The 60,048-nt window shown below is 45.6% G+C and overlaps 1 protein-coding gene across 1 annotated transcript; it reads left to right on the forward strand.

Moving 5' to 3' along the window:
• Window positions 1-277: 277 nt before the first annotated feature.
• METTL24 (methyltransferase like 24) lies at window positions 278-51,616 on the forward strand. Its single transcript, XM_068406441.1, is given in 6 exon segments — window positions 278-495; window positions 497-640; window positions 22,847-22,945; window positions 26,497-26,636; window positions 32,563-32,791; window positions 50,043-51,616. Coding segments are annotated over 6 exon segments (1,089 nt in total). The 5' UTR covers window positions 278-333; the 3' UTR covers window positions 50,358-51,616.
• The last annotated feature ends 8,432 nt before the right edge of the window (window positions 51,617-60,048 follow it).

Here is a 60,048-nt window from a genome sequence, read left to right on the forward strand (position 1 = left end):
CATAAGTCACCGGCCTTGGAGGGCAGCGTGGGTCCGGGTGCGCACACGCGTGACACGCTACAGGGCAAGGACGGCGGCCGTGAGCCCCACGCTCGTCTCCGGGCACTGACCCACGCCCCGCGGGCCGGCGGCAGGCGGGCACCCCCGGCGCCCCGCAGCCCCGCGCCGGGCCGGGACAGGGGCAGAGGCATCCCGGCCCCTCCCCGGCCGGCCCCGCTCGGGGCGGGGTCTCCCAAGTTTCGGCGGCGGCCGCGGGGCCCGGCCCGCCGGCGGCATGAGCCCTGCGGCGGGGCTGGGGGGCGGCAGCGCCGGGCAGGGCGAGCCCCCGCCGCCATGCCCAAGGAACGGCCGCTCTGGCGGGGCCCGGCCTTCCGCCTCTGCCTGCTCTCGGCCGCGCTCTTCCTCTGCCTCCAGCTGGGCATGAGGCGATCCTGGTGCCCGGAGGAGAAGCCCCGGGCGCCGGCGGCAGCGGCGGCGGTGGGGCGCGCGCCCCCCCCCGGCCCGCGGCACGGAGCAGCACCCGGGCGCTGCGTCGGCGGCGGTGGGCAGGCGGCGGGTCACCTACGTGCGGAGCGGCCGGCGGGGGAGCGCCGCGCCCGGCTGCTGCCCCCTGCAGCCCCCGGGCGGCCGCCGCAGGAAGGTAGGGCAGGCTGGGGCCCGGGGGTGGGGCAAGCGTCCGCCGTGTCGCGACAGGAGCGCCGCTGCGTCGTGACAGGCGCGGCGCCAGGGCGCCCCCTCTGCCCCTGAGGCGGAGCTGAGGGTGACCGGGCTCCGGGGGTCCCTGTGCCGCCCCGGTCGGGGCTGGGCTCTGCGGCCGCTGGGGGACGTCCGTCCGTCCGTCCGTCCGTCCGTCCGTCCGTCTGTCTGTAGGAGCCCCCGTTCGCGGACGTGGGCTCTTCCCGGGGCTGAGGTGCTGCTGGTACCCGAAAAGCGGAGACTGGAGGGTGCTGGTGAGGTGTGTCGGTCGGTGGTGGTGGCTTCCTGGAAAGGCATCTCGCGGTCAGGGATTTTTGAGCAACGTCGTTAAGCTGCAGGAAAGGTGGAGACCTCAGTCTGGAAAGGTGGCCTTGGCCCGGGGTCACCACGCTTGCTCAACAGGCTGAAGCACCCCCAAACAGGGGCAAGCTTGGGAAGAGTCCTTGGCCCTTGGCATTCTTGGCATCCGAATGCCGTTTCATTCGCTGAAGGCCATCAAGAGGAGTTTCTAAGACATGGTCTGCATGAGAATTAATGAGTTAGTTAATGAGTTTGCAAATGGACCTGTAATTAGGTTCGGACGTGGCAATGACTGTAAAGCCTTTTAGAGATGGGAGGACCATCATTAGCATCTGGAGGTCAGCAAGAGTGAGGAGTGTCGGTGCTAACCTCACCCCCCAGTTAGCAGCATGTGTGACCAGTAGTGGGAGGCTGCCTTCTTCAACATGGTCCATGCCATCTTTGGTTTTGGCAGATGCCAGTCTCTCAGGAATCGCTTATAGATTCAGATGTTTATTTTGTGGAGTTTTCTTTGCAGTCTCTTTCAGAGGGAGAAGAGACAGGTTTCAAAGGCTGGGAAAGAGTAGCTTATCACCAATTTTGAGGTCCCGCTCTTAGGGTGCATTAGTAATGGTCTGTGCAGAGACGTGCAGATACTTAAAGAAGCTGGAATGACTGTGAAGAGGAGCAAATGGGACTTTGCTAGAGATGTGACCAGCTTTCCTGGACAAAGTAAATAACTATTTCTGATGTTTGCCTTGATAAGAATAAAACCAGAGTTATTTGTGGAATGGCTAAACCTTCTCCTGTCCTTAAGCTGAAGCTTTATCAGGGTTTGCTCAGACTCCCTTGATGAAGAGGCCTCTTGCTAATGTCCAAACCACCATCTGAGCAGATGTCCTGTGATCAGAGAAGCTGTGGATGCCCCCTCCCTGGAAGTGTTCAAGGCTAGGTTGGATGGGGCTTTGAGCAACCTGATCTAGTGGAACTAATGTATGGTTTGAATTTTAGATTCGCCTCATCTTGTGTGGGGAGCTGTGATGGAAAAATAAAACTGAGATTTTCTGCCCCTGGTTTCCTGAAAGGTTTAGAAGGAGAAATGAGATAATCCCTTACTTCCTTCACCACTGTGGCAGCGATGAGGATAGCATTGTCACATATTTCTTCAACATAATGACTATGTGGCGTCTTGATGTGCTGTGGTATTGATACCATGTTGAGGCATCTAGATCTTGCAGTGTCAGTTTTTGTGATTTTTGTTGTCAATGCCATGTTACTTGGTATTCTCCTACAGCCCAACTTTTAAGTGATTGTAATTATGGAAGAATTTCAGCATTCACAGGGGAAAAAAAAATCGTAATCATGTGGATTCAGATAGCTTCTTGAAAACATACGCTAAGCATGGCATCAAAAAACAGGAGGCAAAAGTAAAGCATATCCTAATTTATTTCATGATTTTTGAGGAAATCCTAGTGGAGAAGCAGCATCAGGAGAGGCTGCTCATCGTACTGGAGAACTGGCAGCACCTTGCAGTGTTGGAGAGCTGGAGACTCTGGAAAGCCCACAGTACGCTTTGGTGCGTCTCCAGGTGAAGTGTGTGAAACATCACTGCTGTGGTTTATGGTGTTGGGCACGTTGCTGCTGAAGTCTCATTTGAATCCCACTAATTAAGTCAAGTGAAAAATATTAGTAGATATAATGCAGGGTGGAGTTGCTAGGTTAAGTTTGAGACCATCAAGTGTCTTCCGTGTTCAGCTATTTGACTTGAGCATGTTGCTTCAGGCTAAGAAAAATCCACTTAAAGTGAAGATAAGGCTTTGGAGGCAGTGGGAGTGAAATTCTGGGAATTACTGGGTTTGAAATAGAGTAGTTAAATAGAAACGTACAGGGGAAAAAGTCATGAGAAAATAAAGTGGAAGTGGCCTGAGTACTGCCATTTTTTCTTGTGGAAGTGGAGATCATGCATGATAGCTAAAAAAAATAATGGGTGATTTGTTTTTTTTTTTAATTAGGAAACATTGTATTTCACTTCAGACTGTTTTAAGACAAGACGGTGGCTCTCATTAGAAAAGGCTACTTAAATTGGTGATCCGTGGCTTCTACCAGCAGCTCTGGAGGAAGGCGGCAGCGTGTTCCGATGTGTAAATGCTGCCTGGGGGAGAGGGATAGGCTCCCTGCTCTACCAGGTTGGGATTGCCTTTTGCTGTGGGTTTTGTATGCTTTTGTGTGTTATAGCTGTCCGTAAACCATTGTCAGTCCTTTTTTTGAAGCCTGCAGAGGCTTTCAGGTATGTTTTTTTTCCCCTGCTGCTGATTGTGGTGGTGGAATATGTTGTGATATGTGAGTCAGCAGGATGGCAGTAATGAAAAATCAGCGAGGCCAAACTTTGCTCTGTTTTCCTAGTGCCACTTGGTCATAACTCTGCTCACACTTACATCACTGAATTAATGCAGAAGGCTGATGAACAGAGTATTTCCATAGGTCTGGTTGAATATCCTACTTTGTGGCCTTATAAAAAAATTGCAAAAACACGCAGGGAAATTATTTGCTGCCTACTTTGAATCACTACAAAGTTTCCTGAAGCAGAGTCGTGTTATTTATTTCCCAAGCACAACAGCAGTCAAATAACCAACAGCGCCAAAAGGGGAAAAAAAAAGACCCAGACAAGATGGGAAAGACGGAGACTCATCCCTAAACGGCCCTTTCGGCTGCAGGAAACTGCCTGCGCTGACATGCTCTTTTCCTGACCCGCAGGTAAATCTCCGTCAGCGGGGAGAGTGGCTGTGCGGCAGATGGGAGGGTTTGACCACCAAGGTTACAAGTCTCTGTTCGTGCCTTAAGATGCGTGCATTAAAAATTCCTAACTGAAAGCAGCAGGGAATAAAGTCACTTGGCTATGGGACAGCGCTGGGAGCTGCTGGAGCTGCCTTTGGGAGCTGGGTTGCTCCCAGCTGTTTTGCTCCCGGTGGAGCTTACCAAAGAGCTGCTGCTCTTGCTGACAAATAATAAACAGAATTTGGCATTGAGAGCATCTGATGGTCATGTGAAGAATGGGAATTCCGAGTTGTATGTTGTGCTGCAAATGTAAAGCAAATGGAAGTTTGTGATCCCATTTGTATTTTGGTGGGAATGCTTAAAACTGCGTTGTTGATAATAAAATGCCCAACTGTGTTTATAAACTGTGATTCTAAGCTCTGGCTGTGTTAAAACACTGGTCTGGTAACGTATGGAGCAGCTAAAAACTCCAGCTACATGGAAACACAGAAATTTTGCCGTGTGTACCTGCTCTTGCAATAGGTATTGGTGAGGTCTGCACCCACGTAGTGCTACAGGCACGTGAGGTGAGTTTTAAAATGTTAATGCAGGGTATGATGCTGAAAAAAATGTTGCATTTGGAATTTGAAATAACAGCAAATTCTTATCACAGTGGTTGCAATAACAAGGTTATGTTGGCTCTTGTGCTGTGAAATGGGGAGGAGCCCTCTCCCAGAGTCTGGTTAAGAGAGGCTGGAGTCCTTTGCCTTCTGGGCAGATTTATTTCCATGGAGGAGGAGGGGAAAAAAAAGTTTTATATGGTTATGCGTGAAAGAAAAAAGGCTGATGTTAGTCTAGGTAGGTGTTTTAAGTTCCTGCAGTTCTGCTTGCTCACGTAGCAACCGCTGTGACTGTCTCTCCTAAAAAACGAGGTTCAGGGTCTTGCTTTCAATGTGGGTGTATGAGAGCTGCGTGGTGGGGAACTCCTGGAAGGCAGGCTTGGAGAAATGCTTGAGGCTGCAGCCACAGGTGTGTCTTCTGAAAGCGTGCCTGCTGGAAGACAAGCAAATTACTAAATTTAGTTTGAGAATTGTAATATCAGTTGGAAATCACTTCATCTGTTGTTGGGCTGTCCAAAAGTGGGGAGTGCAGTACACTGCCAAAGTTAACCTGATGTTATTTTGGATGCTCTTTCATCTCATATAGTGGGATAATAAAATGTTTGCCCTCAGTGATTAAAAGCTAAGAGTTAGATTTTGCTGCTGGGCCCATTTGTATTTTGTCTGGGATTAATAACATATTTTGAAACATGAAGTATCATTGCCTAAACCAGAACAATCTTGTGAGATTATATTTTTATAGGTGTTACTTACACTTTTACACATTTGTATTTTGGTTCTTTGTAAATACAGACTAATTGTCTTTTGGTGTTGCTTGTTGGATAGCAGGTTTTGTTTTTCTTTAAATATGAACTGTTTCCCAGAGATTACTGCTTCTCTGCAGTAATGACTGATAAGTCTCATCTTTAGTGTAATTGAAATCTGCAAATTATTTTGGAGTGATATCTTCAAAGTTATGTGGAATAACTATTTGGCAGTTAATAATATGTCAGGTTCAAAATAACCTCATGCAATTTAGTGTTACATTATTCCTAAGATTTTGCTTAAATTTTACATTTGATTTTTAGTTTTAAAATGACAATGCTAGTTACATTTATGTCAGTGACATGTAGGGCTTATGCAAAGAGTCCTTTTTAATTCTGCAAATGGGGTAAAAAAAATGTGTCAGATGTTTTCATTGTCTATTGGTTTGTATACTGTTTTCAAGCTGACTTCACATCTTTAATTGGGCACTACTTGAAGAGGAAGTTACTCTGCCTCTTGATGAGCAGGAGCCAAAATTCTTGGAGAAAACTTGGTTATTCTGAAGTCAGATGTATCTGTCTGTTTTTCCGTATCCTATGGTGTAATAGCTGGCCTGTTTTGGATTGGGACTCAGCTTTTATAACAGTTTATTCATTATGTATGCCTGGAGCAATGTTTTAACATTACAGCAAAGTTTAACACAACCAAGCTTTAAAAGCTGTGAAGCGAGTCACATCAGGCTGTGTTTAAACGAGCAAATTTGCCCAGGCTGAGACAAAACAAGGGAGCTGATGGGGCAGCATAGAATCATAGAGTTGTTTTGGTTGGAAAGGACCTTTAAGATCATCAAGTCCAACCATTAACCCAGCACTGCCAAGTCCACCACTAAACCCTAAGCACCACATCTACTAGTCTTTTAAATACCTTCAGGGATGGTGACTCCGCCACTTCCCTGGGCAGCCTGTTCCAATGCTTGACAACCCTTTCTGTGAAGAAATTTTTCCCGATATCCAATCTAAACCTCCCCTGGTGCAACTTGAGGCCGTTTCCTCTCATCCTGTCACTTGTTACTTGGGAGAAGAGACCAACACCCTCCTTGCTACAACCTCCTTTCAGGTAGTTGTAGACAGCGATATGGTCTCCCCTGAGCCTTCTTTTCTCCAGACTAAACAACCCCAGTTCCCTCAGCCTTTTGGATCTCCTAGTGAAGTTAAACCCATAGTTTGCTCCAGTCTCCTCACCTGTGTATCAGGTGTGATAAGCACTGTTTTTTAAATGTTACGACAAAGAGTGAACAGTGTTCTAGCTTAAATGAATACGAGTTGCAGAGAAGCAGCATAATACTGAAGAGCTGGGTACTGGTTGTTGTTTTGAGTGTGCTTCTTCTGGGTACCTCCTTTAATAACAGCTAGACAGACTGGAGAGAGTCTCAATGGGAGGAAGAAAGCGTTGAGAGGTGCAGGAAAGCAGGCCTGCAGGGAAAGCCTGGCTGAACTGGTACTTGTTGTGAATAGGGAAAGATAGATTCTGAGAGGAATGAGCCAAGACTGTTCAAACTAAAAAAAAAAATTTTTTTTGAAGGGCATAATGACTGATTGTTCCCTAGGTCCACTGCAAGTAGGTCAAGAAGTAACTGGCTTAATTTTCAGGCAAGATGTTAGGAAAATTTTTTAACTCTGTGGTTTGGTAAGCAGTAGAAAGGCTCCCTAAAAAAAATGTGAACTTTGGGTAGCCACACAGGAAAGGCCTCCCTGCTTCAGGGCAAGGAGGTAAAGTCGAGTCAGCCTCCTGAAGTCTCTCCATCTACATTTACCTGTTCTGCAATTAGAGAAGCAGTCTGGCAGGTAGAATGTGATTAGCCAAACTGGAATTTAGCCTGAACAATGATCTAACATCAGTGTCATAAAAAGAGGTAATGGGGTCTTTATAAGTGATCCTTGCCCTGGCTTAATACCTCACTAGAGAGACCAAACCCCACCATAATTGTCCTGTGATGACTTAGTGGACCCCAGAGAAAGGAACATTACATCACAACTTTTTCCCTCCAGCACTTGGAGGTCTCTTACCAAATATAAACCGACCCCAAGTTGCTTAGCTTGTAAGATTAGCACAAGGTAGGAGCTTATGGCTTCAGGCCATGAGTACCTGGGGAACAGCTGTGAGAGCCTTGGTTGGTTTTTGTTCAGATATTCGGGCTAATAGCACAGACTGAGAGAGGTTATTGTGTTTGGAAGAAAAGAACAAACTTTTATTGATAGCAGTTTTCAACAGCAGACAACCAAATCTAGGGAGCACCCGCCAGCTCTGCCTCCAAATGGGGGCAGCTGAGGCACCAGAAGGTACCCAAGCACAGGAATTCTTCTCCAAGTAGCCAAGCAAGGGCAATACTGGCCTTTCGCTGTATTTTAACTGCAGATGAAATGTGTTTATGGTAGACCGTAAAGAGGAAATGGTAATGTTGTTTCTGACAATGATGTCACTTGTGAGCTTGTGAGGTAAATGATCGCTTGGAATAACCTTGATTCTTACACACTTTTTATTACCTAAAATAGATTCTTCCTTTGTGAATTTTTGAGAAGCAGCTGGGGAATATTATCCTTCAGAAAGTCATTACAGCTTTATGAGACTTAATTATATCCAATAATATAGATTTCTTTCAAATACCTAGTCAAGGCTTTCTTTTAGCATATAAAGACAGGGGAATAGTATTTTCCAGATAACTGTGGCACTGAAGAAGTGTTTTTCAGGGTATATAGGCTTTCCTGCATAAGGACATAACCCAAGGACCGAGGTAGTAATTTCTTCTGCAGATACCTTGCTCCATGATTGGCCGTTGCAGTTGTGCCATCTTTTTCTTGAACCAGGCTAGATGGTCCACGGGCCTTATACAAAATGTGCATCCTTTTTGACTGTGGTAGCAGGTGCAGAAAAAACCCATACTGATCCAGTCCCATTTGCTGTCTTCAGCTCATATTGTTGAACCTGTGCAGGGAAGTGACCCACGCTGCCCTCCTGCCCACGTGGTGATGCTCAGAGCAGGCTGAGCAGCTCTGGTCATGGCCTCTGTGTCCCACTAAAGGGCAGCAATTCAGTAAATGCATCCTCTGCTCTCACCTTCTTCTTCATCGCTCCACTGTTCACTGTGTTTGGGGTACTTGGTTGTATTGTCTGGTGTACTGCTGGTTATCAGACCTTATTAGCAGCAAACAAGCAGGAGTCCCCTTCACGTGGTGTGCTCAGAGGAGGAAGGATGTCTTCTGCACGAAAGCAGCTGTGGAGCAGGAGGTGGGAGGAGGTGAGCACTGGTATGAAAGTAAATTGTACAGCAAGTCACAGTCTTGTCATGGGAAAAGAGCAAGAGCCCCTGAAAGTCAAAAATTTTAACAGCCTTGAAGACAGTGAGCACAATTAGTACCAAAAATGATCTTTTGTCACGTTTCATGTTTTATACTAGAAATAATACAAGTGAGGACAGTTTTGAACACACAGCTTTCCTTGCTCAAACAGTTCTCAAGGTGGCCAAGCTTGCTTCATTCTTTCCTAAAATCTCCTTCTTTGGAGAGAGAAGAGGCCAGAAAGAGAGATCTGGGATAAGTAAAATTCTCCCAGAAAGCCTTGGGGGTTTTGCATATCTGACCTTTAGCTGCCTTCTTATGAGACAAGTATTTAACTTCGTCGCTGGTAAGGTTTTCATCCCAGTTTGTTCAGTCAATTCACATCAACATTAACTCATCCAGCCAGGCAGTTAACAGAGATATGTGTCTGCTTTAAGGCTGCACAGTAGATGCTAACATGCCAGGCACAGAATCATAGAATGGTTCGGGTTGGAAGGGACCTTAAAGATCATCTAGTTCCAACCCCCTGCCACAGGCAGGGACACCTTTCCTCTAGAGCAGGTTGCTCAAAGCCTCATCCAGCCTGGCCTTATACACTGCCAGGGAGGGGGCAGCGACTTTTCCTGAGCTGTGGGCATGGTTCAGACTGAGATGCAGCTGGTCGATCTTTGGTGTGAACCCATAGCAAAACTCCAGTGGCCCATGACAAGGGATGCAGTACTGAAATCCAGCGGTGAAGAGCAAAACCCTCTAACAGCTGCCGTGCAGGCTTGTACAGACAACGTGACAAGTGCGTCATCTCTCTTACAAAGAAGATGTAGAATCTGGAGGTTTAGATGGTGTTAGTGAGGGGCCTCTGGTCCTCACACAAGAAGTTTGGTTTGGTTGTGGTGGACCACACTGTCCTCCTGCAGCCTGGCAGTGACGGCTGTCACTCATGGCACAGCTTAGATAAAAGACTTAACACGTAGGTGAGAAAGTCTGTGTGAACCACTGCTAATCTTTGATGGCATCCGCAGCAGCCCCCTCTTATCGCTTGTTCTAATATTAACTTTGAGCTGTGTTTGTCTTGGATGGCTGCTCAGCACTCCAGAGCCGTGTGCGGTGGATGTGAGTCATTTAATCAACTCGCATGTTTTCGTAGCTAGCAGATACACACCAAGATACTTTTGTGTATGGTGAAACGTTGTCCAGAGCCCTTCTGTGCTGCTGAAGTCTGAGATCGAATGGCATTCAGTTCAGTGGAACAAGTAAAAGGGGAAAAAAAAAAAAAAGAGATTTGATTTAATTTTTCTTTTAATTGTGGTGTAGCATGTGTATCCTGGAATCCATAACATACATTACTCACTTTGATGTTGTTTATGGTAGTGTTTCTGTGTACAGAAGGGACAGAGTGACACGCTGTCCTATTTTGAGTTAGCGAATCTCTAAGGGTAATAGAAACCATGTTCGCAAATGGAATGGTGCCTCAGGTAACAGATGGATGAAAGCCATGATTTTGAACTCGCTCTTACAGCAACAACTCGTTCACTTTAAGCAGGAGATGGCAGAAACCTTCCCAGCTGTTTATGCAGTACTAAGTGGAAGAGTTTAGATCTTCAATGACGTGTGTTTTCCCCTGCCTGATCTTCCGTCCCATCTTCAGTAGTCTCGCTTTTAAATGTGCCATCAGGCTCACGTGCCATCAAGAAAGGTACTGGCAGGGAGGTGCTCATGGACTGCACTGTCAGGGAATGGGTGTCCTGGGTGTCCTCGGGTGACTGCTTGACCCCTTGAAGAGCACAAGTCCTGGGTCTGGCTCTGGGGGAACCCCTTGGTGGTTGTTTAGATTTCTTTTTATTTTTTTGCAACATTTAAAAACTAGCCCTGTAATTTATATCCTCCCTGACACATCTATAAATACAATAAATAAACCATTCCTTATGTCTTTGTGTAATGATAAATGCAATAGTTCCAGCAGCTGTTACCACATACACAGAAATCTTGTTTCTCACTGAAGCCTTCTCCGTATGCTCTGCAGATGAGACAAAATGGCTTTGCAGTGTTCTTCGAAAGTCAGTACCACAGAACTGTTTTGGCTTTGCAAATCCCAAATCTGGGGGATCCTTGTGAGGACCGTCCTTCCTGCTGCCACCTCTCCCCATCAAGCAGTGGGGGCTTCTTTTGTCTCTGGGAATATAGGACTGGCAGGACTTTCCAGGGAGCTGTTGGCTTCTGAAGTCTCTTAGGATTTTCAGGTCAAGCCAACTGCTTCAGATTTTACATGAAAAACTTCTGGGTTTACATGCTTGTTGCAGAAAGAGCTAACCAACAGCTCGTTTAACAAGTGACCCACTGGAGTTTGCTGCGGGTTCCACTTTCTGATAGATTTCAGGTGCAGATTCAGGTACATTGCTGTGGGTTTTTCTGGAAGTGACAAAATTCTGGGTTGTTTCCAGGACTGACCTGGTGGTTCCTGCAGACTGAAGGAATTGAACCCTCTGCCCTTCTTGGGGTGTGGAAGACAAACTTCGTGGGCCTTGAGAGCTTAGCGAGGAAAGGCACGCAAAGAGCCAGTTAGGCAACTTGTCTCTCTTAGGCATATTGCTAAAATAGTGGATGCTTTGTGTTCTTGCTGTTGGTTTTGATGAGGTAATAAGTCACTGGTTTTTTTTTTTGGTGTCAGGGTGTTCTACTGGGAAGATTAACCTAGACGAAAAATAAGCAAAGAAGCAAATATCAGTGATGTGCCAGGGGCTGGACCTGGTTGGGAAATGCATGCAGTTGAAAATTGTGTTAGAACCAGTGAATGTTAACATCATAGAGTTGCCATGGCTGCTTTAACCTCCCCCCCTTTGTCCCATCCGTCCCCAGCCTTCTTCCTCATTCCTCTCCTAGCAGCTAGCTAAGTTAAATAATTAACTGGGAGCTTTGAAGTTAGTGCCCTTTATTTAGCACCCTCTTTCATATTTTACAAAGAGACAGTGTTTGAAATGCTAGAGGGAAGAGATGGTAATGTCTATTGATGTGGCATGTAATGTTAAATAATACTTGCCAGTTAGACGCCTAAAAATGGTAAGAATCAGTTTGAAATCCTTCCTGCTCCCTGCAGAGTTGACGGCACTAGTGGAGGATCGAGATTTATCCCAGAGATGAACGCTGCAGGGTAAGAGCTGCCTGAAAAAACCCCAAAGGAATAATAAAATTTGTTAATACTGATGTCGTGTCTCTTTTGGGGCTTTCCTCATGGCACTGAAACTTTCAGTGATGTGAACTTTGTTTCATCCTGAATAGAGCAAAGCAACAACATCTTGTTCCTTTTCCCTCACTCTTTTGAGAAAATTAAACAAGAAGCAATTATGTGTCAATTGGCTGCTGCTGAGCTGATGTGTTTCTTCTTAGTTAGATGTCTTGATTAATGGTTTGATCTGGCAATTATTATTCATTATGAAATCTGTGGGAATGCTGGGTACATCAGGAGTTCAGGGTCAAACCATGTAGCTGTTGAGTGCTATATTCTGTATAATGCTCAGAATTAGTGATAAAATGGAAAATGTCCTTAACTAAAGAGAATAGTGCATATTTGCCCAAGCCCATCTTTCATGGGCTTATTATACCTGGGTCTATACTTGTCTTGAACAAAAAATATTCCAAAATTTTGTTCTTTGAAATGAGCTTGATTTTCTTCTTTATAAATTGGAAAATAAATGTATCATCTTGTACTTAAAGTCCTAACAACTTGTAAGCCAGCTCTCATTCCCTTTCTAGACATGGGGAACTAATTGCCCAACACGCTGTTTTATTTTACTTGGAAGACTTTTACATAGCTCTAGACTAAGGGCAGTAATCCATAATCATATTAAGAACAGGAAAGGGACTATGTTTGTAGACATTTAAAGCTAGTATACATTTCATTCTGTGGAGCTCCATTACCTTGTTTTATTAACTAAAGCTTGTATGAAATAAGGAGTTGAAGAAGAAAAAAGTGAAGTTTGGCTTTTTAAGTCTTCCCTGGCTGTCCAGTAAAACCCAGTGTGATCAAGTGAACTGATGGTGGGTTGGCAGGGCGGAAGCCCCTAGGTACCTATTGTGAATATTTTCTATCTTACTTTGGGTTTTACGCTATGAAATCTAAATACCTGTAGAAGTCACTCAGCATTTCCGTTTACCCATGGATGAGAATTAATGTTTACTTGCTTTATGATATTATAGATGCCTAATGACAAACGCCCTCTCCTGCTCCCTGGGCACAGAAGATTCTCCTGATCCTTGCCCAGGAGGGGCAGATGAAGGGGAAGAAGGGGTTTTCTGATGCTTCAGATCTCCCTTTAGGCTGGAAGGTGTGGTGGACCATTTCTGTTTAGACATTTGCACTCCACTTGGATGAGAGTGAAAGCTGCACAAGTGTGAAATGCTCTTACTTATGTGAAAGCATTAGGTTTTACTTTAAAGCACCTTCTTTTTCCCCCAGTTCTTAGCCCCAGGCAGAGCCTGCTGAAGTCAGTGGACAGGCTGCCAGAGGCATCCATATCTATAAATCACAGTTAAGAGTCCTGGAATTTGCACAAAATAAATTCGGCTTATCTGGCTAGCTGAGGATTTACTGATGAATTCTGTTTGTTGTACGCTGTGGTTTGAATATTGCAATGAAGTCAACCTAGAGGAAAATAGCTTTTTTTCCCCTATTGTATGGATTATGACATCTCCCATATTTTCTCAACCAAAGCACTTCATTTAAAGCTGTTACGAATACAGGTTGAAACCGTGGTCTTGCCTCTGCTTAGCTGAAGTCTGAATTTGACAAGCAGTGACCAGTAGTTGCTGTATCTGTTTCTTGCTGTTATCCTTAAGTGTTGGCAAAGGCGTGCAGGCACTGGAAATAATTTCAGCTGATTGAGTATTACACTGCTTAAGCAGTTTCAAGAATTTGCTTCCATAAATTTCAATCTGTTCTGGCTCCTGGTTTTATCTCCATCAGATATAAATTATCACGCTGTCAGCCTCTGGATAGCACTGGAATGCTCCTGCCTGATTTATTTATTTTATTACCATAGCAAAGAAATCCCACTTGACTGTTTTTAAAGCTCTGTGTCTCTTAGCAGACTAAAATCCATCTCTCTCTTAATAAATGTATATTTCTCCCTGATGTTGCTGGGATTTCTAATGGCAGAGCTGTCAGTCTTTGGTGACCTTTGAAGGTCCGAGGAGGAGTTCCTACCTGCCCTTTCCTACCTCTGCAGCTCCCAGCTCCTTTGGTTGCAGTGGATTTATTCCTCAGAGGTAGCAAGGGGTGGTAGTTATGCTATGTAAATAATAAATGAGGTGCAATGCTTTCTGAATCTGTAAGTACCTACAAATTAATCTTTTGGCAAGTGTTCTGAAACACGTGCTTCCTAAGTCACAAACCTGCACCCAGGGTGATGTTCATGAGTCGCTGAAGGCCAGGTCTGCCGGTGCATTTACAGGGGGGGTGTCCACAACGGCTTGTTTAAACCTGGTGAGCTGGTTCCCAATACGCATTTCCTATGGAAGTCAGGGTTTCAATTTGAATTCAATGGAGCATTAGTCACATAAATTCCTCTACAGATCTGTCTGTGTCATTTTAGTCTTGGAAGGCGCTCTTTATTTTTCCAAAGCCATTTCTTAATTCTTAAAGTGATATAAATTCTGTCACTTAAACTCGGTGCCAAGCATCCTTTTTTTTCTGCGTATGCTTTCCTTGTGAGACACTTGCTTGGGGGAAAAGACACAAAACTAAGAGTAGAGTTGGAGAGAGCTTGAGCGTGGGCTCTGCGTGTGAAACGCTGACCCTCCCAAGGCATCAAAGTTGTTGGTGTTCTGCATCGAGGTCGCTGGTGTGGCTTGCCTGCAGGTTAGGCCAGCAGTTCCCCCGCGAGCAGGAGCGCTGTAATTTGTATGCATACGGCTCCATTTCGTCCTGTCAGATGGGAAATCAGAAGCAAAAGGAGCAGAAAATAAACATGAATATTAACAAAAGGAGAGCAGAGGTGAAACACTTGGTGATGGCTGCCTTTCCAGGGCTTGTTTTGTGTGCATGTTCAGACTGATTTGCTCTACAAGGGTAAAGACTCTTTTGGTTTCAATTATCATGCAGCGGCTCAAAGCTTTTCTAATGAGAATTGAAGTCAGAAAATTGTTTTCTTCATTTCAATGTGAAACTTTGCATTCAAGACGTATTGCTTTTTCCCTTTTCCCTGCTAAGCATAAGAGTTTTACTTATGGTGCAAACTGCAGCCTTGGGAAGCAAGTGCTGATAAACCGCTCTCAAGCGAAGCCCTCTGGGTGATGCTCAGGGCTGCGTAAGTTGGCTCTCACAGCAATCGCATCCTGCTCCCAGGCAGACAAATGTGTGCTGCACTGCAGAGGTTTAGAGGAGGTGATGTGCGGAGAGCGAGGAGCTATGGGAGAGTTAAGTGCATCCTAGAAGTTCCCTCTTCAATAAAATAACACACACGTGTCCAGACATAGAAACACCTCTAGTTATTAAAATTCTTCGTACACAAGTCATGTCGAAAATGCATTTAAATTGAAGACACCCACTTATTAATGCAGAAAACACTCTTATCACAGGACTGGTTTCCATAGACAGGGTTTTCTCTGGTAAGTAGCCTCGCTGCATGGGAGAACCTGACTGTGTGTGTTACGTTGCTTGCTCAGCTTGGCACAAAGCTTTTGTTCTTCAGCCTAATGTTCCTTCATCAAATCTTTGGATAAGATCGTGGAGCAGATCCTCCTGAGAGATATGTCAAAACATACTGAAGACAGGGAGGTGGTTAGGGACAGCCAACACGGCTTCACCAAGGGCAAGTCATGCCTGACTAATCTAGTGGCCTTGTACAATGGAGTGACTGCATCAGTGGACAAGGGAGGAGCTACGGATGTCATCTACCTGGACTGCTATAAGGCCATTGATATGACTTCCCACAACATTTTTACCTCTGAATTGGAGAGGTATGGGTTTGATGGATGGACTGTTAGATGGATAAAGAATTGGCTGGATGGCTGCATCCAAAGAGTCATAGTCGATGGCTCAATGTCTAAGTGAAAACCAGTGACAAGTGGTGTCCCTCAAGGGTCCATACTGGGACCAATACTATTTACTTTGAGCAACCTGATCTAGTGGAAGATGTCCCCCATGGACTAGGTGATCTTTAAAGGTCCCTTCCAACCCAAGCCATTCTGTGATTCCATAACACACTACAGTTTTATAGCGCTGGAATTTGTCTGTGAGAGGGACTTCCTACATGGCCTGCTTGTTCCACTGCACCAACACGATGTGTACGGAGGATGGAGCAGTCCTGTGGTGGCTGGGTACGAAGGCGGCTGTGTGCTCGTGTGCAGTGTTGTCAGAGATGCCTCTGCTTTAGATAAACTCAGAAAAGTAAAAAAAGGGAAATAGATTTCCTATATTAATTTTTTTTCAGTTCATTGTGGACTTTGTGCAGCACGTGAAAGTTTCACTGTTGGAATGGAAGTTCTCAGTTTAGGTGGCTGCAGGGCTAGGTGTGAGCTGCGTTTCCCTGTGATACTCCCAATGGCTGGTGCTTCAGAGGGAACCCACTGCTTTTCCCTCGATACAGGCACATGCAGAGCAGGAGTGTATGTAGCAATTTCTGCAATATGGTTTCTTAAGCAAAAACCTCATATGTTTAAGAAAGCCAAACTACAAAGAAAAACAGAAAATAATACTAATATAGAAGGAAAAAAGGGAAAGAAGCAGTTCAGACATGTACGGATGGGATACATATAAAGCCAGACAAGTTAGAAATAAATTCACTCGGAGCCTTAAATGTGAGTCATATTCACTTTGTAAGCCTGTATTTTAAAGTACGGTTTACTGAGCCTGTGCGTGTCCCCACTACTTCTAACTTAACGATGTAGAGTGGCATGTTTTTATGAGTGTATCTCTTGTGAGCCCTCTGTATGATGCTGATTACATTTAGCTAAAGGGGACCCATACGAATTGACCTTTCCCAAGGAGGTCTTAGCCAAGGCTGAGGCATACTTGTTCTTTCCTATTGACACCTCTGCTTTGAGGTGGAGTTTGTTTTCCTTGTGCCACGTATTGCTGCTCCAGACATAAAACATTTGGAGTTACTCAACCTTGCTGAAGAATAAAGTGCAGTTAAGTGTTGCTTCAGGTTCACAACTAAAGAGTAGGCTCAGCCCTATAAAATACAAGTTTTTCTGCAGCGTGGCATGTATGATAGTCTGGTCTGGGATTCATCTTCTGTGGCGTTGAATGTCTACAGTGTAGGTGTTTCTGAGCCTGTCCTCCAGGCTTCCTTTGCAAGTCATGGAGAGACATGGACGATTCCAGTGTGTGACTCGTCTTACTTATTTTAGACGTCTACTCTATAGTGAGATGAATCATTCCCTTAAAGAGCCTGTCTGCCTCGTCTGTCCTGTCAAATACCTTAGCTCCCCAGCCCACTGTGGGAGCTTGGTTCCTAGCTGTTAGTGCTGCAGGAATGTTTCTTCATTCCCAGCTCTCCCTTGGAGTCGACTAACTAATTGCCTCTGAAACCAAACGTGGGTGTTCATGAGGGATTGTTCACTGCCGGAGCCGCTCTGTGTCATCAGCGAGAGGAGCAGCATGCCAGGTTTGGCCACCTCCACCCTCAGCAGCCCTCCCACTCATCTCAGCAGGCTTTGCACTTGTTGCGTGTCCCTCATGAGGCGTGCTGGCACGTCTTGTAAAGCCAGTACTTGGCTGGGCTGCAACGTGCTGCTTTCACTGTTTAAGGTAATTTTGAATCGGGGAAAAACCAAAACAATAAGACCACTACAAAATAATATACTTAAGGCCACAGGTGCTCCAGAGGAAGCCCAAATAAAATGATGTCCAAGCCCGGAAAATCATATCTAGGGACAATCTACTCTCACAAGGGCAAGCCTTCAGGAATGCAATCCAGTAAATAGATGTTTGCCTTGTAGAGGTCTGAAATTTTGCAATTTGAATCCCACCCCTTGCATTTTAAATGGATAAAACCCCTTCAAAATTTCACCCACGAGCAAGCTGTGTTCCACTGTACCCTTCTACAAGCGGTGAGTGTGGTGATACACCGAGTATGACCAGAACGGTTGGAGGTGAAGACATGTATGTCATTTGTTTCTATGGCTAGCAAATATTTTTGGCTATTCATAGAATCATAGAATCATAGAATGGTTTGGGTTGGAAGGGACCTTAAAGATCACCTAGTTCCAACCCCCCTGCCACAGGCAGGGACACCTTTCCACTACACCAGGATGCTCAAAGCCCCATCCAATCTGACCTTGAACACTGCCAGGGAGGGGGCATCCACAACTTCTCTGGGCAACCTGTTCCAGTGTGTCACCACCCTCACAGTAAAAAATTTCTTCCTAATATCTAATCTAAATCTACCCTCTTGCAGTTTAAAACCGTTCTCCCTCATCCTATCACTATACCTTGTAAAAAGTCTCTCTCCAGCTTTCCTGTAGGCCCCCTTCAGGTACTGGAAGGCTTCTAGAAGGTCTCCCTGGAGCCTTCTCTTCTCCAGACTGAACAGCCCCAACTCTCTCAGCCTGTCTTCATAGAAGAGGTGCTCCAGCCCTCTGATCATCTTCGTGGCCCTCCTCTGGACTCGTTCCAACAGCTCCATGTCCTCCTTCTGTTGGGGGCCCCAGAGCTAGACGCAGTACTCCAGGTGGGGTCTCACAAGAGCGGAGTAGAGGGGCAAAATCACCTCCCTCGACCTGCTGGCCATGCTGCTTCTGATGCAGCCCAGGATGTGGTTGGCCTTCTGGGCTGCAAGCGCATGTTGCTGGCTCCTGTTGAGCTTCTTGTCAACCATCACCCCCAAGTCCTTCTCCTCAGGGCTGCTCTCAATCCATTCTCCGCCCAGCCTGTATTTGTGCTTGGGATTGCCTCAACACAGGTGCAGGACCTTGCACTTGGCCTTGTTGAATGTCATGCAGTTCACACAGGCCCAGCTCTCAAGCCTGTCAAGGTCCCTCTGGATGGCATCCCTTCCCTCCAGCGTGTTGACTGCACCACACAGCTTGATGTCGTTGGCAAACTTGCTGAGGGCGCACTCAATCCCACTGTCCATGTCACCAACAAAGATGTTAAACCGTGCTGGTCCCAATACCAATTGATGGATTTGATGGAGTTTATTGCCACATGTGCTTTCCACTCACATTTTGTCCTGCCTCAAATGTAAAAAATTATTGTTGCACAGTTTTTATGTTTTTCCCTTGATTAAGACATCTATGTATGTATTGACAAGTCTTTTGTTTCTTCATTAGAAATAACAGACTGCTTGGCAAGGCAATGGGATTCCCAAAGTTTTGTTCATAAACATGGCTAATATTTTTCTGTGTTTTAATAGGCTGCTAAAAAGGAAGGAGATTGAAAGGAGGGGAAAAAACAGTTACTGAGTTAAAAAAGATGGAAATATGGGAAACTTACTATTTCCCTTTCAAATGTAAGCAGAAGGTAAGGGAAGGCTTGGGCTGCTTGAATTACTGAACTGAAACTAGGATTGACCTGGAAAGAATTTAATGATTTATGTGTTTGAGTTTATGCTAGGAAAGCCAGAAATTTTGCAAACCTACAATTTTAAACCTGCTGGTTTGTGAGCCCTTGGCACATGTTGATTTAAACTTTATATTATGATTTCAGATATTTAGGACAAGTGTTACCATATGTATACTACAGATTATTAAGGGATTATCAGATGACTATCATAGATGGCTCATGAGGGAGAAAAACCTAGAAAGAAGTGGTCTCCAGAGAAGAGTCACTGCGTATTACTGTCAGATTGGTCTGCAGGAAACATCAGTCCTTATCCTTAAGTGTGAAGTACCTGGAAAATAAAAATCAGACCTTCAAATGCGTCCTAGTTTTCCTAACAAAGCAATGGCATTGCCTTAAGATTTTCTTTGCTCTGTGGTTGTCTCGTGGTGAAAATTTACGCATCACTCCGCATAACAGCTTCTGGATATCCATTACCCTTATGGGGTAGCTGAAGTCAGTGTCTGACCAGTGCCTGTGATAAAGTCTTGCTGAAGACTGATTTTTCTTACAATGCTAATTTCAGGTAACGTGTCTGTAAGTGAAACTATGTAAATAGAGAGATACTTCAAGATATTCAGTATGATGTTTTTTAAGTGGCATTGTAACTTTCCAGGTGGTGTCATGTCTTTATATTATGGAATCGGGATATATTGGTATTTGGGAAACACAGTCATGGTGTCTTGTTGGAGGAGCCCTTACCCTAGGGAGATAGCACACCAATGGCGATAGCCAGAGATGCTGAATGTCTGAACCAGTTTTCTGGCTCCTCCTGGGTGACCTTGGGGAGGTCTCTCTGAATTTCATATCCAAAGCTGCATAATATGGACCGTAATACCTCCCCTGCTCCTCTTGTGTACTTGCTGTAGAAGCCCCTCGTGAAAGGAGCTGCTCCTCAGCCTGTTTTGTACAGCAGCCACAGGGACCTGCTCTTGGTTATTTACTCTAGACGTTTCTGTGATACAAGTGAGAAAATCCAAACCATGATACCACAGTCAGGTTTGCTTTGAGTAAATAAAATTGAAAAGTCTAGAGGGGAAAAACTCAAAATAAGGAGCATGTGTTTATCAGGAACAAACCTGATTTTCACAAAGCAGTTGGTTCACAGGGACTGGGTGCATTTTATCTGCAGAGTTTATTTGAGAAGGCTTACATGGAAACACTACAGAACAGGCTGAAAATTCTCTGAAAAACTATAAACAAAGGCTACCAATGTACATAGGGAATAGCTTCTTCGGGAGGGTATTTTGTGAGTCCTAAACATACTCATAGCGCATCACCGACATCCATGAGTTACCCCCAGGAGGGTGTACCTGGTCCAAGAGGTGTACTGGATTTTCACCCCTGTTTATCGTCTGTGAATCTCATTGTAACGTAGCTACTGAAGTGCCCCATAGGGGTGTTTAGTAGGTGTTAGGAACAGACCTCTCTAATGTATTCGTTAGTGAATGGAAATGAGCTGCTGCTTAGTAAGGAGCCAGGGACCAAGTGTGAGGCTTGAGAAGCTGTTCAAAAGCATTGCTGTCAAACAGGAGCTCAGGTCTGGTCTCTGTCACAAAAGCAGCATTTATGTAGTGCTCCTGTGTTTGAAGAACTGTATAAAAGGTTGATCCCTTCCTGGTTTTTTCCCTTTTTTTTTTTTTTAGTGAAACTGCATTATTAAGTCACTGGGGTTTTTATCTTCATTTTCGTGTGTTTATTGGAGTCAGTGGGAAGGCAATTTGTCATCTTCAAGATTTTAAGAACCTGAGAGTAAGCCGCAGTGGCTCTTGGATATTGCACTCTGCTGAAAAAGAACCTCATTCACGTGGTTAATTATAGGGATTTTTTTTCTTTTTCTTCCCTGTTGACTCGGTGCAGAGGGAATTCTTGCTGAATAGTGCCACAGTGGGCACCCTGCAATTCCTCTACTTAATGAGCTACTTCTCACACAAGCAGATTTCCAGAATAAGTGGGCACAGATGTTTAGGTGTCTGGGATTTTTATTTTTTTTTTGGCCTGAAAATGATTGTCAGTCTTCATTTTCATTTCAGCTTTCAAGCCTGTTGGAAACGGCAGCATTCCTGTCATTGCAAACGTCATTCAGCCATGTGAACTGTGACTCATTCTGAAAGATTACAGGCATTTCCCTCCCCGGCGTGCACCTATCCTCCTGCTCTTAGCTGTTCGCAGGCTGCCTTCTGCAACCACAGGGTCAGGGGTACGTGCTGCCGCAGCGCTTGCTTGCTCACCTGCTTCCAGCCTTGTGCCACGCAGGGTATAGGAGCCCACGGCTGCTGCAGGCAGCAAGTTTCAGAGTGGGAAATGCTACTTTTATCTGCTTCTGGGGAAAAAAAATACCTGGAATGTCCTGTTCAGCGTCTCTTTACAGTAAAAAAAAACCCCAAAGAGCAAATCCTAAAGGAATGATAAACCTCATACAGACCTCCTGGCTCACGTTCACTCCAGACTATGTTTACTTACGCTGCAAAAATATCAATTCATGGTATCATCTCAAGGCAAACTCCATCTGGTCTGGTGATCCCCTTTAATCATCTTTCTTTTCTAGTTTCACCTTCTCTTTTTCTTTCCTGCGTTCCTCTCTGGTGTCAGAGGATCCCCACTGTCACCGTGCTGGCTCTGGTCTCCTGGCGCCGCAGACCAGTCCTGTCCGGGGGCTCAGCACCTCGCCTCTTTCATCTGCCTCTGTCCTCTCCGGTTAATTATTTTTTCCTATATGTGTTCCAGGGCTTCGTTTGAAATAAGGTCCTGTGGGAATCCTGAATGGGGTTTCTGTTTGGTATTTTGTTGAATGTCATGAACTTATGGGGAAAAAAACCCATCCTGTTCATTGTGGAAGCTCAGTTAATTGGGGATGATTAAAGGAAAGCTTGATACTACCTGCCCTGCTATAGAAGTGAGTTATGGAGCCTGAAGATGAAAAGCCATGAGGAATCAATCTTAATTTAGTAGAACTTAACACCGTGCTTGTATTTTTGTCTACTTGAGAGCAAGAGATAACATGTCTAAACTTCCCAGCGTGACAAAAGCGGGCAGAATTTGGAGAAGGTGGCGCGGATGGGAGTGCAGAGCCCTGTTGCTGTGCAAGCACGTGTCTGAAAGACCCTCTCCTGTCCCACTCTGTGTATGTGGGAAGTGTTGCTGGAAAAGCTGAGAGGATCCCCGAGGTTCAGAGCTGAGAGGCCTTGCAGGGAGTGCAGAAAGCATCCACCAAAGCTACTTCCCTGGGGCTATGAAAATGAGGAGTGGTAGGGCTACAGGCAGCCACGCTGATGTTTTTTCAGGAAAACAAAGAATTCTGGTATATCTCAGGCAAGCGTGGGAAAGGAAGAGGACATTTCTCAAAGACCACAAGAAGCTTGCTTTTCTGTCAAATCCAGATTTTAAAAAAGGAAGGAGATTGTTTGCAGAGGTGTCCTTTGGTGATGATTAGTGTTTGCAAACCAAGTTCTTGTTTCAGTGGATATTCAAGCGGAGATACGCGATAGATATAAAATTAAAATTATTTCACTGTTTTCAGATGTTTTGCTAGAGGATTTAGTTATTCAGGTCTTGGTTTTCTTCATGCTTTTCTTCAAGCCAGGGCGTACTTGTGTGTCCTAGAATAACTGTGCTGAGACACGTATCCTGGATGAAGAGCCCTTTCTTTCTGAATTACCTACATCTGCTTTCAAAGCTGATCATGATAAATCACAGTTAGATTCTCTTTCACTGTCGTTCAATCCCTACTTTATTCTGAAAGGATTTTCAAACAAGCACCTAGAAAACTCTTTTTGTTTGAAATGAAATCTCCTTAATTTATTAGCCTTTGCATTTTATGCTTGTACCAATAAATGAATCCTGTTCCTTTAAGGTGTTTTTTGTTTTGCTTTGCTTTGCAGACTGTAAGATGGCACATTGAACTACAACCATGGGCAAGTCCAACTCCTTCCCTCAACTATGAAGCCTTGAGGTTCCTGAAGTACATTAGCACTTCTCAGGTAGGTTTTTCATTTCAGTCTCCATTTAGAAAATGGTTTGCCTGGCACAGGCTGTTCCATCTCATACAAGGAATCAACCTCGCACCAAACTGGTTTGGAAGCTGCCGTATTTCTGAAGTTGCTTAACCTAGCAGTGACGGTCAACACGAATGTATAGGTCAAAACACAGGGTAGAAAGAACGTGTTATTTCCTTGCTTTTTATTTCCAGATGGGTTCGTGTCCTGACAGGAGTATGATATGACTGAAATTCCAGACATCGTTCCTCTCCCCTCTCTCTGTCTTTCTCACTCTCTCTCAGACACAGAAAAATACAGAGCATTCCACCTCTCAATAATAATGCGATAAAGATGCATTTGAGGTTCCCAGTAAAACGAGAACAAGGCATCAGTCCCTAACTTGGACGAGTTGTGCCAATGGTACCAATAGAATCCTGATATTTTGAGGACAAAAATGATTACCTGGAAAATTAGTGTTTTAATGTGCTTTTTCAAAGGTGACATTTCCAAATCCAGATTGCATTGACAGATACTTCCAGGGTTCAGCACATATGGAAATTGTGCCGTCATGTCTTAATGGGACATCACTTCTGCACAATAGTGTTTATGCATGCATTTCCTGTAATGAAAAATGGAAAAGGTTCTGGTTGCCCACAGTTGTGACAGGGCGGCTGCTTTCGGTACCCAGGTCTATCAGCAGTTGACCCTTGAATACAGATTTAACTGCACCATCGCTTACGCTGGAGAACAGCAAAAAGCCTCAGGTGCTAATGGCACTGAACTGTCATTCACATATGAAATTCTTTGTTAATGCAATGCTTTAAAGGCTGAGACGAGATTCATTTGAAACACGTCTAAAATGCTGCTGTGCTGATGGTGTGGTAACTGGGAGGGTAGTAGAGTGTTCACTTATCCTCCAGCTTGTGGGTACCCCTGGCTAAATGCTCAAGAATATGAACACTCAACATCTCTGCCTCCACTTATACCAGCACAGGAGGCAAGATGATACATGTGGAGACAGCAAGAGATGTATGTAGAGCTGCTTGTTTTGTTGTACAGAAGTTTAGGCTGCAGCAGGCATATTAAGCTGAAAACACCCTTCATCTCGGTGACTTAATAAACAGTGGCAGATGCTGCAAAACTCCACTAGTTGGGTCAAAGCCTACAAGGACATCAATTAGCAGAGAGTTTATTGCTTCTGACATACTAATCAAGAAGTTTCGTTCCCAGAGTAACTGACCCTGGTGGGGGGGACAAGCATAAGTGAAAAAAAATGAGAGAAATCCTTGTTCCTGACCTGGCAGGTGTTATAGGATTAATAACTGACAGGATAACACCATAACTGGTATGAACGCTTCTGGAAACAGGGTCCTGCTTACGTAGATGAGCATGGGATCTCATTTTCCTTGTTTGCTCAGCAAGTGTCTACTAATTACTCTGCCTGAGTTCAGCTCCCTGCCATTAGCATAGAATGGCTCGAACTTCTGGAGGGAGAAGATGCCATGTCAGCAGGGTCGAGGTATGGCCAGAAAAAGCTTTTTCAATGCTAGTGTCTAATGATCAGAAGAACCATCTCACATGTGCTATTGTTTGTATGATAGTAGTGAGTAGAAGCCCAGAACACGGCACGAGCTCAGTGCATCAGGGTCTGTAAATCATGCAACAGACTGGTGATGGTGCTAAAGGCAGAGTTCAGTTTTTTTTTTTTATTTTTGACAGCAAGAGCTATTAAGTAGCAGGAGCTATTAAAATTGCTGCAAATTCTTAGTGTTGTAATTGCTTATAATGCCATGACTCAATTAAGTGGCAGCATTGCAGAATCTTAGTTTTCTATAGAGAGCACATTATTCTTCTGTGTCTTAAAATTAGTGCTTGTTATTGCAATACCACTTATTCCTTGATTGTTATGTGACTGAAGGGAAATGGGTAGTGGGATGCAGTGCAAATCATTGCTTAGAACTTAGTGAATCCTGAGAGCAGCATGAAGAGATGCTTTTATGAATTTTATGAGCTGAGCAGGAGCAGGGAGGTGGTGACGCAGCGTGCAGCTCTTTGTATGTAATGCTCCAGGTAATGATCTTTTAGAGCTTAAGCTTCTTAAAGAATGAGAGTTTTATTTACTTACTATAAGGCACATGGTGGAGAGCGCCTACCACAACCCCTGCAACTGTATGACTACAGCCGTACAAATTGCGCTGGCTTTCCATCGTTTGCTGTGCCCTGGCTCCCGAATGCTGGAAAGGCTGCAGCACCCCGCAGCTCCGTGCCTGCCTTTTCCATAGTGGGTCTGGAGGAAGAGGATGGTGCTGAATGGTGTGGCAGAGCTGGGGGGGTGAAGCGTGGGCCCGAGCTGCCGGGCGGACAGGCAGAGCTGGTGCTGTGGGCAGGGGCTCCTCCGCAGGGTGGAGGTCACTCACAGGGAAATAGCTTTGTTGACTCCGTCACCGCTGTATTTCGGCTGTTGCAGGCTGCTGCTCAGCTGCTGCCAAAGCTGACTTCACCTCTCAGTTGAGTGATTTTTGACACTTCCAAGTTTCTGATGAATCCAGCACGTTTTAGTCCTTGCTTTCTTGGTCTTTACAAGGACTTGTTACCTAGTCTTTTCTCCCAGGTAACAAGTGATAGGACGAGAGGAAATGGCCTCAAGTTGTGCCAGAGGAGGTTTAGACTGGATATCAGGAAAAATTTCTTCACTGAAAGGGTTATCAAGCACTGGAACAGGTTGCCCAGGGAAGTGGTGGAGTCACCATCTCTGCAAGTATTTAAAAGATGTGTAGATGTGGTCCTTAGGGATATGGTTTAGTGGTGGACTTGGCAGTGCTAGGTTAATGGTTGGACTTGATGATCTTAAAGGTCCTTTCTAACCAAAGCGATTCTATGATTCTATGATTCTATGACTTTGACTTACAGTGTTCCTCCCTGTAGGATCTTTCTCTCTTCTCCTTTTGCAGTGTTTTTATCTTGGCTTTAGACTCTAGATGTCTAAGCCAGCACAGCATAGACACATGTGCTGTGATTCCTCTGTTTAGTTAAGCACTTGCTTAAATCCCTTTGTTGTTGGAGAGGGGATGTGTTGCGGTAATGACTAAATCCCTTCTGGAACTGAGATCCAGGACACTCTAGGTAAGGTATACAGTGTACATTGCAGTGACACTGCAACTTGTGATTACAATCTTGAACCATGACATGATTTTAACATTATTCAGGATACAGATTCCATTCCAAGGTTTGAAAAGAAAAAAAAATAAACATTTTAATGACAAAATAAATTGTTCTCAGGAAAATTGATTTTTGGGTATAGTACTAATGCTTAATTATTTGCTTTTCAAACTGCATTGCTATCTGGGGGATTATGTAAGCCTTAAATTTCACCAAGGAGAACAGATGAACAAGGAAAAAAGATCATCAAATCTCCATAGCTGTGTATCAGATTGACAGTCAGATTTAAATGAAACCAATTAACATTTTTCTTCTTTCCACTCTTTCCCCAGAAGGCAAATTAAAAGCAAATTAAAAGTCATGTCTTAAAATGAAACATCCTTTGATTTCAACAGATTTCATGTGAACACATGAACCTGAACAGCCTGAGAGGGTACTCTGAAACCACAAAGAAGCCCTGGTCGATCTGTCTTGATGAGAGGTTTAGCCTCATTCATCAAATCAGAAGCAAGCAGTGCCGTCTCTATTCCCTTGGGTAAGTGCTCTCTTTAAAAGACAGCAAATTGTTTCACGACACCTAGCTTCAAAAAGCCCCATTAATGCAACACAGGCTGCAACAAGGTTGTCCTTTAAAATATAGACATTGTTCAGGTGTGTTTGTTACGTGTTGATGTGCTTCTGTAAGTTCTGTTTTTAGGGAAAAACCTTCCTCCGTGAGGGTCTTTGTTTTCCTTCGCTTTTCTGGTATCAGTATGAAAACAAATTGCTTAATGGTGAGTAGTGAGTGGTAGTTCACACAGAGGAAGATGGAAATCAGTGAGATAAACTGAGAAGCCTACAGCATCTTCCCTAAGCAGAAATGACTTGCATAATTGCCATGTACTTCAGCAGCATTACTTATAAAACTTCATTAACTATCCCTGGGACAAAATAGTACATTTCCATATGTGAGTGTGTTTGCTAAGCACTTCAGGGGTGACGTGCTGAAGTGATAATAATAAAGGCCGTTGTGGCTTTATTTTAAAATGTTTGTAGTGTTTATGATGTTTACAGCACTCGAGATTGATTTTTTCACTCTTCATAGAACAAGTGTTTTCATAGATAGTAAAACCACAAATGCAGCCTGTTTCCCTGCTAATAAAACACTCTGCTTCCCAGGAGGACAAGGGAGGTCAGTCCTCAGAGCTGGTCAGGCCACTGGCCTTTTGCATTACCCATCAGTGCACAGGTGCATTAGGAGAATGATTGCTGGGATCTGGAGCTCGTTTCACACAGATCACTACATGGCAGCAGCCTAATAAAAGGTCTTTGCTGTCCTGGGAGCCAGCTTTAGGTTAGAGGTGTACTGAAAGGCTTAATCTCCTTTGAACCAGTGCAGTTTATTTCTGTGATTTTGCTCCTATGGGTTTACAAATGGTGGATAGCAAGGAACTGTGTCAGGGTGGCATTTCTCAGTGATCAGCACGAGGCAGTTAATACCAGCAATTAACATAAAGTGGATGCAGAGTGCACTGCAGTCAAAGGGAATGTTTTCTGTTAATTTGGGTGGGCTTATATTTGGATCGAGCTTATATTGAGAGGTAAAGACCAAAATTCTCAGAGGGTGAGGGGCTCTCAGGTTTTACTGAGATGCATTGCTGTGTCGCAGAACAAAAATAACATGCCCCTTAGAGACAAATCACACATGGAGAGCAAATTCCTCTTGGCAACTGTTGCTTCTTGTTTTCTGAAAGTTCTTTGCAATCTATTTCAAATTATACTTACCTGGTTTTAATGCAAAATATAGGTTTACATGGGTTTTTTTCTCAGTTTTTCACGTTCCTACGCAAGTTAAGAGAGATGCTGTGTTACCCCATGCTCAGGTCTAGACATTACCTGCTTGACTGTAGTACTGGCTCATTGCCTGAGGCTCCTTCTAGTAGTCAGTATGGAGAGGCAGGAACATTCAGGTGGAAAATCAGCTAAGCTAAATAACATTCTGGAGGTAGGTATAGCTTTCCTTTGATTATGGAGGAAGTCTGGGATAATGTGGCTTCTGACTTTAGATGTCTTGGCAAAGTGCTCAAAGTTCAGTGGAATTAATCTAGATCTTGCCCTTCAAGTTACATGATCATCAATATTAGACTTGAGCTCCTGTATTAATGTCCCTCTTCCCTTTTGCTATGGACCAAGTGTGGGTTAAGAATGGTATTTTTGTTGAATTGGCCAGTAGACACAATGCAGAGCTGATTTCATCTGTGCTAGGAAATGCAGATTTGGCATAAAGCTGACCAGCACAAAGATAACATGCTAATGGTTTTGAACAAATCTGAGCTAGTGCACGTATACCAGTGCTTTATATGTGGTGCTCTTTTGGGTTGGGTACAGGGAGCCTAAATGCCAGAGTTTCTGTACTAATGGAACAGTAGGGCTCAGCAAAGACTGAAATTGATGTTGGCTCTCCCATCAAGCATCAGATACACATGTGCAGTAAATACCCAACCATCAAATGAAACAGCTAAAGAATAAAAGAGAAATATTTGAGGTTAAGGAGGAGTAGTCTTCAATCCTCCAGTTTACTTCTGCAGCCTTTGGAGCTCATTACTGCATAATTCTTCTCTCAGACTCACTTCCTTTAGCTTATGACAGGCAGAAAAGTAATTTTGTTCTGAGTAAGACAAAAATCCCCTTTAACCAATTTTGTTATCTCATACAGTTCATAAAGAGCAAAGGGGGAGCAGCTGCTTCCAATGAAGGACATTCTCTCTGGAGAGGAGGGATGGAGGACAAATGCAAAAGTTCAGTGCGAGTGTTACTGGGAATCCTGAATTAAGTGCATATATCATTAAAAAAGGGAACAAACCATGCTGCTTAGGCTTTGCCTTCTTGAATGCAAAGGTTGCTTGAATGAAGAGGTTACTTGTGAATGGGAGCGAGCAGTGTCTGAACCATCTGAAGATCTCTTTAGATTAGTATTAGTTACTTCTACTGCTGGGAGGCAGCAATGTTTTTGCTTGGGGGACAGGATTTCCCAGTATGATACACAACTGAAATATGCATTAGTGAGCTCTAGTTATTAGGGCTAAATCTACTTAGATTAAGCTAAGTCTGTTACAAACATCACAGGCAGACACTCAGGCTGGGATAATATAAATGAATAGGATTTCAGAAACTTAACCAGTTGAGGTTTAACGAGTCTTGCCTCAATACTGTATAAAAGCTCTTTCAGGAGGATCTTAAAGTGTAGGGGCCTTAGGATCCAGGCAGGGCATGCTTCTTTTTCCCCCGAGCTGCAGAGCTCTGTTATCTTCCTTTGACAAAGAAGGGGAGGAGGAGGAACCCAGAAAGGGAAAGCTGGACCTTAACATGCATGTTTTTAGAGCTCTGTCCTGTGGTCCCTGTGGGAGCTGAAGTAACCTGCAATTACCAGGCTGCATCAGATACAGATCTAGAGCTGTGCTGGAGGAGACAAAGCAGCTTCTGTGCCACCTATGCTTGCTGCGCTCCAGGGTGGTGTGGGGGCCAGCACGATGCTCCGTTCAGTGCAAGCTGCAGCCTGGGGTTTATTTATTCTGAGTGTGAGGCTCTGCATACTGTGACCCTCTGCGAACCCTGGGAGCAGGGGACAGCCAAGGGACACTGCTCCCTGCTGCGCTCTGTCCTGGGTCAGCGTCCCTGCCCTGCTGCCGTCGGGGCGCAGTGCCAGCCAGCCCTTCCTCCCCACTGGCACACAGGCAAGGAGGGACCCTCAGCAGGGTGCTGTTCCTGCTGCTTGGAAAGCCCACCTCTGCCCCCACTGCGGGTGGCTGCGTGCTGCTGCCTGCTCTGTAACCGAGCTCTCTTCTCCTTTACAGTAAAAATAGGTCGGTGTCTTTAGCATTTTTATTTTGCTGTTGCTGGAGGCAGCAGCTTGTCTCCCCTGATGGTGGGAAAGGGCCTCTCTAGTCTTCTGTGACCTCCACACATTTCTTTTAAAATCATGGTCCCTTTTTAAGTAACACAAAATCTGTGTTAGGACACCTAATTTGTTACCTTTATCATGCTGCATTATCCCTTAGCATGATCACATGTGAGCCAGGAATTTTTCATTCTTTAGGATATTGCCTTATTTTCTGTCCTAAATATTTGTTGTTAGTTAGATCTCTCTTCAGGCATAAATTTGAGCTGTTAGCTAAAGTGCCAGAAGATATATCAGCCTTCTTCACCCCCATCTATATTTTTTTTTCTGTTTTGCATCACTGTGAACCTCCCTTTGCAGACAACACGAATAGCAATCTGTTTGGAGGCAGCCTGAGGTTTGTCTACATCAAAAGCATCTGGCCGTGTGGATTGTACCAGCTGGTGCTGTTAGATATGTGTCACGGACGCATGTGTCCGTCGGTCGCTGGTAGGCTCATCACTCTAACGCTGTAACTGTCCCCAACAATTGGCATGTTGTTCATTTTTAGCCAGCTTCTCATTCCTAAGGGATTACACTGGTCTTTGTTCATCAGTGTCCCTTCTGGAGAAAGCCACATGCAAACAAATATGTCGATTCACTTGGTTAACTTCTGAACTTTTTTCCTAATGTGTGTTGAATGTATTAAAAGAAAACTCCTCTCTGTTCCTCCTACATGGCTGTACGGGCTAGAATCCCGTGACATAGAGTTGTTCTTAAAAGCACGCTGGGCTGTTTTTGCAAACAGTGTCTCCTCCTACTTCCCAAGGGCACCCGAACGGGAAGAAGGTTGAGGAGAAGACCTTCTACTAGGGCATCGTTACACTGTCCTTAGCCAGTATTACTGCAAGCGTCATACTGTATTGGTAACTTCCAAAACATATGCTCTTCCAAACATTGTTTCACAAGTTGAATTCGATTTAGTTTGCCAGTGTGTCATCTATGTAAAACATTTAGAATCATAGAATTGTTAGGGTTGGAAAAGACCTAAAAGATCATCATTTAGTGCTGGCTTAATGTCGTACCGTAGCGTAGCATGATTTAAAATGCATTGCATTTTGCATATTGCCAGAATTATTTCAGACTCGCAACATTTCTAAGGATAATTGTGGTGTAGTGTAGCACGTGCTCTGACAGTACATCTAAGAGTACTTCCCTGTAATGGTTTGTGTACAATAGATAAATGCCATGCTGTTAGTCCACAGTGGATATTCTCAATTAGTACAACTGGTTAAAGCGCTGATTTAAAAATCTTGGTTCTCTTCCCAGTGTTACATGTGCATATATCCAACAGCGTAATTTTGATTAAGTTTAAGGCTTGGTGCATGGTTTGAACCATGTTTGGAACAAGCTTGGAGGAGTAGGAATGAAGAGGACATCCTATTTTATGCAGCAGGGAAGACCTGTGGTCCAGATATGTGATTGCAATGGTAAATACCAGAATTTTTGAGTTTTAGTGTGCCCTGTGTGAACCAGTGGGCTGTTGGAGGTGGCAATATGGCACAGCCTTGTAAAGTACATCTTCTTCTTGCAGAGACAGGGACTGAGACAACACTGCTGTACGATGGGGCTATTAATTTTTCTTTTTCTTTAGGGCCTTTGCCAAATTAGCAGTAGTCTTTCTCTTAAGTCTGTGTAACAACTCCGCTACTGTTGTGAAGGGGTTATTTTTAAATTTGCTTCTTTATCTGTGTCTTGCTGTGCACAGAGAAAGAGAGGCATTTGGTTCTTGTATCTTGTCCCTCTTGGCGGCCATTGTGGCTCATCATTGTAACACCAGGTTATAGACACAGTGGGAAATATGGCTGATTTTTATAAAACAGTATTGTATAAATTTTAAGTGTATTTGCTCTTCTGCTTATGGCTTGGTTATTGGAAGTTTGTGCAGTGGGGCTAAGGAAAGTATTGTAATCTCATCAAGAAAAAGCGAATTGAAAATAGAGGAATATACATAAATATAAAATGTAAATAGAGGAATAATGACAGCACAAAGGTTCTAACGCTTAATTTGCTTTCCTATAAATTATGTCAAGTTCTGAATTAAGAAAAAGCTCTTTGGGAAGGTTATCAGCCTGGATAAAAATGGTTTTGTTCTTGCCTTGAAAGGAGCACTTCATTCTAATCGTGTGCACTATATTGCATTGATCTTGAATTTTCTGGGGAGGGTAGTTCATCCAACCCACTCCAGTACTTTCATTCTATAAATGAAAAATTTGATTTAAAGTTTCTTAATGTCAATTATGAATATGACATTGAGAAGAAACTCATGTTCCTTTAAATTTCCTTTATCTAACTATTTATTCCAAATCTTCAGCAGGTATTATTGTAGACCCTTAGCTTTATTTCTTGTTATCCCATCAGAATTAGGGTTAGATTGTGCTCAGTGCTGTGGATATATTCCGAGAAGGAGCCCAACAGCTCCCCCACTTTGCTTCAGAAACAAGTAGGTTGGATTTTACCTTCTTTTACTATGAATCCTCAGAATGTCCTACTCACTAGTAGTTCTTTTTGCAGCATTAATAGTTACATCTTTTTTGTTTCGTAGGCTAGGCAACGATGACAACCAGTTTGAGATCAGCATGGCCAACAGTGGATGTGAGGTGCATCGCTTTGACCCCAGCATCAAGTCAGCACACATTCATGAGGGTCAGCACCTCTGGTATCATCGCTTGTCCATTGACTGGAGGGATCCCAATCCAGCCATAGCTGCTCATAAACTTCACAGCAACACGAAGAAGCTGGGCACGATACTGAATGAATTTGGACACCAGAAGGTAAAGACTCTGGGGTCAGGTTTCTCACTGCAGGATTAGGTGTTGGGAAAGCTGCAGAACTTCCTCCTTGCTGTCTCAAGAGTTCAGGCACTTTCTGAGGTTATCACCTGACAATGGGTTTTCCTTCAGCAATACTTGTAGTGCATTTCTTGTAGGGGTGCCTTTTCTGTCTTGCTTTTTCTGTGTGCTGATAACAGCCACCTTGATTTTAAATCACCAGCCATATACTAAATACTTTCCTCCTCCCTTCCTTTTCCCTTCAACTAGCTGGTGACGTTGGGGGCTGGTATTTTCAGTCCTGTGAAAGTTCTGGTCTTTGCCTCAGTATGAGTGCTAAGCTACTCATACAGCCAAGTTTACAAAGAGAAAAAAAATACTTACAACAATAATTAGAAGAGAAGAGGTAATGGATGGGTTGTTTACATTTTCAAGGTCACTGGTCCTAATTACAGTCATCAACAACAAAACATCCTGTTTTGAAATTGGCAGCAATCTGTGGGGTTTTTTTAAGATTTTCCAGTTTGTTTTTAAGGAACTGTAAAGACACCAGATAACTGTTGCCAGAATACATCTGAGGAAGTTCCTTAGGTTGCTTTTAAGACGTTTTTTCCTTCAGAGGATATACAAGCATGAATTCAAATGCCAATATACTTCATTCCCTGCAGCTAGTTCTGCTTGTCTTTGTTTTTTAAGAAATAGGCAGCCTGAGCTAAAGAGGAGCTTTTCTGTAAGATTTACAAAGCAAGCAGTGCAATATTTGTTTGGTTTGTTACTATAAAATGCAAGATGTCCTTTTCAGTTCACTTCTTGCTTTTCTTTAGTCTTTTCTTTTGGTTCAGCTCTACTGATTGGGCCATTTTGAAGATAAGAGCAGAAAAAAAGAAGCTTTTTCTTACTTCTTCGTCGTACTGTAACTATACTAGGCTGTTCATTAGTGAAACATCTGGGGGAGAGAGAGAGATGGCTTTCCTTTGATGCATGCCTTATGTTGATTGTTTTGATTTTAGAATTAGTCACAGAGCAAATGATTAATGACCAGATCCAGAAAAAGCGTATGCTACCAGACCTGGTGAGAACAGTCAGTTCTCAGGTTATCATGGCAATACAGAGTGATTGTAAGACCTTCTGTGAATGAGAAGTGTGTAGCTATGAATTCTGAGTATATAACTTTCTGGGCGAAAGTTATCTGACATGAAAGCAGCTATCTGGACGGCAGCCAAGGAACATAATGCACATGTAACACATGCAGTCAGGCTTTCCTCTAGCTGTGTACACATGGCATAGGATTTGGTTCAATGTGTTGGCGAATTATGAACAGTGTATACAGCCTCTTGCTCTGTTAGCGTTTGGGTAGCTCCCCTGTGCAAAACTATGGCATTAGTGAAGTCAGGAGCTGACTTACTCCCGATGAGGATAAAGCTGTTACACGCTCTGCAATCTTCTGTTACTTCCTATTTGTGAAACACCTGAATGGGCTGACTCTCCTCACATTGTTCTGTTTAGTTTTTCTTTATTTTGGGAAGCAGCCTGAGAAGTTGTATGTTGCATAAAGACACCGACGAGTTCCACTTTATGAAGAGAGCATCAAAGTAAATACTGTGACATTCAGGTTTTCATTCTTCCGGTGAATGCGAGTGGAATGTTCCCTTGACTGGATAAATAAGTTAATTCAAAACAGTTTCACAAAATATTTTCCAAAGCACTTTTTTTCAGTTAGAAAGTTAAAACACGCTCTTCGCCCCATTCTTTTTAATTTTAAAAATCCTTCTGCCTACCCTCAAAGTCATTCTGTTCCCACTTCAAGGCAGGAATTCCAGGCAGCTGCATTTGAAGTTAATGCCTCGTTTTCCCCTTGCTTTTATTCTTTAAGATTTGGGACTTGATCCAACACCCTCCAAGTGACGGAGAATATTTCCACTGACGTCAGAGGCTTTGGATCGGGCTGATGAAGAGAGGACAGACAAGGCCTCCTGGAGTTCTTGCTCTTGTAGCCTTGAAAAGAAAACATGCAATTTTGGAGGTTTTGTGTGCAAGGGAATCAACTTGGATGTGCTAATTTACACTCTGGCTCGGATGAGAGCACACCTGCTATTCTGCAGTCAGCACTGGGACCTCATCCACAGAAAGGGAAACCCATCCTGATATTATGGCAAGAAATACAAACAGGTTTTCGGTGTTAGAGTGGATTTGAGGACAGATTAAAAGAACTTGATCTTTCTAATTGGTTATGTGGCGAAACAGTCCTCGTTCTCTGGGGAGTGTAAATAGCCTGGAGGTAGAAGGACTTATCTAGTACTATATTAGGATAAGACTGACAAAGGAAACATGTAGTCAGAGTATTCTGGGGAATTGCTAGAGTGTGAAATCTTTTAAGCCCTGGATAATCTCCAAAGGATGTAGTGGGAGTACTATTTCCTGGTACACAAATCTAAACTGAAAATTTATTGGTGTATCTTCGGAGAAGAGCAGTATTTTATCAGCCACAGGAAAGGATAAAGATATAAAAATTGATCTTGTTCATCTTTTTTTTTTTTTTTTTTTCCTAATTTTTTTGCTGAACATGCACACTCTGTAGCACACTGCTAATGAACAGAGGAAAAAAGGGAGAAAGCCACTGAACGCATAAGATTTTCTTTCTTATTAGAATGGAGTTCAACTTTGTGAAAGCTTTCACTTTCATATTCCCTAACTACTGGGGTGAGGATGCTACACTGCTGGTGTTCCCTGTGGATTAGTGATAGCTGGATGGGGAACTTCCTTCGTACAGGATCACTGGGTATTTCAAATCGGAAGGGATCTTAAGAGGCCTGTAGTTCAATCTTCTGCTCAAAGCAAGGCCAGCTGTGAAGTCAGACCAGGTTGCTCAAGGCTTTATCTACTCTGGTCTTGAAAAGCACTGAGTTTTCTCCAAAATGGAGACTGCACAACTTCTCTGGGCCAGTTGTTGTCCTGCTTGACTGTCCTCATTGTGAAAAAGTTTCTCCTTATATCCAGTCTGAAAGACCCCAATTTCAATTTATGCATGTTGTCTCTTGTCCTCCTTCTGTGTACTGCTGAAGAGCCTGTCTCCATCTTCTTGATGACCCTCCACTAAACAATCTCCTGCCTAGGTTGAACAAGCCCCATTCCCCCAGCCTCTCCTTGCAGGACACGTGCTCCAGTCCCCAACCATCTTGGTGGCTCCCAGCTGAACTCAGCTCAGTTTATCATTGTCTGTCTTGTGTTGGGGGAACCAAAATTGGATGTAGCATCTAGATGCACTTTCACGAGTGCTGAGGACAGGGAGATAATCACATCTCTTGGTCTACAGGCCATGCTTCTGCTCATGCATCCTGGGATGTTGGCCTTCTTTGCACCATGACCCCCAGGACCTTTCTGCAGAGCTGCTCCCCAGCCAGGCAGGCAGTCCCCAGCTTGTATCATTGCAGGGGATCCTTCCTCCCCAGGTGCAGGACTTGTTGGACTTCATCAGGTTCCTGTTGGCCCATCCCTCCAGCCTGTGTGGGTCCCTCTGGATGGTAGCTCTGCCCTTGAGTGTGTCTGTTGACTGGTCCCACCAATTTGGTGTCATCCACAAACATGGCAAGAGTGTCGTCTAACACCTCCTCTAGGTAACTGATAAGGATGTTAAACAGGACGAATCCTAGTGTAGACCCTGTGGCACTCTACTTGTAACTGACCTCCAGGTAGAATACAACCCGTTAACCACTGCCCGCTGAGCCCAACCATCCAACTGGTTTCTTAATTATGTGGTTGTCTGCTCTTCCAGACTGTAACGTCCTGACTTGGATACAAAACTACTGTGGGAGACAGTGTCAAATATATATCCCAGTGCTCTTCTAGACTAGTCACAGACAGTTCCATGGTCTCACAAGGGGATCATCAGTCTGAATTTCAGTTACAAGGGGGCCAATTCAGCTGTCTAAATAAACCATTCACCTAGTCCCAGAATAGGTTTGCATTGTATATGGTATCAGTGTCCTCCTCAGAAGGTTGCTGTGTTCCATGTAGCCCAAATTATAGTATACAATAAAACTATAAGGGGAAGACCATATTGAAATGCGAGCTCCCTGCCCCCACTCCATTATCCCCTCTACAAACAGTCTCAACCCTTAACCAGAAATTCAAACCAAGTGCTGCATGTATTCTGTATTCCAAAGGTTATGCTATAAAACAAAATGAAAAACCTTTGACAGAAAGGCCCTGAGCAGCAGAAGCAAGCAAGAGTTCATTCTGTTCTGAATGGGCATGCATGAGTAAATCATGCATGTTCACACACGCAAACTCTTACTTACAGTAGTAGTTTTCCTCTTTCTGAAGCTCTGTAGGACAAATCTCGTGTGATGCCATCAGTAAGCACTATGAATTTGCATTCCTTGGCAATATAGCTCAGCAGTGGATGAGATGGTTTCTTGGAAAACAATTAAGTTGGAAAGGAGGATCTGAGAATGCAAAGTAAAACCATCATTTAATCAGGAAGCGCTCATAGGTGTAACTTTCAGGGGACAGCAGAGTTGCATTCAGCTCCTGCCGTTCAAGTCACCTTGAACAAATTGTATGAGAGACCAAACTGTGTCATTGTTTATTATGAAAAGAAACACAAAGCAATCTTGAAGTCCTGATTTTGATTTGAAGGCTTTAATTTACACTGGCTCTTCATGAAGATTTTTTTCTGTGACAACCTGGCTAACAGGTGTCTGCTTCATTTTATTGAACAGGCTTAGATTTAGGGTTTCAAAAGGAAAAACCTCCTCCTTTTCACCTGTTATTTAATATTTGACACAACTTCAAACACTACATCCTGAAGCCATTTTGATTAATAACCTCATCTCCTCCTAGGCAAGTAATTTATCACTTGCTCCTCTCCTGAAGTAGATACTATAGAGTCTATTTCGTGCTGCACTTTCAGTTTTGTGAAGAGTGGTGTGAAAGAGAAAAGATTAAAGAAAATCGATTTGCCATTTTGGTTTAAAATTGGCTCTGTTGGCAGTACACAAATAAATATAAAATAAAAGCCCTGGGAAAATTGTCCAACAACTTAGTTGTGCATGGAAATTTGATTAACAAAATAAAAAATTAACTCTCCAGGTTGGGAAAAGTCCATGTTCCAAGTTTTGGAGCAACCAAATCCATGCAATTACTCTTCACTACACACAACTCAGGACTGCAGGGGCCAGAATAGTCTTTTGAATTCTTGACCCTGCCTAGACAAAATCATTTTACTTTCATTATGCCTTGCAAGGGTAAATTTAGGTATTGCACGGGGAGCCTGGGGGTTGGTTAGTGTGAGTTACATTCACTAAGGGGCTGCTGTACCCAAGTTCAACATGTGGATGCCACTGATGTTTATAAACTCAGCTCAGCTGCCATCTTAACTCACAGCAGGTCCTCAGTACCAGCTGATGAGCACCGGTGGTCTATGTCCTGATGTGGAAGCCTGAGCTCAGGATGAGAAGCCAGGAGCTCAGAAGCCCAGGAGCTCTTGCAGGGAGGTGAGTCTTTGTCACTGTTGGTGCTGCAGCTAGGGAACAGCCCCCTTCACCTTGCTGGAATTCATCTCATCCAAGGGCAGGCGTTTAAAACAGGCTGGATGATGTGAACTGCACATCTCAAATTGCCCTTCGGAAGTTCCTCTTCTTCTCTCTGGTCTATAAAGGGAGCTTGGACAGCTGGTTTGGGTTTATATGTCTAAGGCTAGATGAGGTGAATCGCACCTCGAGTGACTTGCCCCAGTATGGCACAGGGACAGTCCAGCTGAACTGGTGGGCACCTCTTCCTATTCTTCTCTTGTTCTTAAATGACATGTTGGAACATCCTCAAACACAAGTACTGCTGCGGCATAACAAAATGCCATTAGTGGCAAACACAGAGAGAAACCCATTCCCCAGACCCACAAGAAGCATTGCCCCTCTCAGCAGCACTGTAGGAAACTAGTGGGACACCCAGAGAACAGATACATAATTCCCACTTTTCTGTCTTGTTTTTCCTGGCAGAGAATTATTTCAGTAGCTCTCAAACTGGATATTTGGAATCGTTTTTAATCGATTAGTAGAGCGATTTGCCGTTTCATATTTACGCAAATATTCAGAGTTTCTCGCCACAGTGAGCAGCGTAGGTCTGTTGTAGTGATGTACGGTACGTGTGTATCTGGGCTTTTGTTTTGTTTTGAAAACATAGTGGGAAAATACTAGCAGATGTGACCTGAGCCATGCCGATAATGTGTGCATGTGTAAGTGATCCACAAAAACCAGAAGGCACAAGAAGTGGAGACAGGGTAACGCGCACTGCGGTTCCAGTGCAGGCGAGAGCGGTGTCGGTGGCTGGCGGTGGGCAGTCTGTGCGGCATGCAGCACGAGTAGGTGCAGTGGCAATAGGAAAGGGGACCTGAGGGAGTGCACCCTTAAACATTCTGTGTGTTAATTCCCCCATTTGTTTTTTTGCTCCAGCTCCAGCCTCCTATTTCTGTGTGGGACCAGAAAGAGATGAATGAATACAGGAGGAGTTAGGCCTGCTGCGCGGGTGTACGGTAACCTCAAGGCTCGCACAGAGAAAAAACTGCAGGATGTAGGGAGCTGTGGTGGTGACTCCAAACTCAACTCTGTGTTCAGCATCTGTCTGTCTGAGGTGCTGTCTGTGCTCAGCATCTGTCTGACAAGTCATGAGATCAGGACTTCAAAGTTCTGCAAACCTGTCTCACACGCCTGATTTCCATGCTGGTTGTGCTGAAAGGGAGAGCACTGGAAATTGGACAAGCTGGCCAGAAAATGTAAAGTAGTATTTTTTTTTTTTGAGTCGTCGTATTAAAGCAAAAGCTCAGAGTAATGGAGAGCATGTTGTTCTACAATGAGTATCTGCCTCTAGCTCTGTAATTTGATGTATGAGTTCTTGCGAGACTTCTTGCCCATAACACAGGCATTCAGTGCCTTTGAGGTTGTGTTTGTACATGCTGGGCCAAATTCATTCTCTGTGTAATGCGACCGATTTACTTAGAGTTACAGCAGAGCTGCAGTTTGAGCGCTAACCATTGCCGTCTGTGAACCTTTTGTTTGGGGATGCGCCAGTGAGCTAGCCAGTTTTACTCCAGTTGCTGAAAAGATGCAATTGAACTGGTGCAGATGTTTCCACCTGCAGCTGGAAATGCTGCCTTCTGTAACCTTGTAATGGTTGCCCCTGAGTAATCTACAAGCTCCTGACACCCAGTGTTTCTTTCCTGGATGTATATATTTTTTAATCTTAGTGATAATGAAATGGAGGTGGTAATTGCTCTGCATTTGCTTAGTCAGCCGAGGCTGCTGCTGCGTAAAGTATTTTAATCGTAACAAGATTGAAGAGTTTGGCTGTGAGGAGAAGTGGGCTTGACAACCTCCTGTTTCTGCAAGCAAAGGTCTTTGGGCAGTGATTTACTGCTCACCACCTCTCCCACTCCCTGTGTTGTATGCAAGGAATGCCTCGTACACATTCTTTTATTGGCGGCGGGGGGGGGGGCATTTCTCTTGGTCCCTTATGTCTCCTTTCACCTCATTTAAATTCTTTCCACCAGGAGCAATTCTTAAGATATTGATAAGAATAGGGGTGTTTCTAGGGAACGACCTGAAGGTGCTGTTTAGTATGCAATTGTCAGGCGTGGAACAAAGATCTTTTTAATAATAACGTGGGCTGAATGTGGTGCGATCCATAGCCTTTTCTTCCCCTAGGAAAAGGGCTAGTGTGATTCCTGAATTGTAATGGAAGTCTTTCACTGTTGAAACAGAACTTGTGCAGGTCTTCATTAAAAAAGACAAACACTTTCAAAACATTTTATTGTCTGCTAAAAACTAGAAAGGAACGAGGATTTTTTGGGGTTTTATTTTCCTTTTTTGTTCCCTTTGTTGTTGTTAAGGAAGACCCTTCAGAAAAATCAGGTGTTAAAATTCTGCTTTCCCCCAGCTTTACTAGAGGGCTGCACAAGCTGTGTTCAATTCCCAGTGCAGTTCGGTGCACTAATGTGCCGTTCCACCTTCTTTTCAACAGCAGCAGCAGCAGCAGCGTACCACTATTTCAGCGTCAAACAGTTGCATTCAGAAGAGCACGGCACTCGCTGCAGGCACGGTGGAGTCATCATTGGTATGCTGCTGCTGTAAGGAGCCACTCACTCCTGGATCCCTCCTCCCACCGAAACCGGAGTTTGGCAGGAGCCTGGGGAACCTGCCCTGCTTCACAGGGTGGTACCAGGTGCGGGGCACCTGCTGAGCTCAGACCTGCTCCTGCTCTGTGCCATTAACACCAGTTTAAGCACAGTACTGTGAATCTGTAAGGTTTTAATTCAGCTAAGGTGCTGAATATCTGCTCAGGGTGGTGGTCCATGACATGGTTTTGTGAGAATTGAGAGCAACCCCCTTTCCATAACCATCCTGGTCTTTCTCTGCTATCCATCTTTCTCACAGTTTCCAGGGAGTAATTGACATTAACAAGCTCTTTAGGTAAATGCCCTATCCAGAGCACTTAGGAGCTCTGTAAAAAAATGTAATTTTTTTTTTCCCCCACATTTGTCCGTAGTAGCCTGTCCTTCCCCCTCATCACTGTTTACAACTTCTTTTCATTAGAATTGGCCATCTCTTGCTTGAATCCATTACCTTACTGTCTGGATCCTTTCTGGTCTCATTTTTGATCTGACAGCAGTTTAAGGTATCCCTCCATTCTCAAAAATTTGAAATCCAGAGGTGAAAGCCACAGCAGCTCTCCTTTCCCCTCCACACTGCCTATCCATCCCAGATGAAATCTGATAGTCGCGCAAGCAGTTCAGGGTGTTCCTTGTTCGCGTTTGGGGTGAAACGAATAGATCCCCATGAAGGGGTGTAGTCTTAAAGGATTTCATCGCACTGACCAGTGTGAATGGGAACCAGGTCCTCCACCAGATTTAATTAGAGCTGCTCAGTTATACTGGGACCACGTGTTACCATTCTGCAAGAGATGTCCTTTAAGGTGTGGTGAACGTTTTTTGAAGATGGGACTCTGAGCCCTCTCTTCCATTACTTATATTTTGGAGGCCTCCGTGGACACTGTATTAATAAACACCAATAACAGGTCTTGCAGCCAAAATGCTGTTTACTGTGTACAACCATTTTACGGTAGCCTAAGCCCTCTGTCCCTCGTGTGTGTGCACACACTCGCAGGTCTTGCTCCTTGGGATTCAGGATAAATTGCTGCTTAACTATTTGCCTTCTAATGCAAACCTCCTGTGCCGTCTGCATTCGTCATATCGCTGCTGGCTTTCACCTTTAGCAAGACCGGGATAACATGGCCTTATGTAAGCACGGAGCTGGGTCCGTCTGTCCTTGCTTGGTGCTGGGGCAGCACAAACAGACTGCAAACGTTTGTTCCCCTTTAATGAAGAGACTCGAGGGTCCAGCGTACAACATTTCTTCTTTTGAGTAAACATCCGTTCCCACAGGCATCCAGCAGCGTCTGGCAGAGAAGATCAAAAGAACAGAAATGAAAGGATTTTCCCCCTTTGTGGGGGGAGCGGGCAGCGGGACATCTCCTGTGAGATTAGACGGCTGAATGCGCTCTTTGCAAAGCAACCCGTGTGCTCGGCCAGGGCTGCGCGCGGAGCGGCTGCGCTTCCAGCCTGGGCTGTTGGCTGCTGACGGAATAAATGCAATATTTAAAACGTCTGTTCGCAGCACGGGCTTTGGCAGGCAGAGCTCCTGCTGATGATCAGGCTGATAAATAATTTAAGATCAGAATTTCTGGAGCTCCCTTGTGGGATTTTTCTCACTTGGGCAATCTAGCCGTCGGATTGAGGGACCTGGTGAGGGCATGTTGTTCTCATCTTATTCTGTACAACAGAACTACGGCTATGCAAACTGAAAAGCATAACACGATGCAAACAGGAGCTGGGGCACTGTGTTTCTGAGCAGGGATGCGCACTTGTGAGCTGCTGCCGTTCTGTGCAGGTGAGGGCGTCACTTTTGGGGGGCTTATGTTCTCACAGTGGCTCTTCCCCCTGTTTCATCTGAGAAAGCATCACTTGGAGCAGCTCAGCTAACAGTGAGGAGCCCGAGGAGCCCGTTGCTTGCTCTGGAGACCAGTCTCGGTTTAAAGAGGTGGGAGACCAAGATCTTTGATGCTCAGGATTTTTGTGAGGGGCAGGTCCTCTTCCTCAGCATTGTCTATGTGTAGTGCTGGCCTGCCCCATGCTGAGGGCTTGTAGATCCTCTTCTCTGGGTCGCTGTGCGGGAGCCTTGGTCCTGCCAGGTAGCAAGCTAGACAAGATGTTAAACACAATACCTCTAGCTTGAAGGTCATTATAGCTTAATGCTAGCTAAACCCATCAAACCTGTCTGAAAATCAATTAAGGCCTGGGGGCATGTGTATTTTATGACCAGAAGATTAACGAGTGAGCTGGCTCTGGCTGGTCCAGTGCCCGGCTTGAGTTAAGATGGGAAGATGCCAAGAACTAATCCCACAGCTAAGAAAGATGTTCGTGATGACAGGAAGGTCACAGGTGAAACCCTACAGTCTCCTGACCAAATGCGGCCAGGAAGAAAGGATTTCAGGCCATGCTGATCTCCTAAGTCGGGTGGCAGTTGTTTGTCCAGAGATTATTTTGTCTTCTGGTAGAGTAGGATTATAAAAAACCTCACGCCAGCTAAAAGGCCTCTTCTTCTTTGCCTGTCCACTGCAGTAAGTGACATGGCTTAACTGGGCTGGACTGGAGGAGTGGGGGGTGTCTCTTTTTCTGTCATGAGTCTGCAGAGAGAAATTGCTTCCAGATGGAGAGAGCATGTGGGAAACATCTCAGCATCAGAGACCAAGGGAAGAAGTGGGTAATAAAAGTGCCAGGTTGCCCCCATGCCTGGGCTCTGTGTCTGTGGGAGGGAGTCACTTGGGCTGCCCGCGTGGGTCCTCGCTGGGAGCAGTCCCCGTGGGACGGCACAGGTGAGGTCCTCGTAGTGCTCCTGAGCACTCAGCTGAGATTGATGCCTCCTGCGTGCACCGGGTGGGCTTTCCAGATGGGCACGTTTGTCTGGGGCCATTACGGGTTCTGGCAAGCTGTTGCTATACTGACAGCTGGCCGTCAGAGAAAGTTAAATAAGTTTTCTTAATATGATTTTGAAACATTTTCTCCAGCTTAAGTGGTAAACATAAAATGGCTTAATATCCTGCCCCATGCTGAGTAACACTTTCAGGGAAGCACATCACCAGAACTGGGAGAAAAAAAGAATTCTCTGTCACTCGCAAGGCTGCGGAGGATCAACACTGAGAGCAGAGGAACAAAGCTCGTCCGCACTCAGTGCTGGTTTTCTGTTTCGGTGATGTGTATATTGTACGAGGGACTTCAACTGGACAGTTGCCCTTTGCTGTAAGAAAAGACCAAAGATCACATAAGCACCCAACTGCACAAACCAGCTTTGTGGCTTTGATGCCTTCAGCAGATACTTGAAGATGTGCCTCATCTGTCACTTTGGGAGTGAATAATCTCAAATGACATGTTTGTCCTGGAGTCGTTTTGAAGTTGGCCATACAGACCATCACAGAGTGGGGTGTAAATGTGAGCAGGAAGGAAGGGAGGTAGTTTGAAGGAGAAGTGCTGCTCTTTGGAGCTGTACACCACTGTAAAGCAGTAGTGACTGACTTTTCTCCTGATTTCAGTATGTGTGTTGCTCAGACCATGCCCACATCAGTTCCCATCTCCCTGCCGGGTGGCTCAGAGAGAGGCGGGATGGTTCCCACTCCCACCGATCGCAGGGAGCACGGGGAGAGGCAGTCGCAAGCTGCTGGGAGCATGATTTGCTGTTAGTCTACGTGGCATCCTGTCTGCCATCAATTACAGCCTCGGCTCGGAATAAAAGGGAATGAAAGGGGACTTAACATCCAAGCGGTCGCCTGCTGGTGAGGAGGGGCTGGATGCATTTTGAAAGGAAGGAAAGTGAGGGAAGTATAATGCTGAAAGGTTGCAGATGGGAAAAGAGGGAAGTTATGTTTAGAAAAATTACACTCAAGAACCTGTTTGTTACCTGCAAAGTAGTGTGCTATCAAAATATGAATTAAACAGCTTTTTCTAGAGTTTCGGCTGCTGAAAACAGAGAATTGTACTTAGGTGGAGAGGGGAAAAATTGATGCATAAGCAAGCAGATTCCATCTTGCCGAATAGCTGGTGTCAAAATGGTAACTTGGTATCTGTGAGCCAGAGCAGAGGGTTATTTCTCACAGCCTCAAATCCCGAGTGCAGCACTGTGGTTCAGGAGGTCGGGGTGGTTCTGAGCTCTGCTCCTCTGCTTGAACGCTGTAACCAGCTCTCCTCTCCCTGCTCCCAGCTTACGCCGCAGAGCTGCTCCCACGGAAAGGGAGGGATGCTCCTTGCCTGACCCGTACCACATTTGCCATTTTTGCCTTTCCTGGCTGCTGCTTCCACACACTGAGTTCATGCTGGAAGTAATACAGCTAAATTGCTTCCTCCAGCTCCTCGCTCTCAATTGACTCTTCTCCACGGGGAGCTTTAAATGGTGCCCACAAGGCAGCACAGAGCCTGAAATCCCCGTTAACCCTGGTATTTAAAAAACGAACAAGGCAAACAGAGCTCTGAGCTCTGCTTTAGGAAATGATGCACAGTTGTAACAAGTCATTACCCTAAAAAGAAGAAATGAGCCTTCATACAGTACGTGTTAACCTGTGCTAACTGAAACACATTCTTTTTCAGCTGTTTTATGTGCTTGGCTGTGCATGAGGAAAGGCCTTTTTTTTTCTCCAAGTGTAACTGCTACATGGCTGCAGTTTTTTTTCAAGGGAGCTAAATGCTGAGAAAACATTAAAAAAATCGACATTTTTTAACTTTTCTGTGATGACCTAATTAGTTTGTGGAAGGTAAGAGGAACCAGCCTTAGTCTGTGAGTGCTCAAAACCGGTGGGCAATTGACTGCCATCCTTTACCTTCAGGCACTGTAGATCTTTGCCCTCCAGGATTTACTGTCCGCAGCAGACTCCAGCTACACTCTCAGGTGAATTAGAGCTCTGAATTTATACATTTGTCCACTAATCCTTTCATTGGCACTTTGAATCAAGGTGTCTGGAAGGTGGTCGTGCACTTCTTATCAGTAGTGCACTGCTTATCACTGAGGGTAAATATCTCCCGAGCGGTCTGATCATCACAAAACTTGTGTTCGGTATTAGCAGGACGCTTGTTATTTGCTCAGATACCCCGATACAAAGCTGTTCCGCTGTTTATTTTATCCTTTCTGCGGCATAAAATGGAGATCCTGGGCTCAGATGGACCCTTTGTCTGCAAAGACGTCACGACAGTAGGTGGGTGGAGGCAGGTACCTTCCTCCCTTCAGGTCTCTGAGCAGTGCAGGCACTAAAGGCAACAGAGAGCCTCTGGTTTGTGTATGCAGCACATCCCCACTAGTCTTGTGTTTCTTTCCCGGTCATTTCAGTATGTGTTTAAGCAGTTATTGCAGTAACTCATTTTATCTTACTGAAACATTGGTTAGCAGCCACTTTTCGGATCAATTTTGCAAATACAGCGCAGAGCACACGGAGTGCCCGCTGAGTAGCCACAGGAGCAGTTGTTGTCACAAGACAAAAACAAACAAACAAGCCTGGGTGATGGCTGGAAATGTTACCATGGGAAAAAGATGTCCTACTGTTGCCATAAAGCAAGATCACGGGAAAACAAAAGCAAACACTTAGAAATGTTTTCCTCCCCACACCACAAAAAAAATATTTTGAATAATTTGTCTCCTTTCAATGGTACAGAAGTCTCCCAAAGATAAAAATACGTGGTTTCTGAAGTGCAGCAGCATGGTCCTATGGCAACTGCACGCATGTGGAATCAAAACTACTTACAAAATTGCATTGCTGGTAGAGCTGTGACTTGGTATCTGAAAAATAAGTAACCTATTTAAATGTATAAAGCGAAACAAGTGAGCTCAACCATGAAGCGGTTAGCTGAAATGTCATGAGCAGCAACATTTACATTCAGCCTCCTCTTGAACCCAAAGGAGCGCTATGTTAAACTTTCACTGACCCACGTATGGACAGACTGACAGGCTCTTTGTTGCAGACTCAAGTTAGGAAATACCAGAGCTAAGGTTGTCTGTGCAACCTTCCCCTGCTCTCCCTGTGCGAACGTGCCACAATACAGGCTTTAATTCCATAATCCCTCGGTCATTTTCCACTGGCCCCCTGCCTCCCTCCATGCGGAGGAGGCACAATGCCGCCTTAATGAGCAGATAGGCAGTGGCTTGGCTTGTCATTATTCAGTCCGTGACCATGGACCTCATTCAAGTCCCGCTCTCCAAGTCCTGCTCTGAAAACGCAGTGTTTCATTCTCAGCTGTTTTACAGCTTGTCCCACTGAAGTCTCACAGCCCTTCATGGGCACAACCCTTGCACCCTGCAAGCGGGAGTTCAGTGGTTAATACTCTCGTTTTACAGATGGAGACCAGAAACAGCAAGTGTTTAACACCTACTGATTCCTGCCATCACATGCCCATCCATAGCACCGGAGCACAGCCCCTGAGGAGGGCCGATGTGGTTGTGAGTGCTCTGCACCTCAGCAGATCAGACCCTGGTGCCTCCAGTCAGCTATCCAGAGAACAAGAGAAGGTAGATGTGGCCACCCCATTGGAAACTAGGACATCATCAAGCCCTCCATGGCAACTACCTTGCACAGGGTCCTCAGATCTCAGTCCTACTCTCCTAGACAGTCCCCTTCTGAGGCTTCACCCTTTTTGTCTCTAATGACCTCTGTTTTCCCACTGGTAGCAGTATTATCCTGCTCATGGCAGAGCTCCAGGTCGTAGTAAGACAGGTGGGAGTAGCCATACACTGTCCTAGCCTTTATCCCACTGGGAACAAGAATAGCCCAGGGCCCATTGCTCCTCTTGTCTTCCTTCTCTGGGTTATGTGTTTGTAGTTGTGAAGCACCGAGCTCTTCACCTTCCATTGGTTTCTGCCCTCTTTCAAAGGCCTTCTTTAAGACAAGGAAGTAGAGCGCTCTATTGCTGCTGCTGTGCTCTGTGTGTACCTCGTTACTAAAATTTCCTCCTCCACTTCCTCCAGCCCTGCCTCTTAAATCTCTGCCCAAGCTCTCCATCATACTCCTTTTGCCCGATGTCTTTCACCCCAACTCCCATCTGAGGATAACTCCTCTATCAGTCAGCCTCTGGTCCCAGCCTCTTCAGCCTCTGCACTTTTTGTCTTAATGCCTCTTCCCTCTGCTGCCAGCCCTGCCTGCCTCTGTCTGTCCCTCAGGCAACTGGGGACCACAGACTGCAGAGCTTTGGGCATCCAGGGGTGATCAGTGCATGTACTACAGGTCCAGGTAGACTGGAGGGACCTTTGCCATCAGGCAAGAGCCACTGTGTAGGAAGCCCACACAGTTATTGTCATTTATTTTTGACATGTGGGGTTAAAATTTGAAACTAATTAATTAACTCTTAAAACTTCGTGTCCAGTGTCTTTTGACATTGTGGTTTTGGTCCCTAACCCCAGGTTCGGGATGAGGAAGAGCGTGGCAAGACAGCTGTATGAGGCAGCCTCCTCCTCTCAACTGCACCTACTTACGGAAGTGGATGGCCAGGTTATTTACAGTCCTGGCCCTGCTCCTTAGGCTTTAGGCTAATGAAGGGTATTTATGCGCATTTATGGGTGAAGTTGAGGATCCAACAGCATGTCCCTTAGCCAGGGCACAGTGACAGAAGCAGCAGTGCGAGACCCTCGCATGGTCCTGGCAGGTCACCTGACACAAACCCTGCCATGGCCTGTGGTTTCTGGCTACAGCCCCTGCGAAGCAGAGCTCTGGTTGTACAGGAGAGGTGCTCACAGCACAAGCCCTGCCATGCGCCCCTGGGCAGAGGGGTCCACGAGCCAGGGCCCCAGCCATGCAGCTGGGGCATGGCCTGATGCCGGCAAGGCGTCCTGGGATGGCACAGCTTAGGGACACAGTTGCCTTGGCAATGCTTTTGTATCACCTGCCCAAATTTCTCTCCTGTACCTGCACACGTGCCTATTCCGACACTGCCTCAAGGGTTAGGGTAGGCTGCTGAGAGAGTCTGGAGTTTGGTTTTGTTGTTTTTTTTTTACTATTCTTGACTCCAAATAAAGTCTTCAGTTTTTCACTTCAAACACATCTTAAGCGTGAGCAGATGGGCAGAAGCAGCAGCTCAGGTGGGACTGGCACAGGCAAACCCTGCTCTCATGGCGGGCAGTTTCCCCTGTTCGGCTCTGGGAAACAGGAGTCCTTGAGCTCTGCAGCTTGTGAGCGCTGCTGCGGTCATTGTTTCCTACCAGGTATGAAATTGTGACAAAATACTCTTTTTTTTTTAATTAAAGCATACAACTTCCCTCCCTCAACTAATCGCCAAGCAAAGTCAACCCGCAGTTGTGCTGGGCTGTGAGAAGTTGGTTTGCTGAATATCTAACGACAAAATTAAATACTGATCTAAAATTAAAACAAGGAGCTTGTTTATTAGTTGTATTTTTCCCTTCAAACAACTTCACAGCTTCTTTCCTGCTATCCCTTATTCTTTGGAGGAGCTGCCCTTAAAACCCTGCAGAGTCTTTGCATAATTCTCCTTTGATTTGGTTGTCCTCACTCATCCTCAGTAGCAACGCCTGCAAAAGCTTCGTATAGCAGCTTGGCCATGGGTGGCTTGTGACCTGGGCTGTTCATAGTGTTAATTTCATTTTGGCCTTCTCTTGCACTTGTGTGTGGTGTCCAGCTATTGCCTCCTTAAGTGCCACGCTGTCAGGTCGTCAGGACTCGAACTGTCGTTTTGTGGGTTTAGCATCTGGCACACGAGGACCTTGTTCTGCTGTGGTGCAAGTAATCACTGTTAACGTGTTTTTTTCTGTTGCAGGATTTTGTGGTGGAGAAATAAGGAACAGTAATGTCTTAGTGTCTTTGTTTAGTGATGTGGGTTTCTTTTTTTCCATAGATTTAATGCCATCATAAGATTTGTGAAGGAACAGTAACATGCTTTGGTTGTAGGATCAGCTGCATTGGTCACCTTGGGGTGAGAAGCTTTTCAGACCAGGAGTCGGAGCCAGGAGAAGGGCTGGGAACAGGCAAGCGTGAAACTTCACGTACTGTCCATGTTAGCCCTAGGATGTTCTGAGATTTTTTAAATTTTTTTTTTTTTAATGCAAAAGGAACTGTCATAAGAGGAGTTATGTATATTATAAAATGGACAAACCTGGCCTCAGATGTTACTGACAGTAATTGCAAAGCCTCTCATTTTCACATAGTAATGATGTTTTTGTTGCAGATCGATGTCCTCAAGGCAGATGTGGAGAGTGCTGAGTGGAAAATTTTGGAAAACCTGATCCTGGAAGATGTTGTTGAGCAGATAGGACAGCTGGTCTTTGAGGTGCACATCCACTGGCCTGGGTTTGAGGTCAGTGGCAATGACAGCACCGTGGTGCGGTACTGGTACAGTCTGCTCCGAGAACTGGAGCTGAAGGACTTCAGGCTTTTCCATACCTACAAAGACTTATCAAAACCACAGATGTTTCTGAAAAAGGAAGCCTTCAACGCCAGTAGCTGTTACACACTGAGCTGGGTAAATACAAGATGGAAATAGCAGAAAGTAATTTATAATATGTGACTGCGAGCCATCTGGCCCCGTAGCATTATTGAAGAGGACTTTGGCATCACTGGCTAAAGTTGCTAAGTGTGCACAGTGACTGCTAACAAAACGGACTGGCTTTTGTTTTTATACGTTGTCAAAAGAACTGGCACCGGGAGAAGGTACATGTTGCATATTTGTATAGCAGTGTATTTGCCAGTGGGCACACCGTCTCAGAGGAAGGAGGTTTCTGTAAAGGTTTGTCTGGGGGGGCTGACAGCGCGGCTTTCCCAGGCTGCCCGGTACCTGAGCGTGCCGGCACGGAGGGCATCCCTCCGGGGCTGCCCCGGGAAGCTCTGCTTACTGAGCTGTGCTGGCCCTTGGTCGGGAGAGTGCTGCTGAGGAGGTGCCTTTCTCAGGAAGGGTCAAGTGTTACTTCTCTGTAAAGCGATCGTCTTTGATTTGTATCATCTTCTTTACTTTGGCCTTGTTTCCCATGGAACAAATTTTAGGCAAGCACAGTATGTTCTTCAACCCACTGGCAAATTTCAGATGAATTTGGCAGAGGCAGAAATCACCACCAAACTAAATTCCTACCTATTTCATTGAGCAGCTTCTGAGTGCTCTGACTTCGGCTCTGGAAGGCAGTCTGGCTGCGGGAAGCGAGTTCAGCGCTTCTGACACAGGAGGCAGTGGGACAGAGAGACTGAGCTGCAGGAAAAGCTGCCACCAGCGCTCCCCCTTACCCTCCAGAGGCTCCAGCCACAGAAGACGGGGCTTCCCTAGTTCATCTGCTCGAAGAACATCTTGTTTTAAATTACTCTTGCAACGGCTGTAGCAAATGGTTTTTCATCTAGCGATACACTTATTTAAAGGAGCTGAAAGTGAAACCTGGTCTTTTTTGTTTCGTTTGTTTTGGGGTTTAGTTGAATGTTTTGCTGCGTGCCTTCTCCAGTGCTGCGCCTGGATGCCTGCTACCTCCTCACCACCTCCCTGGCCTGGCCGCCTCTCCCTGACACAAGCAGCCCAGACCCTGGGTCTGCGCCGATGGGGACAGAGGTGGTGGCACAGGCAGGTGCCCTGGTCTGCGGGCGTGCTGAGGCTCTGCAGGCTGGCGGGTGGGTTGTCTGCTGTGCACTCCCAGGACCCAGCCTTGACCGCTCCCTGAGGAGCTAAGGAGTGGGGGAGCTAATAAATATATGGCAGGTGATTTTTTCCTTCTCTTTAGAAGAATTTTTACATTAAACTTTGCATTAAAATACAAGATGATACCACTTCCATGTCTTTGATATACAGCCTTTGTAACTGTCTTTGGTTTCTGGGGTTGGACTAGATGATGTTTAAAGGTCCCTTCCAACCCAAACTATTCTATGATTCTATGATTGTGACTTCTGCAGGGCTCAGTGTTCCTCCCCTTGCTGTGTCTCAGCCCAGCAGTGTGTTTTTCATAAGTCTCTTTGTCCCCGTGGTGTTCCTTCGCTTGTAATCCTGGCATTTCCCTCTCGCCTTTTATACCCTCCTTTCCTTTTCCATCCTCTCCGCTGCCTCAGCAACCTCATCCCCTCCTTCCCAGAACAGGGCCCTGCATTGGACCCAACATGCTCACAGGATCTCAGGAAGCAGCCAGAGTCGGAGCTCTTCATTCCAGCCAGGCGAGTCAGCTTTCTCCCAGCACCACTGCTTTGCCTCACCAGTGGATCGAGCCATTTCCCTCACCTTCCCCAGGCTTCGCCCCAAGCCAGGCATCTGCTTTCCTCCTCTCCCACCTCTCTGAGGGCTCCTGCTGCCCCAGGGCAGGCAGGGACCGCTCTCCCCAGAAGAAACTGCTTCAGCCCTTCAGCTCGGCTCCCTTTCTCCCAGAAGGGGCCATCAGGCAGGTGGCCCTGCTAGGGTGACAGCCTTCTTCCCACTGCCCTTGCTTTGGGGCTGCGGGGAGCCGCCTGCCCTGGCCCCAGCTTCTGCCTCCCACCTGGACCTGTCGTCGGGCTCGAAACTGCTGCAGTCAGTCCGGCTTCGAGCATCTGTGTCGGCCACAGAGGCTGCGGACCTCGGGCTGCTTTGGAAGAGGCAGAAACCCCCTCCCTGCTCCGATGGTGAAGGAGTAGGGTGGTGAGGGGCTGGTGGAAATGGGGGGGATTTTAATCTCTTCACTGAAAGCCAGCTCTGTGCCCTTGTGCATTCAGATTTGTATCAGTCTTCCAAATCGCATTTGAAATTTTAACTTGTGCCTAAATGTCAAACCCTTTCTTTTTTAACAACCGCACGCTGGTTTTCAATCTACTGCCTTTCAGTCACGCTGACAGTGCCTTGTGTTGTGTGGAGTCTCTGATTTACTGCCTCTTCATTTTATTTGCCTTTTAAAACCAAATCCATCTACTTCTTTAGTTGCATCAGGATTTGCTGAAGTGGAGTTTAATTCTCAGGGGACTTAACATGGGCTTCTTCACATCGAAGGCCTTATTTAAGGAAGAAGGAAGAACATGTGGTGAGACCAGGACTACTGACCAGGTGATGATCCCAGCTGTGCCTGTGCTAGTAAATTAAGCAGTGGCAGGCAGTGGGCACAGGCTCTGGGAATGGCTGTCTGGTTAACTAACGAGATCCCTGGCATGATTTTGTCACAGGCCATCTAGGACTCTCCCAGACAATTCCTAGGCACAGCTGGGGATTTAGCCCAAGCCAAGGACAGCTTGGATCCAGCCACCTTGTTTGGAAAGCTGAAAGAGTTTAGTAAATAGACATGGCCAGGCCATCTTTGCCAGTTTGCCTCAAGGCTGGGGAATACCTCCTGGCACCGTTTTGTTTTCTGGTGTAATTTAACAAGAGCAAGTGCCAGATTCTCCACCTGGGGTGGGGTAATCCTGGTTATATATACAAACTGGTGGGTGAGAGGCTGGAGAGCAGCCCTGCGGAAAGAGATCTGGGGGTTTGGGTTGGTGGCAAGTTGACTATGAGCCAACAGTGTGCCCTGCAGCCAAAAGGGCCAACCGTGTCCTGGGATGCATCAAGCACAGCATAGCTAGCTGGTCACGGGAGGTGATTGTCCCGCTCTACACTGCGCTGGTGTGGTCCCACCTTGAGTACTGTGTGCAGTTTTGGGCGCCTTAATATAAGGACATCAGAGGGCGACCAAGATGGTGAAAAGCCTCAAGGGCAAGACTTACAAGGAATGGCTGAGGTCACTTGGTTTGCTCAGCTTGGAGAAGGCAGAGGGGTGACCTCATCACAGTCTACAGCTTCTTCACGGGGGTCAGCGGAGGGGGAGGTGCTGATCTCCTCTTTGGTGACCAGCGATAGAACACGAGGAGATGGAATGAAGCTGCACCAGGGGAACTTCAGACTGGACATTAGGAAAAGGTTCTTCACTGAGAGGGTGGTCGGTCACTGGAACAGGCTCCCCAGGGAAGTGGTCACAGCACCAAGCCTGTCAGAGTTCAAGGAGCATCTGCACAACACTCTTAGTCATATGGTTTAGTGTTAGGTAGTCCTGTGAGGAACAGGGAGTTGGACTCAATGAGCCTTATGGGTCCCTTTCAATTTGAGATATTCTATGATTCTATAAATGTAGCTTCTGTTGCTGCTCCTGCACATCCCACCTGGACTGGGGGGTGAGAGGCTTTGTAGTCACCCAGAGCAGGGCACTGAGGGGGCCCTCCATGGCCTCAGCTCTGCAGTGCTCAAAACCGAGATGACCTATTGCAGATGTGTTGGATTTCCCGTATCCAAAACATTGGGCGAAACGCTTTCCATGGGGCCAAGCTACATATTGCCATCCCTGAGCCAGGTAATACACAACCCAAGAGATCCACAGCCTCTGAAAATGAGTAGGAAATGCCTTCTCTGTGACAGCCGTGCTTGCTGCAAACGCTCCTACATTAAGTACCGAGGTGGTTTAATGGTGTGGGGCCATGAGGAGATTCATTAAAATGTGAGAGGGTGCCAGGATTTCCTAAACCAATATCTAACTTGTTGGAACAGTCACACTTGCTACACCACAGGGTGGCTCAACTCCCATTTTTCAAAAGCAAAGCTGTGGCAAATGCCCAGCTGCGAGTCCTGATTTATTAATAAAGCAATATGGGCTCTAGCACTGCACAGGTTTTTCCTCCTGATTAGTCTTAGAGTAACTAGCCCAATAGCTTATCATAATTTGTTTAAGAAACCAACAGATAGAGGTTAAAAAAGAAATCACATGATCTCTCTCAGATGTTAAAATTCCAAAGGGCTGCACATCTGTCATTCATTGCCCTGAAGAAAAGATGGTGCTGTATATGTAAATTATAGAAATGGAGTAGGGATCCATCCTGGTTCTTCTTTGCTTAAGAGTTTAGTAAACCCTCAGTTAATCTCTTGCTCAGGACTGCCAGGTAGTGTCAGGACAATTCAGGCTGTAGCAAATACATCTTCTGCAAGAAAAGATTCCAATAACTATGGTAATTTTTAAGGAAACCTTATCTTGGATACAGGATAGATAAAAGCCACTTATCATTCTGGAGGCAGTTATGTGATATTAAGGGAGAAAATGAACAGCTCTTATTTTATGTGCTATCTGTGCCTTTCTACTTAGCGTCTCTTAAAGCAGCATTACAGCCTTCCTTTCTGAGGTCCTGCTTTTGTGCCCTTACCCCTTCTCTTTTGTTGGTCTCTTTTACCTAAAGGAGAGATTCTTAAATGAATTCAGTTCCCATCTCCTAACAACTGTGCACAGGGGCACAAGCCAGCCCTGGCTGACTCTGTGACAGCGGACAGGCTGGCACTGAGGGATGCCAGGTGGGTAAATGCGGGTCCACCCACTGCCATACCCAGGCATGATCGACCCCTACCCGCTGCAGGGTCCCAGCCATACACCCTGCTCAGGTGGTATCTCCAGCCTGTTATGGACAGTGCTGAGAGAGAAAGGCCGGGGTCCGGTACTGCTGGCATCCACAAGAGCTGAAGATCCACCAGCCAACCTCCCCAGATTTACTGCGACATGCTGGCTCTCAAACACACTGGCTGCTCTGGGGACATCTGCACATGTTTGGCACCTGTGTTTGAGCCTGCCTTGCTCCTGTGGGATGGCTCCTTGCAGGGAGCATTGGGCTGCCCGGGAGCAGCTCTGGAGAGGGGACAGCTAGAGAGGCCATGAAGCAGGTGACGAGCTTGTTGAGGTGATCGCCCTGCAGAGTGAGCCCTGCAGTAACCACATGCCAGTGGCGTACTCTGCATCTCTTCCCAGACCAGACTTCCACAGAAACTGTGGTAGCTGGCCCCTCTTCACGTACAGAGTGCACCATTAAAACCAGTGTGGGCAGGGTATTCTCCCGTTATAGCCACAACCTGGAGACTGGTGACTGCGTGGCCATGGCCGGGCAGCAAGAAAGGGCCGCTGGCCTGTCCTGGCATTGCTGACATATTCCTGAATCTGGGCAGCATCCAGCATCTCCTGTGGACAATGCAGTAAAGCCTTTTTTACCTTCTGGATGGTCAGAGAAAGAGAAATGACTCTCCAGAGACCTGCTGCGGGGCCCTGCCCTTGGCAGCATCTGAGGAAGAAAGTGAGACTCACCCTTCAAACTCCTACTGCCAGGAGCGGCAGAGGAAGGTGTCTGGACCAAATCAGGGCAGAGCAGGAGCACAGGGGCCAAATCATACCAAGTCATCAGGTGTCAGTTGCCAAACGTGCGTCTCTGGACTGACCTTCCACCAACGTGCTCAGCAATACGCCTGCACGGGAGTTCATTGCAAAAGGGTGGCCTGTTCCCTTCCTTAAGCTGTGTATCTGTACTATGCCATCTACCAGGTGCTCCTGGCACCTCCTGCCACTATGGATCTAATCAGTGTCACCATTATGGTTATTGCCCAGCTCTGCTCTCCCCCCAGGCTTCTGGCCCTCAGTCCCCAGGTGCATTGGGCATCTCCTGGCTCTCACTGCAGGCATCCACATCAGCTCTCTAGAGCAGCCAGCCCATTGCCTCCAGCCTGGCACCGGGTGAAACCCAGCCCAGGAGCCTCCTTACTGCTCGCACCTCAGGTTACTCATGGTGGCCACAGCCAGTGCCAACCCCAGCTAACAAGGACATAGTGACCAGGTCTCGTTCCTGAAGTGGAGTCATTATTGCATTAGTTGGACACCTCCACCAGGAGATGTTTCAGCTGGGTCTAAAATGGATCTTTGCAGAGATGACCTGTCTCTAGTGGCAGTTTTATTTGCACAGATCCTTCTGTGGGGGTGAGGGCATTTCCCTTTCAGAGAAGCCCATGCTGATTTATAAATCACACACATCTATGAATCAGCATTTACAAGTGCTGCCTGTGACCTGGAGAAGACGAAGAGCAGTGACAGATGTGAATCCCCCAAACTATCACAGTTAATGTGGCAACATGAGGTTTCCATAGAGAACCCATGGCAGCACAGAGAGGGATGTGTTAGGACACTAACATACTTCTCCACGGAAACTGGTCCCTTTTTGAATGCCACATTGGCTTCCTTGGAGGTTCCAAAATTTGGCCAAAGGTCTGACCTCCTGCCCTACTCCAAAATCTGACGTTTGTTGCATGCACTTCTGGCCCTGGGCTTTGATCCCATCAGTGACTTGTGAAGGGTTGTTCTTCATGAGCACCTCTCAACTGTGAAAGATCAAAGAAAGCGTAAAGGGAAGCGTCTGGCCTTTCTTGGCAGATGCCAAGAAGATGTATCACCCGTAGCACACCTGAAGAAATAGCACTCATTCTCTCTGGTGAATTATTCAACAGCTGAGACCATCTGGTTCATTCAAAAACTTTGATTTCATGAGCTTCATTAGCCGCTCCCATGCCCTTGAAAGGACCCTCAGGGTTATTCAGTAGGAAATCACTCTTGATTTCTTCCTGCTTGTTAACACAATGTGACATTTCATCGCAGTCAGTAGAGACCTGGTTTAGTGCCCGTGGAAGTTCAGAGCTGACCTACATTCAGAGACATACTTGTACTTGCCTCCCTCCGCTGGCTTTCAGGGGCGGCATCTGCAGAGCAAGCCTGACACTTGAAGGAAACCACCCGTGACAATGAATGGGTCTCTTCCCTTAAATAGAATTCCCTGTTCATGGCATAGTTTGACCTGCCTGTTGTAAAGTGTTTCAGCTCGTTCAGAAAGAGACCTTGGCAGAGACAGTCCGTGCTATGTCCCTCATCCCGATGGGCAGGACCTTACACAAGGGGAAAACAGGAACCTGCTTTGTGCTGCCTGGCAATGATGACTCAAACATGAATACCCATGTATCGTCCCTGCTCTTCTTGGTGGATTACCACCATACGTGCTTATTTTTCAGCAATTTCCCGAAAGAAAGTTCAGTGGTGTGCACAGTACAAAACCTTGGCAAGTAATTAAAATGCTCCTGCGCCTTAGCTGGTATTTCCCCCCAATATTTGAAACTCCATTTCTGAATCAAACCCAAACAATGTGAATCGCACCCTTGCATCCACCTTCAGATATCCAGAGTGGAGCCTCCACCCTGGGTGCCACCACCCTCACAGGGAGGTGGGGACGGCCATCTGCCCGGTGCAGACCTTGACTGCAGCAGCAGCAGCTGTGCCCCGGCAGTACCGCGTCCCTCCACGGACACCAGCCAGGAGCAGCCATGACACAGGAGATGGGAACTCATCAAACCCCACACTGACCTCCCAAGCTGACCTGCCAGGCCCTGAAACACCTTGTTACTTCTTCTGTGTGAAGGGAAGGAAAACTGCTCCAAGACATAGGAGAATTCAGCATCTGAAGAAATATTATTCCATAATGTCATTCCACCTTTTTAATACTGGAAGGATTATGACAAAAAGCAAACAAAACCAACTCCCCCCCGCCCTGCCCCAAGGTACTCCCAAAAGGTCAGCACCAGGGGGAGGAGAGAGGAGCTCGCTGCAGAGAAACTGTTCTGACAAAACTGAAAATTGGAAGGGATTATGTTTTACAGAGCATATACAGCGGAGCTGAAGGAGTGTAAGGATGTGGAGGCAAAATAAACACAACTGGCCTGGATGAGCAAAGTCGTATCTGTGTGGCAAAAAATAGCCTGGTGCAAGCTAAGGTAGGAAGTTAAATTGTTACAGCTCTTCTAGCACGGGGCATTTTTGCATTTTTTTTTTAGTGTTGCTTTGCAAGAGTTTAAACGCCACCAAAAAAAAAAGACTTATTCCACAACTGAAGTGTTTAGCTGGGCAGTTAAGAGCAACACACCAACTGTGGGGTAATTACGCTGGGAGAATCGGAAAGATTTGCATCTCCCAGAACCATGTCTGGGTAATTGTCAGTGGTCTTGAGGCTCCATAAAATTCCTATTACTGAAATGACTTCCTAGAGGATTTGTGGTGTTGTCCTCCTTTCCAAATCAGAGGAGAAGCAGTCTCACTTAGTCTTGACATCTTTCAGATGACCTGTGTCAACCTGGACATCATTTTGGACATGAACCAAAAAACCCCAAGGCCTAAGGAGACCCTCTTATTCTGAAGGACAAACCCAACACATCTGCAATAACGTTTAATTTTAGCAGCCTCCCAGCAGCGTGAGCCACAGCAGGTTAAACAGACTCAGAAAGGCTCCGTGCTTTAGCATTTCAAACATTTTAAATGTTCTGTCATACAAGATAACAAACAGGTCTGAGGTCAAACTTCCAGCGTACCTGGTGAATTTAGAGGTCCGTGCCCTATTGAAAGCCATTGCAACTAAAAAGCTTTAAACTCTGCAAGGAGCTTCAGTAAACACAACCCAGCTGCAAGCAGTTTTCTCCAAGTGCTGCGAGACAGCCGTGGTGTATCTGTTTGTTTTTTTTTTTATCAGCAAGCCTGACAGAAAAGACATATTTTTCTGCAAGACTTAAATTTCAAGTGTATGCGAGTGAAGTCAACCTACAGTAGCAAACCCTTTAGTAGTCTCCAGAGGAACAACCTCCCTGGCAACTGATTTTTCTCGTGTATAGGTTCAACTCTTTAAAGTCTTCCAAGCAAAACTCCCCTCCCTCCTCCGCTCTCCACACGTTCCCCCTCGCGCAGCCTGCTTGTCATGTGGAGTCTTCCTCGCAAACGGGAGCAGGAGTTTGTAATGACCAGTTGGGAGAAAGAAGGAAAGTACATTGTGTTACTGGGCTGTCAGAGCTGCAAAGCTCGCTGTTTAAATTAGCCTTCAAAGACCACAGTGTTAAATGGTATATTGAACATCTGCCTGTTGCTAAAAATTGGCTTTTTACAAGGCAATCTTGGTCTTTTCTGGATGTACAGTAATTTAGATATTTGTTCCTCATAATGAGGGCAAAGACTGAGCAGCTCCATCTTTCTGGGGACAGTTATAAACTCTGTGCAAGACAGATGCCAAGACCATCTGCTTCAAGAAAGGCAGCCTTCTTACCAGCAAGTCGTGTGAGGATATGCAGGATATTTCCCCCTCTCGCATATGAAAAAAGTCCAAGAAAAAGATGGCACAAGGCCAAAGGAACTATCAAGTTTCCCAGGCAGAACTCCAAGAATGATGGAGATAGTTCATTTATCTGTAAAACTCCCACTGTAAAAGTAATTGGTATTAATAAAAGTGGCAACATAGTGGCACATCATTTCTGGAAGTTACAGATGCATGATCAAAGGGGATAAAATTATGATGCTGTGACAGCAACCCGGCACTCCAGCTTGCACGTATTCCTTCCCAGCAGCGTGACATGCTTGCCTCCAGCCCTCTCAAGGATTTCCCTTCAGCTTGAA

Source organism: Nyctibius grandis, chromosome 1 (assembly GCF_013368605.1).
Source record: "Nyctibius grandis isolate bNycGra1 chromosome 1, bNycGra1.pri, whole genome shotgun sequence".
In the NCBI taxonomy this organism is placed as follows: Eukaryota; Metazoa; Chordata; class Aves; order Nyctibiiformes; family Nyctibiidae; genus Nyctibius; species Nyctibius grandis.